Source organism: Phyllobates terribilis, unplaced genomic scaffold (genome assembly GCF_046119375.1).
Source record: "Phyllobates terribilis strain yellow unplaced genomic scaffold, ASM4611937v1 Scaffold_678__1_contigs__length_833336, whole genome shotgun sequence".
Taxonomy (NCBI): domain Eukaryota; kingdom Metazoa; phylum Chordata; class Amphibia; order Anura; family Dendrobatidae; genus Phyllobates; species Phyllobates terribilis.
This window is the reverse complement of record NW_027363438.1, coordinates 19,002-91,090: the sequence shown is the minus strand read 5'-3', so window position 1 is coordinate 91,090 and position 72,089 is coordinate 19,002.

The following is a 72,089-nucleotide window of genomic DNA, read 5'->3' as shown; positions in this document are numbered from 1 at the left end:
AAATGTGGCCTTTTAGGCTCGTGGAGGCGGAAACTTTTCATAAGCAAATGCCGGCGGCGGCCGGGTGTCCTTACTCGGTCCCCAACCACCACTGTTTCTCCCGGTGTCGTCTCCGCCTTCCACAATCACGGGTCCCACAACATTACCCGTGCCCTCCTCAGTGCACTTACTGGGAAGGACCGCCTAACCACAAACACGTGGACAGGTGAATGTGGCCAGGGACGGTACAGAGCCAGTCCACAGCTTTTTTTGCTGAGTTGTATTTCACCACAGCCATATTCTTTAGCTCGGTGAAAAGACTGACATAAAAGGAAACCGTATCTACTCTGGGTGTCATTTCTCCCAGGAAGTCCTCTGAAGCAGCTTTTGCAGAAGGAATGGCAGCCCATCTAACATCAACTAGCACTTCTCGGTGGTGCTTTGACACACAAACATCTTTCTTTGCGCATTTAATTTCAGGACTACAGAGTTGGGCAATGGCCTGATCTGCAATCCAGTTTAAGAAATAACATGCACAAGCACGTCCAATCCACATTAAAAAAACAGCCATAGAGTGTCCGGGAATCTTCCCCCACACTTTTCTTAGCCAGGGCTGCTTCTCGGCAGGGTTGGACGGACCCACCTGAAAACCGGAGACTCCTCCGGTGGGCCCTGGCTTCTCCTTCAGGAGAGTTCTTAGTGCCGAGGTGAGGCCATGATAATGATAGAGGCCACTATCTGCTTATTTTTCTGTTACTTGGAATGCAAGCGCAAGTATGCAGCCAGCCACCCACCCACAGGCTGCAATACTAAACTGCCAGATTTCTGGGCAGCTGCTTGGACTTGAAATGGAGCCTTTTAGGCTCGTAGAGGCAGAAGCTTTTCACAGCCTCATGCCGGCGGCGTCCGGGCGTCAATACTCGGTCCCCAGCAACCACTATTTCTCCCGGTATCGTCTCCGCCTTCCACAAGCACGAGTCCTACAACATTACCCGTGCCCTTCCCAGTGCACTTACTGGGAAGGACCGCCTGCGCACAAACACGTGGTCAAGTGAATGTGGCCAGGGACGGTATGGAGCCAGTCCACAGCTTCTTTTGCTGAGTTGTATTTCACCATAGCCATATTCTTAAGCTTGGTGAAAGGACTTGGGAAACCACATCTACTCCAGCTGTGATTTCTCCCAGGAAGTCCTCTAAAGCTGCTTTCACTTGAAATGTGGCCTTTTAGGCCCGTGAAGGCGGAAGCTTTTCACAACCTCATGCCTCGTGTCCATACTCTGTCCCCAGTCGTCACTATTTCTCCCGGTGTTGTCTCCGCCTTCTACAAGCGCGGGTCCCTGAACATTACTGCTGGTACTTTTCTGTGGGAATCTGCTTACCTCCTACCAGCCTGGAATATTTCCAGTAAACTATAGTACAACACCATGGTATTAGCACTGTCCCAGTACCAGTAGCGAAGCCTTCCACAATTTCCTTCTCAGGAATTTTATTTGGTAGACTGAGTGGCTGCCCAAATACATTAGTTTCTCACAAAGGAGCTGAAGATAGAGTGGCAGTAGGTGCAAGTTTCCCCAGCCTGTTAGATATCAGAGGGTGAACGGCAGCACATTGGATCAGTGGTTAGCACTGAAGCCTTGCAGCGTTGGGATCCTGGGTTCAAATCCCAGCAAGGACAATATCTGCAAGAATTTTGTATGTTCTCCCCGTGTTTGCGTGGGTTTCCACCTCCGTAAAAAAGCAGCCATAGAGTGTCCGGGAATCTTCCCACACACTTTTTTTTAGCCAGGACTGCTTCTTGGCAGGGTTGGACGGTCCCACGAAGAATCCTCTGGTGTGCCCTGGCTTCTACATCAGGAGAGTTCATGATAGCGCTAACTTTGCAGCTGCTATGGGGCTCTTGAGCGGGGGAGAAAGGTGAACCCTCAGAATCAAATCCTCTGGTGGGCCCAATGTTTTTCAATCTGAAACAGCTTCTCAGTGGGAGTTGTATTTCATCACAGCCATATTCTTTAGCTCGGTGAAAGGACTGGCATAGAGGGAATCTGTATCTACTCCGGCTGTCATTTCTGCGTCACCAGGTTCCGCCCATTGTCACACACGACCATGCCTGGCTGTATGTTCAGCGGTGAGAGCAACACATCAAGCTGCTGTGTTACAGCTTTCAACATCTCTACAGCGCTAGGTGGTTTGTCACCTAAGCATTAAGCATGTTATCTTCAGCACAGCCTGTTGCCGCTTGGCCAAGGCAGTGCTGCAGTGCTTTCAGCTTGTGACTGATGTGGTAATTTCAGAGATGGAGGAGGAGGTGCAGGAGCTGAACAATGTGATTACATTGAGGTTACATTGGCGACTTTGTTTTTATACTAAAGAAAGATCCTACTGTTTTGTTTTGTTTTACGTTATTTTTTAAGGCAAATGCATTTACAGGGAAATGTCATATTTACATTCTACAACCATATTTGGCAATGTGGTGTGTGACACATCATCAGACACATCCTGTTTCATTGATGATGGAGGGACTCTGAATGACACATAGAGCAGGGCCACAGTAATAAGTATGACATGTTCCCATTAGAAAGGAGAGGGTCTGCTATACAGTTATAAGGCATGCAGTGAATCCAACGGCTGACCAAATTTAGGAAAAACCCCACTAACAAATTAAAGACACATAGAGCAGGGCCACAGTAACGACAAATTCCCATTAGAAAGGAGAGAGTCTGCTATACAGTTATAGGGTATGCAGTGAGTCCAACGGCTGACCAAATTTAGGAAAAACCCCACTAAGAAATTAAAGACACAGAGAGCAGGGTCACAGTAATGAGTATGACTTGTTCCCATTAAAAAGGAGAGGGTCTGCTATACTGTTATAGGGTATGCAGTGAGTCCAACGACTGACCAAATTTAGGAAAAACCCAACTAAGAAATTAAAGACACATAGAGCAGGGCCACAGTAACGACAGATTCCCATTAGAAAGGAGAGAGTCTGCTATATAGTTATAGGGTATGCAGTGAGTCCAACGGCTGACCAAATTTAGGAAAAACCACACTAAGAAATTAAAGACACATAGAGCAGAGCCACACTAACAAGTACGACATGTTCCCATTAGAAAGGAAAGGGTCTGCTATACAGTTAATGGGTATGCAATGAGTCCAACGGCTGACCAAATTTAGAAAAACCCCACTAAGAAATTAAAGACACATAGAGCAGGGCCACAGTAGCGACAAATTCCCATTAGAAAGGAGAGAGTCTGCTATACAGTTATAGGGTATGCAGTGAGTCCAACGGCTGACCAAATTTAGGAAAAACCCCACTAAGAAATTAAAGACACAGAGCAGGGACACAGTAACAAGTACGACATGTTCACATTAGAAAGGAAAGGGTCTGCTGTACAGTTATAGGGTATGCAGTGAGTCCAACGGCTGACCAAATATAGGAAAAACCCCACTAAGAACTTAAAGACACATAGAACAGGGACACAGTAACAAGTACGACATGTTCCCATTATAAAGAAGAGGGTCTGCTATACAGTCATATGGTATGCAATGAGTCCAACGGCTGACCAAATTTAGAAAAACCCCACTAAGAAATTATAGACACATAGAGCAGGGCCACAGTAACGACAAATTCCCATTAGAAAGGAGAGAGTCTGCTATACAGTTATAGGGTATGCAGTGAGTCCAACGGCTGACCAAACTTAGGAAAAACCCCACTAAGAAATCAAAGACACAGAGAGCAGGGCACAGTAACAAGTACGACTTGTTACCATTAGAATGGAGAGGGTCTGCTATACAGTTATAGGGTATGCAGTGAGTCCAACGGCTGACCAAATTTAGGAAAAACCCCACTAAGAAATTAAAGACACATAGAGCAGGGCCACAGTAATGACTAATTCCCATTAGAGAGAATCTGCTATATAGTTATAGGGTATGCAGTGAGTCCATCTGCTGACCAAATTTAGGAAAAACGCAACTAAGAAATTAAAGACACATAGAGCAGGGCCAAAGTAACGACAAATTCCCATTAGAAAGGAGAGAGTCTGCTATATAGTTATAGGGTATGCAGTGAGTCCAACGGCTGACCAAATTTAGGAAAACCCCACTAAGAAATTAAAGACACATAGAGCAGGGCCACAGTAACAAGTACGACATGTTCCCATTAGAAAGGAGAGGGTCTGCTATACAGTTATAGGGTATTCAATGAGTCCAACGGCTGACCAAATTTAGAAAAACCCCTCTAAGAAATTTAAGACACATAGAGCAGGGCCACAGTAACGAGTACGACATGTTCCCATTAGAAAAAGAGGGTCTGCTATACAGTTATAGGGTATGCAGTGAGTCTAACAGCTGAACAAATTTGGGAAAAACCCCACTAAGAAATTAAAGACACATACAGCAGGGTCACAGTAACGAGTACGACATGTTCCCCTTAGAAAGGAGAGGGTCTGCTATACAGTTATAGGGTATGCAAGAGTCTAACAGCTGAACAAATTTGGGAAAAACCCCACTAAGAAATTAAAGACACATAGAGCAGGGCCACAGTAACGACAAATTCCCATTAGAAAGGAGAGAGTCTCCCATAGTGTTGGCCTATGCAGTGAATGCAAGGGCTGCCAAAAATTTGGAGGCACTTCAATGCCCCTTGGAAGAGTCGTGGAGGAGGGCCTCATAAAAAAATATTTCCATTAGAAAGGAGCTGGCGTCCTATACTTGTAATGCCCATGCACTAAGTGTATGGGCTGACCAACATTTAGTCCTGGGGGTATACATGAACATACTGTATAAAAAAAAAAATTTTACGGGCATCATAAACACTCTTTAAAAAAATTCTGTGGGTGTTGCATCATGGACCACGGTCACCCTGGTGATATGGTGGTGGAGGATCAGGAGAAGGAGGAGGACAAGAGCAAATAGTGTTGAGTGAGCATGCTCGACACTGCTCGGTACTCGCTCGAGCATCTCACTATTCGGGATGTTCGGCGAGCACCGAGCATTTTCGGGTTACTCGGGCAGGAGCTCGGGTCTCCGCCCTGCATGTTTGGCGCTCTTTACAGAGCCAATGAACATGCAGGGATTGCCAGCCAGTCACTGTTGTGGTCACTGCATTCTGAGTCTTCTATCCTTTGGATTACGAGCTCGGAGAGACTGAGACACAGGACAGGATGTGTGTCAAACAAGCTCTAAACTTTATTACAAAGCATGGGTTTTATATTCACCCTGAAGGCAGAAAACGGATTTACCATATATGGTTTGATTATACAATTTTAGCACACAAAGACTGATTTCTATTCTCGTGCTTGTGTTGAAACATTCAATCGGACGCATTTGATTAGACACATTTAATCAGATACATTCTGATGACTAGCAAGGACGCATTATTGATTCAAGAAGGAACATTCACAGCTGGTGTTTTTTTTTTTACCTAAAGTAACTTTCAGACTTATACAGCATAGATGGGGTCTTTGAACTTAAGGGGCCTCATCTTCTGCTATAACATTCCATCCTTTGGTTCCTTCATTTATCAGTATGAATCTCTATATTTTCTTTTAGTACAACACTGAATACACATTAGAAAAAGCTTAAAAACCAAATAAACCACAAGACACATTAGCAAAATCTGAATAATAGCTTACACTATACCAGCCACCCACCCACCGATACCTTTAAACCAATTAGCAGGATTTAGAAAGGAAAAGGTGTTTGCCCACCAGGAATCCTGATTCTTGAGGTTGGCCTCATCATAAAGCTTCCTCAATTTTACAACGTCCTCTAACTTATGTTTCAGCGTCAATACACTAGGATTGTCTATATAATGACAGCATGCGAGCCCTATTATCTGGCACATCCCTCCTTGTGCTGCTGTTAAATAATCTAGTACAAGGGTATGTTGGTTCGTGACAATAATCAATTGATTCTGTACTGCAAGAGATCCGTTAACTACTTCTAAAATATCCCAAATCTGATCATCAAGATAGTCTGTAGCTTCTACTAATTTATCCCACATTTGTGTCAACATAGGGTATATAAACAATGCACTGAAAAATGTGTTTACCCCTCCCATTTGAACTATATGGGGTCTCCCACTTGGTCTTTCTTTATTGTCTGCTGATTGCTTATGCAGTGTATGTTTTGGGATAGACAAAGGATCTAGCTGGTCTGGAGTAACAATATAAGTTGCGGGTGTCAATCTGGCTAAGGTACAAGTTCCTGTTACTCCTACTGGGAGCCACTTGAAAGCCTTGTCTCCACATACCCAATACATGGATAAGGGGAGATTCCATAATGCTGAATGTTGCAGTATTAGACAGTGAACTAAATCAACAAACTTAGAGACATTTGACATCATACACCACCCAGGCCCTTGACCTATAGGGGAGCAATAGCCAGCATCAGGATTGCCACACGTAGGTGCACCTTTCTGATAACTTGATTACATTACACTGTAGATTGCCAGGTATTTTGGCACAGGTATCACTTGCCCCGTTTTTAAAATAAACATTATTCACCCAATTAGAAGTGTGTAGATATCTTTCCAACAGGGAAGGTTTAAAGGCATCACTGCTTCCTGAAGTGGCATTAAAACTTATTTTCAATCCTTGTTCAGGTATTTTCCCTAGATCAGTAATTTTTGTTTTGTTACGAGGTACCCACTCCCCTCCTTTAAATGCTATATACAACCTGGGAATTATTTGACCCGTCAGGTTCCCTTGCCACCAGGGAAATTTTGTCCATGCTACTACGGGAATCCCAACAGTGGTATTCCACAGTCTCTGTGTGGCATTATTGGCCCAAGTATCTGAACAGTTCACCCAAAAGTTTATCTCTTCCCATGAGACTGGGACGGCGAGAAAGGGTATGCTAGTGGACGTCACAGGGGCATATGTACATATCCAACAATTAGCAATGGTCTGGTTTTGCTCCTTTAGTCCATCGATTAGAGCAAGATGGTGTTTAATGAATCTATTGTTGTCTCCATCTGTGGTGCTCAACCTAGTCCATGCACCTATGGTTGTAAGTATGCAGGTAAGTATAAACAATGTCATCATTCTTTGTCCGCTGGTTCTCCTAGTATCTTTTTGCAATGGGATGCGTGGATCCAGGTCTCTTTTCCCTCTAGCTTAACGGCTGTACTTGTGGTCAGCAGAACTTGAAAGGGTCCGTCAAACCGTGGATCTAGGCTTTTCCTCACGTGTCTTTTTATAACCACCCAGTCTCCAGGTTGCAGCGTATGGCTGCTAGAGTCTTGATCTGGATCTGGAAGAGAACTGAAGACATTATCATGTATTTGCTTAATCTTTTTGTGTAAAGCCCTCACGTAGGAACTTAGCACATGGTTATTCATTTCTAATGCTTGCGGATAGAAACACCCTAGGCTGGGTACGTTGCCAAACAATATCTCATATGCAGAGAGTCCAGTCTTTCTATTAGGCGTGTATCTTACTGAAAACAGAGCAAGCGGTAAACAATCCAGCCATGGTCTTCCTGTCTCAGCCATGGCTTTCTGAATTTTTTATTTCAATGTCCCATTCAGTCTTTCCACTTTACCACTACTTTGCGGGTGATATGGGGTGTGGAATGCTTGTTGAATTCCTAGAGCTGACATGACTTCATTCATTATTTCACCTGTGAAGTGTGTACCTCTGTCACTCTCAATTACTTCTGGTACCCCATACCTGCAGACCACCTCCGCAGGCAGTTTCTTTGCGGTTGCCGCAGCCGTGGCTTCGGCAATCGGGAAAGCCTCTGGCCATCCTGAGAACAAATCAATACAGACCAACACATATTCCCATGATCCTGACTTTGGCAGCTGAATATAATCAATTTGCAGTCTCTGGAATGGATTTGCCAAATCGACCACTGAAAAACAAAGAGAGTTAGAAGGTATCTGTGACAGAAGAGTATGCGGGTTGGGCACAACTGGTGTTAGAAGTTCTGTGGCTTTGTTAACCAACCGGAGGTCATGGACCATTCTATATGCGGCTGGTTGTCCTGGCACGCTCTTTTTCTTTACCGGAAACAGGGGAGTGTTGCAAGGGGACTGGGTTTTGACTAGGACTCCCCTCTGTAGTAATTTTTGGACTTGCTGGGCTATGGCATTCTCCTGAGCCGAGCTAAGGGGATACTGCTTCAGTTGAGGCAAGATTGCTCCTGGTTTTAATTTTACCATTACTGGTTGAACTCTTAACCTACCAACATCTGTTTTGTCTGAGGCCCAAAAATCATGTGGTACAGCATGCTCCAATATCGGGGGAAACTCATTTGTCTCTTCTATGCTGGCAATATCTAGTGACATAATTTTGCAAAGGCTACTTGGTTTTAAACCTGGGGTCATGGTGACAGTGCCATCGGGATGATACTCAATATGTGCTTGTAATTGGGACAACACATCATTTCCCAATAGATTACATTGGCCTTGGGGCGATACCATGAGCTGGCTATGTACAGTAGCTCCTTGAATTTGCAGGGGAATTCTCTTAGTGACAGGGAGCAGGATAGACGGGGAATTGAAGGGGGTGGCAATGACATGATGTGAAAAATCAGTGTCAGTGTATGGCCAATCACCTTGCGTAATTACTGAATTGTCGGCCCCCGTATCTACTTGGAAATCGATTTCATGTCCCCCTGGTAGGTTCACCTGCACTATACAACTGAGAGTTGGGGGTAAGGAGATGAGGGGGTTCATGTGCAAGCCACCCTCATCCTGTGGGGGCGTTGTTTGGTTGGCTGGAGGACCCGTACTCTGAGCATTTGGATACGGGTTGGTGCTACAGTCCTTTCTAAAATGTCCTGGCTTTTTACATCCATAACACAGTTTCTGTCCTCCTCCTTCAGTCCGTCCTCTGCCTCTGTTCTTTCTGGGGGTCGTCTCTGCTATATGTATTCTGGCAGCTCTCTTTGCCTGCGCTTTGTCATGCTGTGCCCCCTGAGCTATTCTAGCTAAGTCTTCTGCCTTCACTGATCTCCAGTCTGGTCTACTTGCTTTTACCTTCTCTGCAATCTCCTTCTTTAGTCCATTCATGAAAGCACTTGCTAATACCCTCTCACTAGTCTTATTTCCGGGGTTGAACCCCATTTCTGACCAGGTTTTCTTTAATGCATAGAAATAATCCTTAGGATCTTCCTCCTTCCCCTGCACTCTATCTTCTAGTGTAACTTGCTTTTCTGCTTGCCTATCTTTACATGCTTTTACCAACGCTTTTACGTGCAGAACCCCGGCTGTTGCATCATTAGCCTCCGCTACATCAGGGCCCGTTCTATTGTCATATTGTTTATAAGTTTCGTCCGTCAGTCTGTCATACCGAGCTTCATCTGCCAATTTCCCTTTAATTACCCCTTGCAGATCAATTCTAGTGGCATGGTATTATCCTGTATGGTGGTGATCATTCTAGCGAAACCCATAGGGGACTGGGATGGGTCTGGCAGCTGGGAGATCAGTGCCAACTGCTCTGAAGGACTCCATGGTCTATACATTAACATTGTGCGAGCATTCTGACCTGGAACAACTGCATCCCCCCCCCGCTGCTGCTGCTGCTGCTCCCGGTGCTCCTCGCACAACTACCGTCCTCATTGGGAAAAGACTAGCTGGGTGGGGTCTCGGTCCTCCACATGCCACACAGATGTCTACTGTCAAGGGGTTCTGCTGTCCACATCTGGGGCAAACCCAACAATTGGGTTCCTGAGAATTCTGGTACTGAGGTGAGGGTGAGCTGGGTGACGTCGGGAGCGGACAGGGAGAAAAATCTGTCACTCCGGTTTTTGTCAGTCTGTAACGTCCGTCTCCTAATTCTTCAATTTTTCCTTTAAAATGAGCACATGCATTCATCCATACATCCACTGTCTTCAACAGACCCTTATCTTTCAGCCATCCATGATAGCAGTTAAAGAAGGATTTCCATTTCTCTCCATTCAGCTCTCCATTCTCATTCATTCCCGCTTTACATAATATTTTGTCAATTCCAATCAGTGCCTGTTTCCCTTCTCTGCGTACCACTAAGTCTTTGGCTATAATGCCTTCCTTGGCATTTTGGTTCCCCATTTTTTTTTGGGTTCTCCTCACTTAGAGTAGACTCCTCAGTCACTTAGACAATGGTCACTTAGACAATGGGCCACAAAGGTTTCTGAACCATTCCACTACTAGCCTTCCAGGACTTATACGCCGACCAGAAAAACAGACCAAAAACACCAATCCCGATACACACCCACAACACAATCATCGGATCCATACTTTCATTCTTAAATTCTCCAAAGGATAGAAGGCAGGACTGTCAATTTATCTTACATTTATGCTTACAGTGATATAAAGAGCCCTGACACACATCACCATCAATGAGTTTAACCGACAAACAAACAAATTCTTACCTTATCACTCCTAAACACTTTTTGCATAATAATTTGGAACACAGTGTACATGTGCTTTTCCACAAAACACCAGTGGTTCACGTAGTGAATCTTACAGTTCTAACTTGCCAACCGTGGTCTGAATGGAGTTGTTCAATAAAGGGCCCAAAATTAAGATAACATAGACGGGAGAGGTCTCTATGAATAGGAATTCCTAAGTATTTGATACCCTGTGAGGGCCAGGCAAAGGGAAAGTTGGACTGGATGGAATTCTATATGGATTTGGGGAGGGAGACATTGAGGGCCTCAGACTTCGCTGCATTGATTTTAAAATTTGACCATGTAACAAAGTGATCTATTTCAGCCATAACAGCAGGGATGGATATATGTGATTGAGTGATATATACTAGGACATCATCAGCAAATGCAGAGCACTTGTACTCGGTGCCTCCCACCTCAATCCACCTAATATTGGGGTTATGGCGAATTGATGAGAGCAGGTGCTCCGTCACTAGGATGTATAAGAGAGGGGACAGAGGACATCCCTGCCTTGTCCCATTGGTGATTATGAAAGGTGATGAAAATGTTCTGATGCGCCCCCTGGGCCTTGGGACACCCGGAGCCGGACCCTTTTTGGTGGATGCTGGTGGTTGTAGTCTCCGTGGCGGCGACCCGGTTCCGTGGCTCAGGGCGGTCAAACCAGTGGCGGAACTATATATGTGGTTTTGATGTTTAAATATCCGACTACGCCACCCGTGGATTGCGGTCAGAGTGAACCGCCGCTGCAGGGCAGACCGCTGAGGCTGGTGTTGTGGGTGCAGCAGAGCGTAGTATAACTCCACACGGGAGGAGTATAGCCTCAGGGCAGTGTATGCGGAGGATGGGGGTGATGGTGCAGGGCAGCAGCAGTAGCGACACGGAGTCAGTGATGCAGTCCAGGGCCTTTACTCACAGTTCTTATTATCCAGACCACTTCTGCAGGTAACGGCTGCCCACGTCGTACTGTGCTCACCAGGTGAGGGGCTCAGACAACTCTCAGATAACTTTGGAGCACTTCACATGACCCCTTTTGTGTGTCCTTTGTCTGGCCTTTCTTACCAACGCTTCTGTCCGGCTGCCTCGGGCCTCCTCTTGGTAAACTTGGCGCCAGTTTCCCTGACCCTATGTGGTGCCTTCTTAGCGGGTGTAGCGAGGGGCTACGCCACATAAAATGTCACAGCCTCCGGTTTCTAGCTGAGGGTCGTTTCCCGCCTCCACTGGTTTCGGGGACCGGTCTCCCCCTTTGGCCTGACCCCTCCACGCAGGTGGATTCGGGCGTGCGGTGGCGACTCGCCCGTCCGCACCCCTAGGATCCCTTCGTTCCTCGTTCCTGGAGCCTTCTCCGCTCCTCTTCCTTCCTTCTCCCTCTTCCAGGCCTGGGCCTCTGTTCCTAGGCCCTCCTCCGGAGCAGAGCTCATGCAGAGCCCCTGCTCCCTGTCACTTCTGCTCAGACTTCTCTGCACTGAACGAAGATGGTGCCCACCTTTTATACTCCCTTCTCAATGCACCCAGGAACTGCTTCCTCCCTGCTCCTGCACTACAGGGTTCCCCTTCCTCGGTGTTCCCTCCCCCCACTCCAGCCAGGGACAGGGACTGTCGTGCCCATTTCAGGGGCATATTGGAATGCTTTCTCAGCATCCAACGAGAGTATCTAATTACAAATTTTTAACTGCATCTAGCCCAGGAAATACTTTGTGCCTAGTAGCAGTGTCTGCTAGTCAGCGGATTATCCCAGCTGTTAAGCAAGCTACACCACCTGTAGTTTGGACACTTAATTTTTTCAAAGGAAATGGTTCGGGACCCCGGGATACTCAGTGAAGAGCATCAGGAGGCACCCCAAGTCATAGGGGCTGGGACTGGCGGTAGGACGCCTTGCGGTGGACCGCCGAGCTCGATCGTTATAAAAGCTTTTTAACTGCAGTAGCTTTAATGGACGCTACTGGAGCTGGAATTACGCGGCTGCTGGCATGAGACTTGCCCTCCAATAGATCCTTGTAAAAGGATTTAAAGTGTATTCATTCAAATTAGAGAGACTATTTAAATTAAAAAGCTTAGACCTGCCTCCACCACAGGGGGGCTCGCTCGACCCACCAGCGGACAGGCACCAGTATTGGGAGAGGGGGGCTGGCCGTCAGGGTCCACTGCGTCTCCGGCACAAACCCGGCGACACGGAGGTCGCACGGGCAGGAACGGACTGGCCGTGTCGGCTTTTCACTTTTTTGATTTTAGAAGGACATGACATGCTTATATCTGTGTCTCCCCCTCCTTTTACTCCTCCACCTCTTTTCTTTTCGCATGACTATATGTACTTGTCACTTTTCCATGTGTTAGTTGTGTCTTCTGAGCAGTTTGTCAGCTTTTGGACACCTTTGAAGGTGTTTTCTATGTGTTTCTATGTGTTTTTGTTTGCCTGCCATTGGTTTTAACGGTGTTCGAAGGTGTTCGACGAACAGTTCGGCGAACATACGGGTGTTCGACGAACCGAACCGAACTCGAACACTACGGGGATGGCTCAACACTACTGTGGAGCTTTACTCCTCCGCTCCCCTCAAGGCCTTCTTAGGTAGGAACCTTGACCGGGTAGAGACAGCGGTTAACTCTAACCCGCTCCTCGTCTCAAGGCCAGAGTACGAGGACCGTGTATCTTCAACAAGCTGCAGGTTCCAGCAGAAAGCCACTATCAGCGAGGAAGATCACAATCAAAGACCGTGAACCTAAGATGGCCATGTATTAAATACTAGATGGTGGCCCGATTCTAATGCAATGGAGAGGCACAAATCTGCATTCACTTTAGTAGCACATGCTGCAGATGTCGCTATGAAGATTTAAGAATAATACAAGGAATACACAAAATAATACTTTATTATTAACTATTATTGGTTATAGAACTTAATACAACTGAACAAAATTATTAAACAGATGATCAAAATATATAAACTATTCCATGAATATGTAACAATATTTTACAATAAATCATCGGACAAAAGAAGTAAGACCCTAGAATATATTTCGTAACAATATCAACCTAAAATATTTTTGTACTCAAGATTTTTGGTGAATACTTATGGACTATCTGTAAGCAACTTTCCTTGTAAATGGGTATCCAAAACTTGCACCTTGACATTGGATCTCATTTTAACTCTTGAAAATGCAACATAGAGTTGTCCATGACCAAAAACGGGCTCCGGTAAATATATGCCAACACGGTGTAGAGTTTGACCTTGTGACTTGTTTATTGTCATGGCAAATGCTGGTTTTACTGGAAACTGTCGACGTCGAAGCCTAAATGGAAGACCGGTGTCTGAAGGACATAAATCAATGCGTGGAATGAACACTTCCTCTCCTTTTGCAGATCCAGTGATCACTGTTGCTTGAATTATGTGGGAATGGAGTCCAGGAACAATAAGGCGAGTTCCATTACATAGACCATTTCTTGTATTTAGATTCCGCAGCAATATTACGATTGCTCCAACTTTAAGTTGTAGTCCGTGGGATGGCATTCCTGATGGCGTAACACTATTTAAAAATTCAACTGGATAATGCTCTCGTTCATCTTCATTGTCGACATCCACCGAATCATCACTTTTGTACAATTTATACTCTCCAGGCATTCTATCCATCACACATGAATTTAGCAGAGCTACGTCATCGTTCTTGGGACAGAGAATTGCATAGGAAGAGGCCCTCTCAACACTGCTTTGGTCGTTCACATCTATTTCAACGCGTTGTCCAAAAACATCACTTACGATGCAGTCAGTGCACAACATGTCTTCTGGTATTTCAATAATGTCTTCTCCAAGGTTATATTTATTGCTAAGTTCACCATTACCAAGTTTAGGAAGCCAGTTGCTGTACTCTGGGTCAGAAGATCGCATGTTGTTAATTAATTGGAGTTTATTAAACTCTTTCCTAAGGTCTGACATTTTTAAGGTTGACTCGATAATATTTGTTCTTGTTCCATTTGGTACAACTGGAAGGCATTGCCTAAAATCTCTGCCAAGGACAAAAATTTCATTTTTTCTGCAATATTTGTAGTCATAACTTCATGCAGAAGTCTGTCAATTAAGCTCAAAGCATATTTGGGTGCCATGGTGCACTCATCAAGTATGAAAAGATTTGCACTGTTTAACTGTTTTCCTGCAAATGTGTCTTGTTTGATTCTGGAAACGGAGATTTCATTGACTGGAACTGGTATCCCAAAGAGTGAATGCATAGTGCGAACTCCTCTTAAAAGGTTTACTGCAATACCTGTTGTAGCCGATGGCAATACGACTTTTCCCAACCCTCTAACGTGATGCATTAAAACTTCATAGAGGTATGTTTTACCGCTGCCTCCAGGACGTTTTTGGCGTTGGATCGGCTTGGTTTTCTAAAGCGCTCACAATAGTGTCATATGCAATCCGTTGTTGTTGATTTAAGGATTTTTTCTTCTCTGTTGCCAACAATAATTCATAAGCTTCATCATACTCTTGAATTTGTGCAACTTGACTTGCAGGCTGTGGCAAAATAAAGTCTGAAAACGTTTTTCCATGCAGTAGTAGGACATTTTGGACATCTTGCATGGCTTAAGATTCGCAATTTTGACAATTTCCACTTTTGTTGTGAAGACGTAAGCAGTAATCTTCAATTATATGTTCTTTGAAATTTGTCCAAAGTTGAGCTGGATTTGTAGGCGGTCCAAAGACAGAAATGTAGGCGAACAATTCACGAAGTTTCTTAGGCATATGTAGGGTAACTGCGTCTTCTAAAGTAAGTGTCCACATAGTATCATCCAATAGAAGTCCTAAAGCCAAAGCTGCAGCTTTAAATGTATCGTGCAATACTCCATTAACTGTTTTCAAATCTTCGTAACTTCTAGCTCCTTTGACATGCAGTAGTAACAGCCGAAGGCAATATCTTTCTTGATCATTGACACTAACAGTATACATGCGTCCAATTATTCTGCTAAGTCCTCGTTTTCTTGGCTTCCAAGTTTTATTCCAAACGTAATGCTCTGGAATCTCTCGATACAAATACTGCCTTGCGTTTTCGTCACGTTGGTTCAGCAAAAACCATTCCATTAATGTTGACGTTGTGCTTAAATTTTTTGAGAAATCTTCGACTTGAGCATTTTCAAAGAAATAAAGCTGCTGTTGATTTGGTAAATGAATAGCTAAACGTATAATGGCATGGGACTGTGAATGCAAGGGAAACGCAAATATTCTCCAAGCAGCTTCTGGATCACTGACATATTTTGAGTCAACAAACCGTGATGATTCATCGTGATTGACTGTTTTTTGTTGTATTTCGACGTTAGCTTTGTCATGCCCCTTGTAGATGTACTTGAAAAGATATTTAACACTTTATTGAAGCGCCGATTTCAACGTTGATGTGACAGTTGTAGCTTTTTAATAAGTACGGGTTGTATGGAACTATCCATGAGTTATTTATAATCTTTTTGTTGTGTACAATGTTATCAATCAGTTGTCTCCGGTAGGATGGGTAGCCGTCCAAATCTTTAACAGTGTGCTGTTTCAACTGCTTTGGAAACCCTTTTGTACACTTTCCGTTTTCCATGCATGGACTTTTTGGATTTGCTACACCGCATGGGCCATGAACCATATTACAGATTACAATATTATACAATTCAGGATACTTTTCTTGGTTAGGAATTTCAGCCCACACTGTGTTGTCAATTTCGTCCTCCGTGCGAAACTTGGAATCCGCGTCTAAAATAATTAGTTTATGCGCATGTTGGAGACCTCGTTTCTGAAACTCTATGACGTGTACCATTGCTACGACTGTTCCAAAAAGCCTATTTTTGATATCTTTAACAAGACTGCTGAGTTTTAGTCGAAATACGTGTGCAACTAAGTCCGGCCTGTGTTCAACTTGCTGCCAGGGTTGTAGATTTTCTGCTATTTCCGGCCATTTAGGATTACAGGTCATTGTTAAAAAAAAATGTCAGGTCTTCCATACTTTGTTACTATTGCCATTGCATCTTGATAACGCTGTTGCATGTTGCGGGGGCTACCTTCAAAGGACGACGGGAGAATTACTGTTTTTCCAATTGGAATTCCTTTTTGAATGGATTGTTTTTGCAAATGTTCTTGAAGAACGCAGTAGTCTTCAACTTTAAGTTGTTTTTGGTTCATTCGTATGAAATTGAGCCGATTAGCTTCAATTTTAACGTATGCGTCGACTAAGTACTGTTGTGTCAGTTTCCCACCGTTTAAAATAGGATTGTAGTAATTTTGCACAGACAGAAGAAAACTGTAGTACTGTAGTTGTGTAATTCTTCTTGAAGTTCCTTGCTGGTGTAGGTTTTCATGCCACCCTTGATCAGCGCTTTGAAAGAATAGCGGATACAGAAGAGCATCAAGGTTGCTGTGCAAAATGCTAATACGTTGTGTTTTAGGAACGAAAGGGTTGTTTTTGTCTGGCTTAAGATGGACTAATATATCTCTTTGAAAAGGAGGCTCTCCATCATCGTTTTGAAAAACAACTGCGACCTCACTTACACGTGGTTTGTTGTAACATCGGGGATCTTGTTGACGTTCTTGTTTAATGGCCATGATAATAGAAGGCATTTCCGTCCCATTTTGTATAGCTCTCTGTTCCTCCTCAGCTTCAACGTCTTTTAGCATGCGATATGCGGCAGCAAATGGGCTGATTGTTTGTAAATGTGCGGCAATTAGGTTCATCAGTTCTGCATTACACTTTTCATTTTCTTTTCGGTTCATCCTTTGTTCTGTAGCCTCATTTGGATCAAAGATGTATAATTGTGCAAATGTTGGTGGTTGTCCTAGTGCTGGGTGAAGTGTTCCAGTGCGGTGGTAGATCTGGCCATGAATTTTAAAACAATTCAGTCCTAATCCAGGGGGCGGTGCAATGTTGGCACCAAATGAAGCAAACGCATGAGAACTGTTGATACTTCTGATATTTTCCATAAAATTTATACTGTGTTCATGCGTTCCTTTCATCAACTGCTCAAAGAGATCTGAGTAGTGACGTCTTGGTAGCATCAATTTTCCTTTTTGGTAGCATTGAGTAAACTGATTGTCAGATGGTTTTTCCTCTATGAAATTCAGAGAGTCACATTTTGAACAAACTACATTCATCTTCCCACAGTAGCGTTGAATAATTATAGTTTCATTGTCTGTTAAGTAACGTGCAAGTTTTTGAATGTTCTGCTGGGTTTGCCTTAGTTGGTAGAGCATTCTTTTTTGATAAATTTGTCGATCGTGTTGTTCTCGGTTTGTCCTAGATTCTGGAGATTCATGAAGCCGACATTGTCTATGGGATTCCGCATCGTGTTCCTGTCTAGCCGCAGTGTGTTGCGGTGTTTCCCGTTCCCGACGTTGTCTGTGAGATTCCGCATCCTGGGCATGTCTGGCGCCAGTGTGTTGTGTTGTCTCTTGCTCCCGACGTTGTCTGTGACATTCCGCATCCTGGGCTTGTCTGGCGACAGTGTGTTGTGGTGTCTCCTGTTTCCGACGTTTTCTGTGAGCTTCCGCATCCTGGGCTTGTCTGGCGGCAGTGTGTTGCGGTGTCTCCTGTTCCCGGTGTTTTTGGTGAGCTTCCACATCCTGGGCTTGTCTGGCGGCAGTGTGTTGCGGTGTCTCCTGTTCCCGGCGTTTTTGGTGAGCTTCGGCATCGTGGGCTTGTCTGGCGGCATTGTGTTGCGGTGTCTCCTGTTCCCGGTGTTTTTGGTGAGCTTCCGCATCCTGGGCTTGTCTGGCGGCAGTGTGTTGCGGTGTCTCCTGTTCCCTGCGTTTTTGGTGAGATTCCGCGTCCTGGGCTTGTCTGGCGGCAGTGTGTTGCGGTGTCTCCTGTTCCCGGCATTTTTGGTGAGCTTCCGTATCCTTAGCTTGTCTGGCGGCAGTGTGTTGCGGTGTCTCCCGTTTCCGACATTGTCTGTGAGATTCCGCATCCTGGGCTTGTCTGGCGGCAGTATGTTGTGGTGTCTGTTGCTCTCGACGTTGTCGTTGTCTTGCTGCTTCTGCTGCTTTTCTGTCTTCCTCCGTGGCGTATTTTCGCTTACGACCCATTATAAAACAGGAAGTGTAAAGAAGTATCTCTTTAGCGCGCTGTCACTGGCAGAACGTGTTCAGTAAACCTGACTGAAGTCCCTCGCACAGTGTGACTGAAGTCCCTCGCACAGTGTGACTGAAGTCCCTCGCACAGTGTGACTGAAGTCCCTCGCACAGTGTGACTGAAGTCCCTCGCACAGTGTGACTGAAGTCCCTCGCACAGTGTGACTGAAGTCCCTCGCACAGTGTGAGTGAGAAAACCTGCTCAGTACGTTATGAGCAGTTTGTGAGTCACATGACCACATGGGCGGAGTTAGCCCTGCTATCTCCCGAAGGTGGCGTAGCTATTTGAAATGTTGCGGTAATTGGCCGGAGAGCGTGTTTAAAATTGGCGCGAAAATCTGTGATTGGTTGCGGGCGGCGTCCGCGACCAATCATAGAAGCGGGTTTTAAATCTCGCGTGCCATGTTACTAAGGAGCGGACAGCGAATTTCTGGTCGCGCCCTCCTGCCGCGACCAATCAGCGTATCGTATTGGTGAGGACCAGGGAGCGGCTGCCTGTGCGGTTACTTCTGCTGCGAACAGTCGCTCATGTCCCGGCTTCTCGGAGCGGAAGTATCCCGACCCGCAGCGGCGCTCCCCGTTCCTCCCTTCACACCCTAGCCGCATGGATGTCAGCGCCGCTCCCCAGTCCTCCCTTCCGCATGGATATCAGCGTCGCTACCTGTGCGGATACTTCCGTTGCGAGATGCCGTAACATGAGCGACTGCTCGCAGCAGAAGTATCCCGACCTGCAGCGCCGCTCCCCGGTCCTCCCTTCACACCCTAGCCGCTGATCTCCCGACAGTAGCCGCATGGTGTTACTAAGGACCGGACATTTGTGTCAAAAATCTCTGATTGGTCGCGAGCGCTGCCCGCGACCAATCACCGATTTGGGCGCCACATTTAAATAGCGGCCGCGACCAAACACAGATCTTGCAGAGAAATTTAAACACCGCTGTGCTGATTGGTCGCCGACGCTGCCCGCGACCAATCACCGATTTGGGCGCCACATTTAAATAGCGGCCGCGACCAAACACAGATCTTGCAGAGAAATTTAAACACTGCTGTGCTGATTGTTCGCGGACGCTGCCCGCGACCAATCACCGATTTGGGCGCCACATTTAAATAGCGGCCGCGACCAATCACAGATCTTGCAGAGAAATTTAAACACTGCTGTGCTGATTGTTTGCGGACGCTGCCCGCGACCAATCACCGATTTGGGTGCCACATTTAAATAGCGGCCGCGACCAATCACAGATCTTGCAGAGAAATTTAAACACTGCGGGCAGCGTTGGCAACCAATCAGGACAGCAGTGTTTAACTTTAGCGGCAAGATCAGTGATTGGTCGCGGCCGAAGACCAATCATCGAATCGTATTGGTGAGGACCGGGGAGCGTCGCTGCCTGTGCGGCTACTTCCGCTCCGAGAACCCGGGACATGAGCGACTGCTCGCAGCAGAAGTATCCCGACCTGCAGCGCCGCTCCCCGGTCCTCCCTTCCGCATGGAGGTCAGCGGCGCCGGCGGTTGGGGTCCTTCTGCTGCTACCGGCCGGGAGATGAGCGCCTCGCGCCGGTCATCTCCCGGCTGCATCTCCGTCCCGCAGATGAGCCGCTAACGGCCGCCATCTTTTTTCAGAAATCCCGCGGCGCTGATTGGCCGCTGCCAGACCAATGAGCGACGCGGGATTTCCAGGACAGACAGAAAGACAGACAGACAGACAGACGGGATAAGACGATTATATATATATATATATATATATAGATGTATCAGTAAGTGTAACCTAAAAGTGTGTCCTCCACCCTCACCCACTACATGGTTCCCCCTATCTTTGGTCCCCCCCATCTCCTTTATCCCGGCTGGGGCAGCACCCTGGTGCATATAAGCCCCCCACAGGACAGGAGTGGTGTAGTGTTGAGTTCTGAGGCTGGGTCCCGTGTGGTGCTCCATCCTTACCTCGGAGAGGAGATACCACACCTCGGTCTGAGGTGCAGTACCCATGTGGCGACTGAACCCTCAGGGGCGCCACAGTTCCAACCGATTCATATAGAAACTACACTTTTAGATATCTGCCTAATTGTTTCTAAGCATGGCTTTGAAAGAAGGGGCATGGCTTTGAATTAAGGGGCATGGCTCTGAAGGAAGGGGCATTGCTTTGAAAGAAGGGGCATTGCTTTGAAAGAAGGGGCATGGCTTTGAAGAAGGGGCATGGCTTTGAAAGAAGGGGCATTGCTTTGAAAGAAGCGGCATGGCTTTGAGGAAGGGGCATGGCTTTGAAAGAAGGGGCATTGCTTTGAAAGAAGGGGCATGACTTTGAAGAAGGGGCATGGCTTTGAAGAATGGGCATGGCTTTGAAAGAAGGGGCATGGCTTTGAAAGAAGGGGCATGGCTTTGAAAGAAGGGACATTGCTTTGAAAGAAGGGGCATGGCTTTGAAGAAGGGGCATGGCTTTGAAAGAAGGGGCATGGCTTTGAGGAAGGGGCATGGCTTTGAAAGAAGGGGCATTGCTTTGAAAGAAGGGGCATGACTTTGAAGAAGGGGCATGGCTTTGAAAGAAGGGGCATGGCTTTGAAAGAAGGGGCATTGCTTTGAAAGAAGGGGCATGGCTTTGAAGAAGGGACATGGCTTTGAAAGAAGGGGCATTGCTTTGAAAGAAGGGGCATGGCTTTGAAAGAAGGGGCATGGCTTTGAAGAAGGGGCATGGCTTTGAAAGAAGGGGCATTGCTTTGAAAGAAGGGGCATGGCTTTGAAAGAAGGGGCATGGATTTGAAAGAAGGGGCATGGTTTTGAAAGAAGGGGCATTGCTTTGAAAGATGGGCATGGCTTTGACAGAAGGGGCATGGCTTTAAATACCACAGCATGCACTAAATTGTTTGAAAATTGGGGGGCAAAAAAAGTGATGCAAGGCAAGCCAGCAAAAGAGTCTAAAGTATGACACATTTTCTCATTTACATGTCCATATTTAACCACGTACATGGAAAAAATGGCCCTGGTGTCAGCAGTGTTTGTTCCGTGTGTCATCAGTGTTCGGTCTGTGTGTCCGTTTTTCCCATCAATGTTTGACGGATGGATAAATAAATCCTTGAATTACAGAGCTTCTCCTATTCTTTGCCATCCGGGTGCTGAATGTTTTTGCACAGACCCATAGACTTGTATCGGCTCTTTTCATCTGTGATATCGGAAAAAGACAGACAGATGCACAACAATCAGACACAATCCGTGTGGCAGGTATGTTTTACCGGACGCACTGCATAGATTACTTAGGAAAGTGTGTCTGGCCTTCTATTAGGTTTTTTTTTAGTTATGGATGACAAATGGACGCTGTACGGATCAAAAATGGCCTTTTTTTCCCCTGAACACAAAGCATTGTGCTTGTGTGAATTTGCACTTCGGCAGGCAATTGTGCCCTGAGCCTATATGAAGGCGTTTTGTGCGCTGCCGCCAAAATGCAACATTCAGTTGGACGCAGCAATATTTTATGTGTGAATACTGTTTAATACAGATTTTAGCATTTCCCTTTTTCTGAAAATGCGTCGGGCCTCATGCAGAAACAAACTTTTTGTCGAAACGGACAGTGATACCCATAACAACCAATCAGAGCTCTTCTTTTATTGTCCTGGTAAAATGAAACGTGGCATCTGGTTGGCTGTCATGGAGAACACTGACACATTCTGAAACTTAGTGCAGATTCTTCCACACTTCATGCCACACGTACAGTGTAAAAACTGATGGTCTGAATGGTTTCTTTACAGCAGCTGTTGCCTATGATGGCACAGAGAGGCATTGCACCAAACATCCATACCTTTTGCAATCTCGCTAGGGCATGCCGTAAAGAAAAAGATGGTTTACAGCTCCTGGAAGACATGGCGGTAATGACATTGCTAGTTTACATAGTTTATTTAGTGTCTTTTTTTTTTACTCCTACTTGATAAAGTCTAGAAAATAATGTCATTTTTAAACTGATTTGCCTTTTTATAGAAAACAAGTGACAAGGATCTTTTTGCATATCTGATCGGTAACTTGTTTTACAGATTTGTGGATTCCATCCAAATATCAATGTATATAGCACATTGATTAATGCGGCCATAAAGAGGTTAGATGACGTCTACTTGACCAATATTCTGCGGGACATGAGGAACAGAAACGTGGCTCCTAATGAAGTTGTGGTCCGTCAGCTGGAGTCTGCAGCACAGTACCCACTAAACTTTGATAAAGTGAGTATACGATCTGATAAAACCAATAATGGAGGCTGGTGAAGAGGAGGGAATTCGCCTCCATGTGGGTAAAAATGTGTTGTTTTTTATCAAAATGGAAACTTGTATTCGGTAAAAATACTCCACACCACACACCATCAACCAAGAAGTCCAATAACTAGTAATAGATTAGAAACAAGCGTTTGAAGACTTTTCCTGTTGTGAACATGATCCTTTAAGTTAAAGGGAACCTGTCACATTGGATAACGCTATTAACCTGCTGATGTAGGGTTAATCTGCAGGGTAATACCATTAGGAAGTGCTTGGCCACTATACTGAATGTGCAGCACATGGGAGTAAATGAACTTTATTCCTGCCGTGAGCCGCCGGCTTTCAGTCATGCAGGGCGTGCCTTTATTCACCACTCCATACAATGTGAGCAGTGGCAGTAAGCACGCCCTGGAACTTCCACTGACAGGTGGCTCTGCACTGATGCACTGTAGAGCTAGCTGTCAGTCAAAGGGCTGGGGCGTGCTTACAACCATTGCTTACTGTGTACAGATTGGTGACAAAAGGCACACCTGCATGACTGAAAGCTGGCGAGTCACAGGAGGAATAAAGTTAATTTTCTCCCTTGTGCTCATTCTCGGGATGGCAGCCAGTCACCTTCCTAACGCTATTAACCTGGAGATTAGCCCGATGTCTGCAGATAAGTCATGACTAAGGGTGATCTGTCACCTGAAACGCGTTGACGTCGCATTCCTTCTGGCTGTAATGCTGACCTTGTACTCTGTTACGCACTTTGTGTGAAAAAGAGCCTATTCACGGTTCGTTGAGCTGGATTATCTTCATTTTATGATTCCCTTTAAAATGACTAGCAATTTGTATATAACAAAAAATATATAACAGGATGGAGGAATAAAGGGGCTGTCCGAAACGGATGACTTTATTTCGACACCTGCACACTCACTGAATGGATCAGTTACATGTTCAAGGCCCCAAGAGTGACGAAATAATGTTAAAATATCACATTATTTATCCCACAGCTGTGACAAATACAGAGATTGCCTGTCAAACAGGCAATCTCTGCATGTATCACAGCTGTCTAACAGCCGTGACACTTGCAGGCACAGCGACATTAAAAGAAATGCTAAGCACACCAAAATACTCGGCGAGCACACGAGCATGCTCACAGAAAGAGTTAATGAAACCTACTCGCTCATCACTAGTACTGACATGAAAGGAGTTAACATATCATTGCTACTGCACTGTGAATGCCGTAACAAGACCAAAGCATTAATGGCAAATTGTGTGTGTTCTTTTTTTCTTTTTTTTTTCATGTTTCACCCCACAACATTTACAGCGCCTTTCCACTGAACCTTTCCGTCAACCTTCCCACATTTTTTCATGTTACACCCATGAACTTAAAGTATTTTATTGGGATTTTATGTGATTTACCAACACTAAGTAGCAAGTATTTGTGAAGTGTAAAGGAATTGATACATGGTTTTAGAATTACTTTTAAAAATATAAATCTGAATATTGTGATGTGCATTTGTATTCAGCCCCCCTGAGTCAATACTTTGTAGGACCACCTTTTGCTGCAATTACTGCTGCAAGTCTTTTGGGGTCTGCCTCTACCAGCTTTGCACATCTAGCTCTTAAGGGTTTTTATCAGAAATAAGCCAGAAATGGGCCAGAAGTGACCAGAAGGTACGAGTGACCATCTACTAATTGTGCTTAGTTTCTCTTTCTCAATCAAATATAGATTGGGAAGGGAAAAGAGGAAAAGATGGATATGGATCACAGGTTAGCCAGAGAAGCTTTAATCAGAGTTGCTCAGAATGTTACACTGTTATTCATTGGTATAATCAATTTCCCTATCCACCTATACTATCAGAACACGGGACTCGGTCCCTGACGCGCGTTTCGCCGGTATACCGGCTTTTTCTAAGGGCCTCATTGGGCTAATTTAGGTGTATAATATACAGCCATGACCCAATAATTAGGGGCTGGGTTAGGCATTTCTAATACTATTTTATCCACCTCACTACGGACCGGGTTTTGTGGGTCACCATTTGGAAGCTGGTGACCCTGTATGCATTTATTAATGCACGTTTTGCACAAATGTATCTATTTTAATAGTAATTTTCAATAAACGTTATATTTTATTTTCCATTCACATCTTTTCCTCTTTTCCCTTCCCAGTCTATACTCGATATAATTATGGTGGTGTACACCAGTGAATGGTAGTCTAATGAGATATGATCCTCTTTTCTTTCTCTTTCTCATTCACACTTAAACCTTCATTATACTTACATACGCCCTTAGTTTCTTGGCACCACTAAACCTTACTCTCCTTCGCTGTCCTCAAACCCCAGCACCCTCTAACCAAATAATCATCTCTCCTTCCCTCTTACCTCCCCACCTGACCTCATCTGCAGACCTGCTCCTCAAGCTCAGATCTATCCTAACAAAACATAAAACAAGCCAGACACTCTCCTTCTCCCACCTGCTCTCCCTCTCTCTGCTTCTCCTCACTGCTGGCGACATATCTCCCAATCCTGGACCCAAACAGCTCACACCTCCCACCAATACCCCCTCCTATCGCTTCCAACCAACTGCAAACTACCGCAACCTCTCCTACTTAAAACCTGTGCCGCTGATGCCCACCCACCCTGCTCCCTCTCTTTGGAGCACTCTGGAACGCCCGCTATGTCTGCAACAAGCTCCATTTTGTCCACGACCTCTTTACCTCTCGTTATCTCTTTTTCCTGGGCATCACAGAGACATGGTTGACACCCTCCGACACTGCCTCCCCTGCTGCGCTGTGTTACACTGGCCTCCACTTCACCCACACTCCTCGCCCTGGTAATAGACATGGCGAAGGAGTGGGTCTTCTCCTTTCTACCAACTGCACCTTTAGCCCTTTCCCACCTCTACCCTCCCTTACTCTCCCTTCTTTTGAAGTCCACTCTGTCCTCATCTACTCTCCTTCCAAGTAGCTGTCATATACTGACCTCCAGGCCCAGTCACTGCCTTTATTGACCAATTCTCCACCTGGCTTCTTTACTTTCTCTCTGCTGACATTGCACAATCATCATGGGCGATTTCAACATCCCCACTGACACTCGCCAGTCAAAAGCATCCAAATTCCTGTCGCTTACTTCATCCTTTGGACTTACTCAGTGGTCCTCCTCAGCCACCCACACAGACGGAACACACTAGACCTCATTTTCTTCACCCAACTCTGCTCCCTATCTAACCTCACAACCTCCCCCCTACCCCTATCTGACCACCGTCTACTCACTTTCTCATCCCTGTCCTCCTCACCTGTCACACATGTCCAGCAACTAGCACACCCCCTCAGAAACCTTGCATATCTAGACACTCACACACTCTCTGACTCTGTTCTACCACTGACATCCATATCTTTACTCCACGACACTGTCAGCACCACTGCTTTCTACAATGCCACTCTTGCATCAGCTATTGACTCAGTCGCCCCTCTTGTGCATGGCAGAGTGCGACAAGTCAATAGGCAACCCTGGCACAACACCCTCACTAAACCGCTTCGGCAAGCGTCCAGGGTTGCGGAACGGCGTTGGAAGAAAAAACAATCGCAAGATGACTTCACTGCATTCAAACAACAACACTCGCATTCAAATCAGCCCTCGCCTCTGTTAGGCAGGCCTACTTCACAACCCTCATATCTTCCTTATCCTACAACCTCAAACAGTTATTCAACACTTTTAACTCTCTCCTCCGCCCACCACTGTCCCCTCCGACCTCCGTCATCTCTGCTGAGGAGTTCGCCACACACTTCAAAAACAAGATTGACCAAACACGGCAAATCTTTACTATCCGACCACCACAACCCCTTTGTTTCCCAGACCATTGCCCTTCCCCCATAACCTCCCTTTTCAACATCATGGAAGGAAACCTCACTCGTCTCCTTTCCAAATCACATCTCACCACTTGTGTACTCGACCCCATCCCATCCCCCCCAACCTCACCCCCACACTCATCCCATCCCTAACCCATCTTTTCAACCTATCACTAACTTCTGGTACCTTCCACCCTGCCTTCAAACATGCCACAATCACTCCCATTCTCAAAAAGCCATCTCTCAACCCAACCGCCTTGTCCAGCTACCGCCCCATATCACTTCTCCCATTTGCCTCCAAACTCCTTGAGCAACACGTTCACGCTGAACTTTCCTCTCACTTCTCATCTATCTCTCTTCAATAACCAACAATCTGGTTTCCGCCACCACCATTCCACCAAAACTGCCCTTACAAAAATTACTAATGACTTTCTTACAGACAAAGCTAACAGACAATTCACTGTACTGTTTCTTCTTGACCTGTCCTCTGCCTTCGACACAGTTGACCACTGCCTCCTACTGCAGATCGTCTCTTCCTTTGGAGTCAAAGACCCTGCCCTATCCTGGATCTCCTCATACCTTTCCAACCGCACATTTAGCGTCTCCCACTCCCACACTACCTCCTCATCCCCCCACCTCTCTGTTGGAGTCCCTCAAGGTTCAGTCCTAGGACCCCTACTTTTCTCAATCTATACCCTTGGCCAGGGACAGCTCATAAAATCCCAGTCATGAAGAGCATGGTCAGTCATCCTTTTGATGAGGACACAGAAGTCTTGCCTGTTAGCAATCTGGCACGCATGGCTGAGTTTATGTTACGCTGCCTTTCCCCTGATCCTTGCTTTGTCCAAACTTTGGATGACAGTCCTTACTGGTTGGTGACACTTCTAAACCCACGCTACAAGGAGAACTTTCTGTCTCTTATTCCCTTGCAGGAGAGGCCTAATAAAATGGTGCAGTACGAGAAGGCTCTTGTTGCGGAATCATTTAAAAAATTCCCATCTGAAAACGCTGGCGGCAGAGGTCACAGTTCGTTTGACAACCAAGGAGTACAGGCGAGAGAGACACAAATTCAATCCAGCAGAGGCAGGGGAACACTGTCAAAGTTCTGGGACAGTTTTCTCAGACCCTCCCACCGCACAGGTCCTGAGGCACGGGGTACTCTCCCAAAGAGGGGAAAGTTTCGGAAGATGGTGAGGGAGTACCTTGCCGGCTGTGCCAACGTAGTCCTTGATTCCTCTGTGCCTTATAATTATTGAGTATCCAAGCTGGACTCGTGGCATGAACTGGCTCTATACACCTTGGAGGTCCTGGCCTGCCCTGCCGCTGTCAACTGAAAATGCTGACAGGCTGACTCATAAAAATTATCAAAGGCTGGTTTGGGCCAGACTTCTCAACATCACTGAATGATAGCAGCGTAACATAAACTCAAATACAGTGTCTTTTTTGGGGAGGTCTAACTGTATTCCCATGCACCTCTGTCTTCACACCCAGACATGGGTATACGCTTCCTGATTTTGTCTATTTGCTCTTGTCCTCCTCCTTCTCCTCATCCTTCACATCCTCCTCCATATCACTACCATATCACCGTATCTACGTCTCTTGCAAGGGGCATTGGAGTTCCTCCAAATTTTTGGCAGCCGTTGCATTCACTGCATAGGCAAAGAGTATGGGAGACCCACTTCCTAATAATGGGAACATTGTTTTCTGGAGGCCCTCCAACCTCTACATCTCTTGCAAGGGGCATTGGAGTGCCTCGTAATTTTTGGCAGCCTTTGCATTCACTGCATAGGCAAATAGTATTGGAGACCCACTCCTTTTTAATGGGAACATGTCATACTCATTACTGTAGCCCAGCTCCATGTGTCTTTAAATTGGTAATAGGGTTTTTTCTAAATTTTGGCAGCCGTTGGACTCACTGCATACCCTATAACTGGATAGGAGACCCTCTCCTTTCTAATGGGAACATGTCATTACTGTGGTCCAGCTCTATGTGTCTTTAAATTGTTAGTGGGGTTTTTCCCAAATTTTGGCGGCTGTTGGACTCACTGCATACCCTATAACTGTATAGCAGATCCTTAACCTTTCTAATGGGAACATGTCATTACTGTGGCCCAGCTCTATGTGTCTTTAAATTGTTAGTGGGGTTTTTCCCAAATTTTGGCAGCCCTTGCAGTCACAGCATGGGTATTACCACTATAGGAGACCCACTCCTTTATAATGGGAATATTTTTTTTTACTGAGACCCTCCTCTATGTCTCTTCAAAGAGGTATTGGGTTGCGTCCAAATTTTTGGCAGCCCTTGCAGTCACTGCATATGCAATAACAGTATAGGAGACCCACTCTTTAATAATGGGAACAACAAAGCATAGCCGACTGCTGGCCCTTTAAGAATAGTAAGGCAGTAAAAACAGTGTTTGTGACTTTCACAATCCCTCCTTCATAAATGAAACAGGATGTGTCTGATGATGTTTCACACACCACATGGCCAGATAAGGTTGTAAAATGTTAAAATGCCATTTCCCGGTGAATGCATTTGTCACGGTTGAAAGCAATGCAAAAATGCAAAAAAACGCATCAAAAACGCTATGTGTGAACATAGCCCAAGGTGTGAAGGAGCATTTTTGTTTTTGGTTATTTATTTTGCCTTATATACAAGTCATTACCCTGGAAAGAATGTTCCTTAACATATTTCCCAGGAAAATCCATTTTGGTTTAGTTTTTGTATGTTTTATTGTGAGTCTGTAAAAGTGGCGTAATACCTCTGACAACATTGTTGATATTATTGACCTGGGAGTCAGAAATGCTTCCAGGAGTCTTCCCCATGCTGTTCCCATGTCATTTTAGTACTGTTCCCATCGATTTGGGCAATTTTTAGGCCCTCTGCAGACCACCGGGGGGGGGGGCCGCCGAAAGAATGCTGGAGTTTCCCATAGACTTACATTGGGCTCGTTACTTGGACCGAGCAGCCGAGTATTCCAATTTGCTTGACTTGAGCAGCGAGCACCCGAGCATTTTAGTGCTCGCTCGTCACTAGTTTTCAGCTATACCATTTCTATTTCCATTCAACTTTTTGATCGTGTTTTATTCCACTCTTTGTTTGGTAGTAAGATGAAAAAGAATAGTTTTTTTTTTTACAGTGTTCACTGAAGGCGTTAAGTAGTGTGATCGTTTTATAGGCCATGGACGTGATGATAACAAATATGTGGACCTTTTTGGTTTATTTTAGTTTTTGTATGAATTTACCCATTTATTGATATAACATTATTTTCATTTTCTTTTCTGTTTATTTTTTGATTAGGTTTTTTTTATATTTTTTCACATTCTTTTTTTTACTTTTTCATTTAGTCCCTCTATGGGACTAGCTTTTATTAGTATAATCGCTGTTAGGCTGTGTGCCCACGTAGCGTTTTACAAGCGTTTTTGATGCGGAATTTCCGCAGCGGAAACGCTTGTAAAATGCTTGGTAACCCGCACCCCATGATCCCCAATGGGTTTCCGCAACTTCTATGCACATGCTGCGGATTTTTCCGCAGCGTTTATGCCGCGTTCAAAAATCCGCAGCATGTCATTTAATTTTGCGTTTCCGCAAGCAGAATTGCCTTTGTCCAATGCATAAAAAACGCAAGGCAATTCCGCATGTGGAAAACGCGTGATAAACGCGCGAAAAAAGCGCGATAAACGCGTGCGGAATTCCGCATGCGTTTTTCCGGGAGAGGACTTGCATTTATGCAGCAGAAATTTTCTGCTTCATAAATGCATCGTGGGCACATAGCCTTATAAAGCATTGCAATGAATTCTACCTGTCAGTGTTACAGTGATAGAAGCCTCTGAGACCATGCTCCTAGCTCGGTCTAAGCAGGCCACCGTCGCTGGGATACCTGGAGGCGCGGGTTGTCATGACAACAGGATCACTGACTAAGGGCGTAACCAGAAACGCGTCGAGATTGCGTCTCCGCTATCATGGACTTTTATATATTTTAATATTTTGCACCAATAAAGTGAGAATTATTTTTTATTGGAGACTTTTCCCACTTTCTCCTTATGTACACTGGCCGAGAGTCACGGCATTGTGGGTCTGAGCCCAGAAGATATGAGCAGCAGGATGGATTAAATGCATGGTGAGGCATATATTGTTTTTTTGTAAAGAATTGTCCAATCAGTCAGTAAGGATTTAGGGCCCTTTTACATGGCGATATTTTGCATCAGTATTTGTTAACAGATGCCAGGAGTGGATCCAAAACACAGAAGAGGTGAGAGTGGTTCAGATATTATTTTTCTCTGTGTTTGTTCCCCTCTGGTTTTTAGCTTACAAATACTAATGTAAATTACTGCCCAAAATACTCCCTGTGTGAATGAGGCGAGGAAGCTGCTTGTAATACTGTAATATAAGTCCTTATTCTGAGGATGAGCGCTCACTTGCAGGTGCTGTGCTGTAATGCTTATCTTCTCTGCTCCATCATACTCCCCAGAGCAGGGGCGACCCCTGGGGCAAAACTGCGGCCGGCAGATGTCAGACGTGTCACTCAGTGATATGTGATGGAGCCCGACTCCCAAACAAAATCAGACAGAAGCATACAAAATAAATACATGAAGCATTGCAATTAGGTGTCAAACGTTCTCAACTTTATTTAAATTTACATGACACTGAACCATCACCTATCAGGATAAAGAAGATTCTGTGTAGCCTCTGTTCCTATAGACCATCTTGCTTGCAGCCTTCTCCATTGAAGACTACGGAAATTACACGAATAGATGAGTAATCTGCTTATACTGCTGTAATACAATTCTTTTATCCAATGATGAGAGCATGCGTCCAGGAGTTGTGCTGTAATGTTTGTCTCCTCTTCACCATCATCATCAGAGCAGGGGCGACCCCTGGGGCAAAATGTGCTTACTGGGATCTGTGCAGCCGGCAGATGTCCAGCCGTATGTGATAGACCCCGTCCCCCAAACAAAATTAATCAGACAGAAGCACACAAAATAAATACACGAAGCATTGCAATTAGGTGTCAAATGATCAAAATTTTATTTAAATTTACATGACACCGAAAATAGCACAACCCCCGACTCACGAAGAGTCACCCTCCAGCACTCAGGAGAGGAAAACCCCCTGTGGAGGAAACCTCTATGGAACCATGGATGGAGGGCTGCCCTTCCATTGGGCTTAGAGAGTTTGTGCCAATATATAACAGATGTAACTGCAGAATTGTACAATTTGTACATTTTACCAGATTTACAAAGAATGACATAACAAATACAGACTATAAATGTGATAAAGCTGATGTGGGAGAGATCTGGCTGCAATATCTGTCACCACATTGATTGATGGAGCGAATTTGGTTGATCTGATTGGCCAGGTGGATGTATAATTTCTCCCTTACAGATCCAGGTCCGCCTCTCAAAAAATTGGACATTTGGTTACAGTTCGTTATGCCTAATCCCTAATAGGATAAATAATCCCTCCCAATTTATCACCCATTAAAGTCATAGATCAGTCCATGAACTCCCAAAGGAGAGCTGCTCTATATAGAGGGTAACAGAAGGGGATCCTGGTCTAGGGACCCCCCTTTGTTACCTTCCCATGCCCTAGGGGTGTCTAAAGCAGACAACCCCTTTCCCTGCTAGAACCTCCAAATTACACCAAGTTTGGCACATTACGTGGGTGGTCAAGCTCAAGGTCCTCAGGCGCATCAGTAATGGCGCTGATCGTGGCAGCGCGGAATTCTTTTATGGAATCTTCTTTATGACACTGGTTTATGACCTCATAACAGTTGTCATGGTGACTACAGGGTCTATTACTGATGCAGGGCACAAGTATTAACCCTTTCATCATTGGTAATTTGCTATTGTTATAGAGGCAGATAACTGCACTTGTTACCAAGCAGGGGCCTTATCATTATTGCTTCCCTTAGGCACCATAAGAAATACAGATTACAAATTAAACGTGCAAGTTTGTCATGAGTGTTTTGCACTTTCTAGATCCAGAGATTGGGTTTATTACTAGCACTTTACAAAGAAAAAAAAAAAAAGAGGAAATTACTTGTAAAATAATATTATTGGGAATTGCATTTCAAGCATTTTCCTAATGTGCATTCTACATAGTTACATAGGTTGAAAAAAGTAGGGGTGGACATTAACAGCTTGGGGCCCAAGTGCAAGAAATGTGTCCGAGCCCCCATCTTTTTATGGCGACAAAGCTACAGATATATATATATATACACACACACAGTGGGGGAAATAAATGTTTGATCCCCTGCTGTTTTTCTAAGTTTGCCCACTGACAAAGACATGAACAGTCTATAATTTTAAGGGTAATTTTAACATTGAGAGATAGAATATCCCCCCCCCCCCAAAAAAAAAAATAAAAAATCAAGAAAATCACATTGTATAAATTAGATAATTTTTTTTTGCATTTTGCAGTGAGAAATAAGTATTTCATCCCCTACAAACCATTATGAGTTCTGGCTGCTACAGACCAGTTAGACGCTCCTAATCAACTCATTACCTGCAGTAAAGACAGCTGTCTTACATAGTCACCTGTATAAAAGACTCTTGTCCACAGACTCCATTAATCAGTCAGACTCTAACCTCTACCACATGGGCAAGACCAAAGAGCTTTCTAAGGATGTCGGGGACAAGATCATAGACCTGCACAAAGCTGGAATGGGCTACAAAACCATAAGTAAGACTCTGGGTGAGAAGGAGACAACTGTTGGTGCAATTGTAAGAAAATGAAAGAAATACAAAATGACTGTCAATAGACATTGATCTGGGGCACCATGCAAAATCTCACCTCGTGGGGTATCCTTGATCATGAGGAAGGTGAGAGATCAGTCTAAAACTACACGGGGGGAACTTGCTAATGATCTCCAGGCAGCTGGGACCACAGTCACCAAGCAAACCATTGGTAACACATTACGCTTTAAAGGTTAAAAATCCTGCAGTGCCCTCAAGGTCCCCCTGCTCAAGAAGGCACATGTGCAGGCCCATCTGAAGTTTGGCAATGAATACCTGGATGATTCTGTGAGTTATTGGGAGAAGGTGCTGTGGTCAGATGAGACAAAAATTGAGCTCTTTAGCATTAACTCAATTGGCCGTGTTTGGAGGAAGAAGGAAGTACAACCCTAAGAACTTCATTCCAACCGTGAAGCATGGTGGGGGAAACATACCTTGGGGGTGCTTTTCTGCAAAGGGGACATGACGACTGCACCGTATTGAAGGGAAGATGGATGGCGTCATGTATCGCGAGATTTTGGCCAACAACCTCCTTCCCTCGGTAAAAGCATTGAAGATGGGTCGTGGCTAGGTCTTCCCAGCAAGGCAATGACCCAAAACATACAGCCAAGGCAACAAAGGAGTGGATCAAAAAGAACTACAGTAAGGTCATGGAGTGGCCTAGCCAGTCTCCAGACCTTAATCCCATAGAAAACTTATGGAGGGGGTTAAATCTCCGATTTGCCAAGCAACAGCCTCAAAATCTTAATGATTTAGAGATGATCTGCAAAGAGGAGTGGACCAAAATTCCTCCCGACATGTGCACAACCCTCATCATCAGCTACAAACAACGTCTGACTGCTGTGCTGCCAACATGTGTTTTACCACCAAATATTAAGTGTTGTTTTCCAGAGGGATCAAATACTTATTTCTCACTGCAAAATGCAAAAAAATGTATCTAATTTATACAATGTGATTTTCTTGATTTTTTTTGGGATATTCTATCAATGTTAAAATTAACCTACCATTAAAATTATAGACTGTTCCTGTCTTTGTCAGTGGGCAAACTAAGAAAGACAGCAGGGGATCAAATAATTATTTCCCCCACTGTGTATATAATTATATATATACAGTATGTAGATTGTATGTATCTACCTCCTTCTAGGTTGTGCCTGGATATGTACACCCACTATATACTGTGTATGTCTGCACCACTTCAGTGCAGTAAGGCGACATTACTGACCACGGAGCAGCCGTGCTCTTTAGAGCTGATGTATTTTTATTTTTGTGAATTGTTTCAGCTGCCTGAAGACCATTGCTCGCCATCTACCATGGGCATGCTGCAGATCCTCGCTAAGTTGCCATCTTACTCCCTGGCATCAGGATGGTTAACAACAGTACAACCCATGTGCAGACAGATTTGTCTGACTCCTTACCGGACTCCAGCAACGCATCGGCTGTGATCCCAGCAGAGAGTACTGCGATTCAGGACTATCTCCCACCATGCCGGTCGTGGTCATAATTCACCGGTATCAGAGGAGGACAACTTTGGGACATTGTCCAAGACATACTCCTCAAGAACTGTGTTTAAGAAATCGTCTCCAGAGGTCCAGGACTTGAGATATGAAGAGGGTGAGGACATTACTGGGGGCACACAACCCACTCATAATAGGTACAGGGGAAGAAGAAACACTCCGTACTGGTACTTCCTCCAGTGTAAGGCCAATATAAAGGAGGGCAAGGTAAGAATGTCTATATTGTTATTCTACTGGGGATCCGCAGGGGAGGGATCGTACATCACAATGCTAGTTTACAATGAGGCATACTGTAGCGCCGGCGTCCCTGCCCTCTGCTAGGCAGGGACGCTGTTCCCCTCACCTCTCTCCTCCGTGCCCGGCGTCCTCCTCCCGCTCTGCTGGCAGCGCGCGCTCCTTCCCGGCCACTGTGCTTAGGGCGCGCGCTCTCCCTCCCTCTTAAAGGGGTCGCGCGCGCCGTCCTAAGGAGTCCCCGGCCAATGGCCGGAGGACTTCACCATATATAAGGCACCTCCTCCAAAATGGAGGTGCCCGAGCAATGTTGTTGCACTGTTCACTACTCTGCTTCAGCCCTCAGGTCCCGTTGTCAGTTACCTGCCTGATTCCTGCCAGCCTGCTGACTTATTCCTGCCTGATTATCTGCTACCTGCCTGCTAGTCTGAGGTCCGACGGTCTGCCTTACTACTCCTGTCAGTCTGTCTAAGGACCAGCCTGCCCGCTCACCTGGGAGCGCACATCAGCCACCTGCCTGCTTGCCTGAGGTCCGACGGTCTGCCTTCCAACTCCTGTCAGTCTGTCTATGGACCAGCTTGCCCGCTCACCTGGGAGCGCACATCTGCTACCTGCCTGCTAGCCTACCTGGAGGCTCCGCCGTCACGTGCTGTGACCACCTGCCTGTCCAGTGACTCCTGCCCGCTCACCTGGGAGCGCTCATCTGCTACCTGTCTGCTAGCCTACCCGGAGGCTCTGCCGTCACGTGCTGTGACCACCCGCCTGTCCAGAGACTTCTGCCCGCTCACCTAGGAGCGCTCATCTGCCGCCTGTCTGTTGGTCTTCCCGGAGGCTCCGCCGTCACATGCTGTGACCACCCGTTCATCCAGAGACTCTCGCCTGCTCACCTGGGAGCTCACGTCTATCATCAGCCGCCACAGGTCGTACCAACCCTTTACCTAGAGACTGCCCCGGTCACTTGCCGTGACCATCTGCCCGTTCATTCAGAGACTGCCCCGGTCACTTGCCGTGACCACCAGCCCGTTCATCCAGAGACTGCCTCGGTCACTTGCCGTGACCTCCAGCCCGTTCACTCAGAGACTGTCCCGGTCACCTGCTGAGACTTCCTGCCCGTCTTCCCTGGTCGCCACCCGCTCCCTTACAAGGACCGCCCCCTTGTATAGTAGCTCAGAGGTTCCGCCTCCCAGACCCGTTACAGTTTGCTCGGGCCATGGAACCCGGTGGCACCCAAGCTCCCTCGCTCTCGGACCTGTGTCATGAACTGTCCCGTCAAAGGTCCCAACAGGAGTCCATCCTGGGTCACCTGCGGAATGTCAATACTCGCCTGGACACTCTGACTGCTCCACCAGCAACCTCCGCCTGTGCCATGTCTCGCAATCCGGCAGCTCCGCTGCCCACTAATACCATGGTATCTTACCCCGGACCCCGGCTTTCTGCACCTCCTCGCTTCGGAGGCGACTCCGCCCAGGCTCGGGGCTTCATAAATCAGTGCACCCTGCACTTTGAACTATTGTCTCACCAGTTTAACTCCGACCGGGCCAAAATTGCATTCATCATGTCCCATCTCACCGGGGAGGCCCTGGCCTGGCTAAATCCTCTATGGGAGAGAGGAGACCCCCTGGTGTCCAACTTGCCTGCTTTTCTCACGGCTTTCCGGAAAGTCTTCGACGAACCCGGACGGAGGACCTCATCCGCATCATCACTGCTACGCCTCCGTCAGGGAGGTCTCACCGTGGGCCAATATGCCATACGGTTCCGTACCCTTGCCTCGGAGCTGGCCTGGGATAACGACGCTCTGGTATCCGTCTTCTGGGAGGGTCTGTCCGGCCGTATTAAAGATGAACTTGCCGGTCGGGACATTCCTACCACTCTCGATGACCTAATAACTCTTGCCACCCGGATTGACCTACGGTTCCAGGAGCGTGCCAAAGAGGTCACCCGTGAGGAGGTTACCACGTCTAGCTCCTACTTTTCAGAAACCCGTCACTCCCTCCGTCTCTACCCAGGTACACTCTCCTGAGCCTATGCAGGTCGACCAGACCAAGATGCTCAAAACCCGTCAGGACTTACGCCGTGCCGAGGGGAGCTGCTTCTACTGTGGCAGTAAGGAGCACCGGATCCGTGCCTGCCCGGAGAGGTCGGGAAACGCCTGTGTCTAGGTTCGCTCAGAGAGGTCGACCTAGACAAGAATAAATCCTCTCCATCTCTGCTGTTGTCAGTCTCAATCGTCTGCGGGGAGAACCGTTATTTCGAACTAGCCCAACTTGACTCTGGAGCAGCCGGGAATCTTATTTCACAGTCCCTGGTAGAGAAATACCGCATCCCCACCAAACCTCTGGCTGTACCCTTGTCTGTTGCTGCCGTGGATGGGGGTCTCTTACCACGCCCCATCCAACTCATCACCGAATCCATTACTCTGCAGGTGGGAATGCTGCATTCTGAGAGTATCTCCTTTCATGTTCTGCCTGGACTCTCTCACGCCCTCTTGCTAGGCCTACCTTGGCTCCAGAGACATGCACCCGTGCTTGACTGGCAGACCGGAGAAGTCCTTCGCTGGGGACAGGACTGCCATAAGACCTGTCTGGTTCCCGTCCATCCCGTCCGTCCTTCTCCTACCCCAGCTAATCTACCTGGACTTCCGATTCCTTATTGGTCTTATGCTGATGTCTTTAATAAAAAGGAGGCAGAGACACTACCCCCTCATAGACCATACGACTGCCCTATCGACCTGTTACCTGGTACTACTCCTCCCCGTGGGCGTATTTATCCTTTATCCGCTGCTGAGACCCGGTCGATGTCCGAATATATTGAGGAGAATCTGGCCAGAGGATTCATCCGGAAATCTACCTCCCCGGCGGGAGCAGGCTTCTTTTTCGTCAAAAAGAAGGACGGCTCTCTCCGTCCCTGTATAGACTATAGAGGTCTTAACCAGATCACGGTGAAGAATAAGTACCCCCTTCCGCTCATTCCGGAGTTATTTGATCGTCTGAGTGGGGCTAGAATCTTCACCAAACTGGACCTCCGTGGGGCGTACAACCTGGTTCGTATCCGTCAGGGGGATGAATGGAAGACGGCATTCAACACCCGGGACGGCCACTATGAATATCTGGTAATGCCCTTTGGCCTCTGTAACGCTCCTGCCGTCTTTCAAGAGTTGGTCAATGACATCTTCCGGGACCTTCTCTACTCCTGCGTAGTGGTGTACCTGGACGACATCTTGGTCTTCTCTCCGGATCTCCAGACTCACCGGAGGGACGTTCGTCAGGTCCTGCTCAGGCTCAGGCAGAATCACCTCTTCGCTAAATACGAGAAGTGCCTCTTTGAGCAGACCTCGCTTCCATTTTTAGGCTACATTATTTCTCAGACCGGCCTACAAATGGATCCAGAGAAACTGTCTGCCATCGAGAAATGGCCTCGACCGGAGGGGTTGAAGGCCATTCAGCGATTCCTGGGCTTCGCCAACTACTACCGCCTCTTCATACCACACTTCTCTTCCCGGACTGCCCCAATTTCCGCGCTCACCCGTAAAGGTACTAATCCCAAAGAGTGGCCACCCGAAGCTGAGGAGGCCTTTCTTTCCCTAAAACAGGCCTTCTCTTCCGCCCCGGTGCTGCATCGCCCAGATGGCAACAAGCAGTTCTTCCTGGAAGTTGACGCCTCCTCCTCTGGAGCCGGAGCGGTACTTACTCAAAAATCATCTTCCGGGAGAATGGTAACTTGTGGCTTCTTCTCTAAACTCTTCTACTCCTCAGAGCGCAATTATTCCATAGGAGACCGAGAGTTATTGGCCATCAAACTGGCATTGGAGGAGTGGCGTTACCTGCTCGAGGGGGCTCTTCACCCGGTAATAATTTACACCGACCACAAGAACTTGGCTTACCTCCAGCATGCCCAGAGACTTAACCCGCGCCAAGCCCGGTGGTCCTTGTTTTTTGCTCGCTTTGATTTTGTTCTTCATTTTCGCCCGGCTGACAAAAACGTCAAAGCAGACGCCTTGTCCCGATCCTTTCTGGTGTCCGATCTCGAGGAAGAACCTAAACATATCATCGATCCCGCCAGAGTAATGCAGGTGGCTCCCGTGAGTCTAAATCGTCTCCCTCCCGGTAAGACGTTTGTTTCAGTACCTGATCGGGAGAAGATCCTACACTGGGGCCATTCGTCTAAACTAGCTGGCCACGCCGGTCAGAAAAAGACCCTCCAGCTTATTGCCCGGCACTACTGGTGGCCTACCCTGCACAAGGACGTAATAGACTTTGTTTCTACCTGTGTGTCCTGCGCCCGCAACAAAGTCCCGAGACACCTGCCAGCCGGTCGCCTCCTTCCGCTTCCTGTGCCTGCTGCCCCCTGGCAGCATATTGCTATGGACTTCATAACTGATCTCCCCGTCTCTGCCAGTTGTACGGTCATTTGGGTGGTCGCTGACCGCTTTTCCAAGATGGCTCACTTTATTCCCCTGCCAGGCCTCCCGTCTGCACCCGAGCTGGCTAAAGACTTTATCCGCCACATCTTCCGTCTTCATGGCCTGCCCCTCCACATCGTGTCGGATCGTGGGGTACAGTTCACCTCACGTTTCTGGAGAGCCACTTGTAAACTGCTAGACGTCACCCTGGACTTCTCTTCCGCTTACCACCCACAGTCCAATGGTCAAGTGGAGCGGATCAATCAGAACCTGACCAGTTACCTCCGGCACTTCGTTAATGCCCATCATTCAGACTGGGTGGATCTCCTACCATGGGCCGAGTTCTCTTATAATAATCACCAGAGCGAATCCTCCTCCAAATCCCCGTTTTTTGTAGTCTTCGGTCAGCATCCTCGGATTCCTTTTCCTGTCTCCACCTCTGTGGACAACCCGGCTGCGGAATCTCTCGTTAGCAAATTTTCCTCCATTTGGGAGAGTACCCGATCCGCACTCCTTCAGTCGTCCGAACGGATGAAAAGACACGCTGACCAAAAACGCCTGGATCCTCCACAATTTCGTCCTGGAGATAAAGTCTGGCTCTCATCTAAATATGTCCGACTCAAGATACCTTCTTACAAGTTAGGGCCTCGGTTCATCGGCCCTCTGGAGGTCATCAGTCAGATCAACCCGGTGGCCTATAAATTGAAACTCCCGGCCAACTTACGGATCCCTAACTCCTTCCATGTATCTCTCCTCAAACCTGTGGTTCTTAACTCTTTTTCCAAGTCTACAGGTACGCCTCCTGCTCCGGTTTCTGCTGAGGACGAGTTTGAGGTAGAGAACATTCTTGCCACCAAAAGGGTAAGAGGAAAGACCTTTTTTCTAGTAGATTGGAAGGGGTTTGGTCCTGAGGAGAGAACGTGGGAGCCCCGGGAGAACATCCATGCCCCTCTTATCCTTGCTAAATTTCTGTCTGGCCTAAAGAAGGGGGGGCCTAAAGGGGGGGGTACTGTAGCGCCGGCGTCCCTTCCCTCTGCTAGGCAGGGACGCTGTTCCCCTCACCTCTCTGCTCCGTGCCCGGCGTCCTCCTCCCGCTCTGCTGGCAGCGCGCGCTCCTTCCCGGCCACTGTGCTTAGGGCGCGCGCGCTCTCCCTCCCTCTTAAAGGGGCCGCGCGCGCCGTCCTAAGGAGTCCCCGGCCAATGGCCGGAGGACTTTACCATATATAAGGCACCTCCTCCAAAATGGAGGTGCCCGAGCAATGTTGTTGCACTGTTCACTACTCTGCTTCAGCCCTCAGGTCCCGTTGTCAGTTACCTGCCAGATACCTGCCTGATTCCTGCCAGCCTGCTGACTTATTCCTGCCTGATTATCTGCTACCTGCCTGCTAGTCTGAGGTCCGACGGTCTGCCTTACTACTCCTGTCAGTCTGTCTAAGGACCAGCCTGCCCGCTCACCTGGGAGCGCACATCAGCCACCTGCCTGCTTGCCTGAGGTCCGACGGTCTGCCTTCCAACTCCTGTCAGTCTGTCTATGGACCAGCTTGCCCGCTCACCTGGGAGCGCACATCTGCTACCTGCCTGCTAGCCTACCTGGAGGCTCCGCCGTCACGTGCTGTGACCACCTGCCTGTCCAGTGACTCCTGCCCGCTCACCTGGGAGCGCTCATCTGCTACCTGTCTGCTAGCCTACCCGGAGGCTCTGCCGTCTTGTGCTGTGACCACCCGCCTGTCCAGAGACTTCTGCCCGCTCACCTGGGAGCGCTCATCTGCCGCCTGTCTGTTGGTCTTCCCGGAGGCTCCGCCGTCACATGCTGTGACCACCCGTTCATCCAGAGACTCTTGCCTGCTCACCTGGGAGCTCACGTCTATCATCAGCCGCCACAGGTCGTACCAACCCTTTACCTAGAGACTGCCCCGGTCACTTGCCGTGACCATCTGCCCGTTCATTCAGAGACTGCCCCGGTCACTTGCCGTGACCACCAGCCCGTTCATCCAGAGACTGCCTCGGTCACTTGCCGTGACCTCCAGCCCGTTCACTCAGAGACTGTCCCGGTCACCTGCTGAGACTTCCTGCCCGTCTTCCCTGGTCGCCACCCGCTCCCTTACAAGGACCGCCCCCTTGTATAGTAGCTCAGAGGTTCCGCCTCCCAGACCCGTTACACATACCAGACAATATATGTCCTTCTATAATATATCCTCATATAATTTCCTATTGTGTCAAATATTATGCAATTACATTGTCCTAAATGATTGTATTTGCTGATCGTAACCTTAACGGTACGATGGTAGAGTCACCACTAGCACCTAAGAAACACAGTGAAGCCTGGTAAGTGTCCGGACGGAGGAGATAGCCATTGATGAGAAGCATTATTTTTTAGGATCATAGCCATGACTGTTATAGCATTTGCATAAGTCGCCCTTGTGCCATGTTGTTCTCCTTTTTTCAAGCAATGTCTGTAATCACAGTAAAACTATTGCAGTCTTCACAACACAGCCCGGCTCTGCTACGATTATGGAAGTCATGTCCAAGAGCAATAAAGAAAAATATTCACATGTGTTTTTAAGAAATTGCTACTGTTTTTTTTTGTTTGGATTATTTATTTCTTTTTTTATGTTTGCATTATTTTGCATTATTTTGTCTTTTTGCTACTTTTGTTGCATCTGTGCATTTTTACGTTTTTTCTTTTGTTGCTAATCACAGCATGTTCTAAGTTTCGTGATTTACTTATTTTTTTTCTTTCTTTGCTTTTTCTATAAATTTTACCATTAGAAAATGCACCTAAAAAATCATACACCTGTCTGTATGTGTCAGAGTTGTCTTGGGGTCTCATCTGTTTATTTAGTAGAGTAAAGAGGGAGGAGGTGAGTAAGGACATAAGTGTGAAGTGCTGGGTCCTGATTGCTTGTACAGTTAGGTCCATATATATTTGGAGAGAGACAACATTTTTCTAATTTTGGTTCTAGACATTACCACAATGAATTTTAAACAAAACAATTCAGATGCAGTTGAAGTTCAGACTTTCAGCTTTCATTTGAGGGTATCCACATTAAAATTGGATGAAGGGTTTAGGAGTTTCAGCTCCTTAACATGTGACACCCTGTTTTTAAAGGGACCAAAAGTAATTGGACAGATTAAATAATTGAAAATAAAATGTTCATTTCTAGTACTTGGTTGAAAACCCTTTGTTGGCAATGACTGCCTGAAGTCTTGAACTCATGGACATCACCAGACTCTGAGTTTCCTCCTTTTTGATGCTCTGCCAGGCCTTCACTGCGGGGGTTTTCAGTTGCTGTTTGTTTGTGGGCCTTTCTGTCTGAAGTTTAGTCTTTAACAAGTGAAATGCATGCTCAATTGGGTTGAGATCAGGTGACTGACTTGGCCATTCAAGAATATTCCACTTCTTTGCTTTAATAAACTCCTGGGTTGCTTTGGCTTTATGTTTTGGGTCATTGTCCATCTGTAGTATGAAATGACGACCAATCAGTTTGGCTGCATTTGGCTGGATCTGAGCACACAGTATGGCTCTGAATACATCAGAATTCATTCGGCTGCTTCTGTCCTGTGTCACATCATCAATAAACACTAGTGAGCCAGTGCCACTGGCAGCCATGCATGCCCAAGCCATCACACTGCCTCCGCCGTGTTTTACAGATGATGTGGTATGCTTTGGATCATGAGCTGTACCACGCCTTCGCCATACTTTTCTCTTTCCATCATTCTGGTAGAGGTTGATCTTGGTTTCATCTGTCCAAAGAATGTTCTTCCAGAACTGTGCTGGCTTTTTTAGATGTTTTTTAGCAAAGTCCAGTCTAGCCTTTTTATTCCTGATGCTTATGAGTGGCTTGCACTGTGCAGTGAACCTACTGTATTTACTTTCATGCAGTCTTCTCTTTATGGTAGATTTGGATATTGATACACCTACCTCCTGGAGAGTGGTGTTCACTTGGTTGGCTGTTGTGAAGGGGTTTCTCTTCACCATGGAGATTATTCTGCGATCATCCACCACTGTTGTCTTCCGTGGGCGCCCAGGTCTTTGTGCATTGATGAGTTCACCAGTGCTTTCTTTCTTTCTCAGGATGTACCAAACTCAAGATTTTGCCACTCATAATATTGTAGCAATTTCTCGGATGGGTTTTTTCTGTTTTTGCAGGTTAAGGATGGCTTGTTTCACCTGCATGGAGAGCTCCTTTGACCGCATGTTTACTTCACAGCAAAACCTTCCAAATGCAAGCACCATCCCTCAAATCAACTCCAGACCTTTTATCTGCTTAATTGAGAATGACATAACGAAGGGATTGTCCACACCGGTCCATGAAATAGCCTTGGAGTCAATTGTCCAATAACTTTTGGTCCCTTTAAAAACAGGGTGTCACATGTTAAGGAGCTGAAACTCCTAAACCCTTCATCCAATTTTAAGGTGGATACCCTCAAATGAAAGCTGAAAGTCTGAACTTCAACTGCATCTGAATTGTTTTGTTTAAAATTCATTGTGGTAATGTCTAGAACCAAAATTAGAAAAATGTTGTCTCTGTCCAAATATATATGGACCTAACTGTATATCCTGCTCTGCTTCTAGCACTTCTATTGCTCTCCTCTGAAGACATGTCCCTCTTGTGTGCAGCTGGCCGAAGCCCTGGACCTCTTCCAGGAACAGATGCTGAAAGAGGAGCGGCTGCAGCCGGAGGAAAGTAACTACACTGTTCTCATCGGAGGCTGCGGAAGAGTTGGATATATCCTATATATAACGTATTGACGGCTCTGTCTGACAGTCTAATATGTATGGGGTCCCGGACAATTTTTTGGGGGAGTTAATGATCCAGCATAACTGATCATTTAATTTGGCTGATCATTATGTTCTGGAGATAAGGTGCCAGTAGACATGTCTGGTGGTGACTCTCATAGAGAACACAGGAGTGTATGGGAGAGATGGCTGCCAGACAACTGTTAAGCGCGGGCCGTCTTTCATCCAAGAGCCATCTAATGTGTGTGGCGGGCTTTATAAGGTTGATCTGTGACCCCTTGATAATGAGCCATGATAAAGCAGCATTGGGTAAGCTCCAAGGAGTGGCCAGTAAAGTCCTTCTGCCTGTGTTCACATGGATGGGATTAGCCGGGGTCCATGCCGTGGTGGCTGTGCTCATCAGGCCCTGGACACATTAGTCAGATCTGTACAGCATGTTGCAGCTTATTCTGAAATATTTATAACAAAGCCCAGATAATGGTCACATTAACTGTGGCATGTTTGTAGCTTTTTAATGATTTAATACTAAAATGATCTTATTTACTCTGTGAAACAACCTTTAAAGGGACTTTCTTGTTTCACAAAACCGCTGTTCCTGGCTGCAGTTTGTTTAAAGAAATTACAAAAACCGTCTGTTCTCTATTCATCCTCCCCAGGTCCAGCGCAAAGTTTCTCCTGCTGCTCCCGCTGTCTGTTATTGTCTGCAGCGCTGACAACACATCTACAGCTCTGCAGCCTGTAGCTACGCTCAGCGGCTCGTGCCGTTAACTCGGGCCGACCTTCAGAGCTCACTGACTGACTGCAGTGCTTTCACCGTCACGTCAGCGCTGCAGACAATGACTTACACCAAAGCATTATTATTATTACTATTTATTATTATAGCGCCATTTATTCCATGGAGCTTAACATGTGAAAAAGGGGATATACATAACAAACAACAAGTACAATAATCTTGAACAAAAATGCAACGGCAAACTGTTACAGAAGGAGAGAGGGTCTCCCCGCGAGGGCTCACAGTCTACCAGGGATAGGTGAGGGTACAGCAGGTGAGGGTAGAGCTAGTCATGCAGCGGTGTGGTGGAGCGGTGGTTACTGCAGGTTGTAGGCTTGTCGGAAGATGTGGGTCTTCAGGTTCCTTTTGATGGTTTCCACGGTAGGCGAGAGTCTGACATGTTGGGGTAGAGAGTTCCAGAGTAGGGGGGAAGCACAGGAGAAATCTTGTATGCAATTGTGGGCAGAGGAGATAAGAGGGGAGTAGAGAAGGAGATCTTGTGAGGATCGGAGGCTGCGTGCAGGTAAGTACTGGGAGACTAGGTCAGAGATGTATGAAGGTTTATAAAAAATTTCAATAAAAAACATTGAAACACAGATATATGGGGGAGACAGGTTGTGGATGGCTTTGTATGCCATGGTTAGGGTTTTGAACTGGAGTCTCTGGGTACATGGGAGCCAGTGCAGGGATTGACAGAGAGGAGAGGCCGGGGAACAGCGGGGGGGCAGGTGGATTAGTCAGGTAGCTGAGTTTAGGATAGATTGGAGGGGTGCAAGAGTGTTGGAAGGGAGGCCACAGAGCAGGAGATTGCAGTAGTCGAGGCGGGAGATGATGAGGGCGTGCACTAGTGTTTTTGCAGATTCGTGGTTGAGGAATGTGCGGATCCGGGAGATGTTTTTGAGTTGACGTTGGCAGGAAGTGGAAAGGGCTTGGATATGTGGCTTGAAGCACGGTTTGTTTCTTAAAAAAAAGAAATGCTGTGTTGGAATAGGGGTTGTCTGAAATAGGATAACCCCCTTAAAGTGAATCTGTCACCAGGTTTTTGCTATCTAATCTGACAGTAGCATAATGTATGGGCAGAGACCCTGATTCCAGCGATGTGTCATTTACTGGGCTGCTTGCTGTAGTTTTTATAAAATCACAGTTTTATCAGCAGGAGATTATCACTAGAGGACTAGTAAGCCTTCTGCTAGGTAGTCCGGGGCATTCATGTGCTCTGTATAACCCCATCCCCACCACTGACTGGAGGAAAGCTGCCGATCAGTGGTGTGGGTGGGGTTATACAAAGCTCAGCATTCAGAGAACTACTAGAGCTGCAGCAGATAAAACACTGATTTTATCAAAATAGCAGTAAGCAACAAAAAGCGTGAGATATCACTGTAATCAGGGTCTCACCCCTTATATCATGCTGCTCTCAGATGGGGCATCTAAAACCGGGTGGCAGATTCCCTTATGATTTAACAGCACTTTCAGATGACTTTTTAGAATAAGGAGAACTATCTAAGGAATAATTGCCACTCATTATACACTCCTGAGTGTACATGAATGTATGGGGAGTGTACATTATATGATGGGTATCCTGCATTTTTTCTCTACATTATAAGCCTCAGCATTTACCTTTTCTGTGCTTTGCTTTTTAACCCTCCGGCTCCTCCTTCCATAGGTTTATAGGGGCATCGCAGACATTTTTGTTGAAATGAACCTGTCGCGTTCCTCCCGGTAGCGTTCGACTTCCAGTCACCGGGGTGGCACTGCTCTGTGTATAGAAAGTGGCGCCTGTAACTGCGACCCCTGTAGTGACTGATGGCAGCTCAGCATTAGGGCCGGCTGTCAATCAGGGCTGGGGGCACGGTTACAGCCGTCACTCTCTATACACAGAGCGGTGACTGAACCAGTGCCGCCCCCATGACTGATACCCAAACACTACTGTGGCACCCTGCTACCCACAGGTACCACAGGACCCAAAAGGGTGCATGGACGGACTTCTCCACAAGAGGCCCTTACTACACACAGACACCTCCACCCTTCCACCTCATACCACCAGAAGGAGCCCTGTTAGGGATATATATATACTGGAGGGTGGAGTTAGGTAGGGAGAGTGTGCTCGCACTTGAGATCAGTGAAGAGGCAGCACCTGTTGAGCTGCTGTGCTGAGGGTAAGCTAAGGCCTAAGCACGTGCTGAAGCCTGAGGGCCTAGAGCGTGGCCGGAGGCAAGGAGAGAAGAGAGGAGTTAAGGGGGCAGAGGAGCATCATAAGCTCACCCCAGAACACAAGCCGGACGCCGGGTCCGTGCCTATAGGGTCCTCTATGCCCAGTAGGAATAACTTGTATATCAGGAGGATTCCAGACCCCTCTTCAACCTGAAGCTACAATCATCTACAGAAATAGGAACCACGAAGGCCCCAGCGTCCAGGGATAGTGGTAGCCAGAGAAAAGTTCTTACTACCAAGCAGACAGGTGAGAGAGTGAAACAGTACAGATGCTAGGTCTAGTTCCAGGCTGGTCAGGAGCTTCAGAGAGAGAGAGAGGAAGAAACCGATCAGGAGTCCTACTACCTGCTCACTGGGGAGATTTCAGAAGTGCACCCTTCCTATCAAGTACCCTGGACCATACCTGCCGTTTACAGCAGTAAAGGTACTGAAGCGAATCCCCTGTGTGCGTGCCTGTTATTCTCCCCTGACCCAGCTGGGCCACCTCTCACCTGCGTCCCTTCCATCAAGCCTGCCCTGGGGCCCACTCCGCCTGCGGGGAGCAGAAACATCTCAGCTGCCATCCCATCACCCCTGGAGGTCTGCAGCGCGCTGGTACCCATTACGAGGAACCACAGGTGGCGTCACGAGACAAAACTGTTATTCATCCCTTCATGTAACAAACCCCTTTTAAAGAGTGACCTCAGGGTATGGGCCCCGGAGCCGACTGCCGTGACAGCCCACAGAAGGTCAAGGCCTGGGTACCGAGTTTCCCCCATATCCCCCTGGGCGAGTCACTACCAGGTACAATAAAGTTCATTTCCTCCTGGCAGAGGGAGTCTAAATGCCGGCACCGGGCAGTTTCAGAATGCTATTAACCTGCAGAGTAACCCCATATCTACAGGTTGATAGCGTTTGTTCACGTGACAGGTTCCCTTCCCTTCTCCCACAGATTTAGCAGATATTGAGAGTGAATGATTAGTGCAGGAGACCAAAAAATGTCTTTTAAGTGACAAAAGAAGAAGGTTTATCTGATAATGTATATTACAAAGTGTCTTATCTTTACTTGCACTATTGATTAATGAAATCAGGTTAGGCTGGAGCAGGAGCACAGTGATAGGACAATCAGAGGGAGACACGGGCAGATCGTGCTGCAGCTTATTCTAGTAAGGAGTTTATCTCACTTCAGTGCTGAGCACTTCTACACAACCATATCACTGCCACTGCTTCTGAACATGTGCTGAATGGAAAGCGGGAATCCCTCCCGCCTGTGTGTGATGTGTACGTGAGCAGACAGTGCAGCATTCTCTACCCACTAGCTGAGAGATAACTGAAGCTTAGCGCTAGAGCCTGCAGAGGGGAGAACTGGTGACAATTGCAGGACACACAGGGGCCAGAATAGAATATACACATAGCAGTAGCCACCTGACATGACTGTTATGCCCTCAATATAACATTCATTGTGTACGCTGTCCATCAGTGTACAAGCTGTGGGGATCTGGCCGAGGCCGGCAGTACGAGGCACTCACACTTATATGGATCTTGCTGTGAAGGGGCGTCAGCGCCCCAGTGAGCACCATGGACCATTTGTTCTGTTAATTGGGAGGACCAATAACGTAATGCAGTAAAGTACCTTTACATTATCTGATAATGCCCTGTATATTATGTACTTACATTATTATTGCTATTATTACATACAGTTTTTACAGTACAGACTCATTTCTTGTTACATCATTTAGATGAAAAAGCGAGGTCTGGTTCCCACAGATGCCACATATACTGCCCTGTTCAACGCCTGCGCGGAGTCACCATGGAAAGACTCGGGTCTGCAGCACGCACTGAAGCTGCGGAAAGAATTGATGGACAAGAACATTGCGCTTAATCCCATCACTTACCGGAGCTCGCTGAAGGTCTGCACGCTGAGCTCAGGACTGCAGGGGAGCTGTGAGCTATTTAAGGTAAGTCAAGGTCACAGTCCTGGTCACCCACAATGGAGTCCGTATAAGATGCCCCTATCGTAGATTAACCGGGAGGGAACAGCATCATTGTAATCATTCCACGGGGAATCACCAGTGCACCATGTCTGGCCGGGGACTTAGCAGCCATCAGAAAGCACCACCAGAGTTCAGTTCTTCTGTGGGGACCAGGGGGTCACTTACTAAATCTGAGAAAGGTGGACAGCTTTGTACTATCTGCTACCAACACATCCACTGTCAACTTAAGAGATAGGAAGATGGTGCTGGGGTGTAAATTTTCAGCTAGTTAATATGTGACCTGTTAGGGGGGCACAGTGACCCCACTGATCCTGGGCACTGGTGCAGCACTGCGCCCCCTTCACTGTGTTTTTCACTGGCCACCCGGCTGTTCTGAGAACGGCAAAGTGACGCTTTCCCTGAGATTTTGATTTTGGTTAGATTTCTCTTGCAATACTCAAGCAGTGATGTCGCGAGCTGGATAATAACAAGCTAATATGGTCTTCTTGGGTTTATAGGAAATTGCACAAAAATTCCGTGTCGTTGGCCCTGAAACATTCACCGTCCTGTTTATGGGATGCATAAAGGATGAAGAGCTGGGCTTCCTACAAGCTCTGCAGGTATGGCTTGCTGCACACATCCTGCATCCTATATCCGTACAGTGCACACTTACCTGGGAATTATGTCTCACACTTCCGACATGATGAGAGACGCAAAAACATTGAGGAATCATGGAGCAACTGTTCATTTTACTAATACAGATATTTCTTGCTGCAGTATTTCTGCTGAAGTGACGATGGGGCATGCCGGCTGAGGGTGGGACTCTTGGATTCTCTGATGACTCTGTTGGGCTAGGTGCACATTACGTTTGTGGCCATTGTTGGGCGCATACACATAGAAGGTGCGTGCCCCCTAGTGGCCACTGTCAGGATGGATGATGAGGCATCCGTCCACTATTGGGACCCATTGTAAAGAAATGTATACCGCATTGCAGAGGTCGCTCTACATTTTTTACAGAAGAGTAAAAATCCTCCTCATAGTATTTTTCAGGAGTATTTTTAGCCAGTCTTTGAATATTAGAGAAGAGGCTGCAACCTGTGCTTTGCTCTACCGCTTCACCATCTTTGACGTATATTTACGTCAAAGGTCGTGTCCCTGCCTTTGATGTAATCTCGCACACCGAGTCCACATATTTCCCTGCACATGATGACTGATTTAATCAACCATCATCTGCCTTTAATAGCTGCTGATGTACTGTTGCTCCGCCTGCTGCTATTAACCCGTTAAATCCAGCTGTCAATCGCTGACAGCGGGATATAGCGCACGTCGGCTGGAAGCGCGTCATACATCCTGCCACGTGATTGTGGGGCACCGATGGGTTGTCATGAGAGCTGGGGGTCTGCTGATGACCTCCCATACATGTCATTATGACCCTCCTATGGGCCGGCGTTCATAGAAGATGGTGATTTCTGCTATAGATTGCAGTGTATGTACAGCACAAGCGATCAGACGATCGCCGCTCCAAGTCTCCTAATTAATCTGATCAGTAAACATTGTAATGGGGAAAAAAATCAAAATGCCAGAATGACGTTTTTTTGGCTGCCACAGCATTGCAGTAAAGTGCAACATCAAAGTGGTTGCAGGGAGTATATAAGGATATGTAGCTCACAAACTCCTAAATATATGATGTTTTCATTTACAATGTATCTAATTTATACATGTATATAGAGAGTACTGAGCATGGATTTGTAAGGTTTCATAACTTCCATGCTAGACAAAATTCTATAAAATAAATAATGTGACAATTCTTTCATGGCCGGAGGTGATAATAAACTGATATAAAAGTGTACACTAGTAATTAGAATTCCCTGGGCTCGGGGGTAAGAGGCAATATTCCTGATGATCAGGGTCCCGTGTAGGGACGGTCACTGCTGTATACCATCTAGTACAGAGGTACAGAAGCTGGCGGCGCTCCCATAACCTCCGGGCTGCTGGATTCTATCAAACATCTCCATGTTATTCTGTATACAGTTATATTCTTCTTTCCATCACAATGCGGTGGGATATCACTACAATATGCCAACATGGTGTGATTAGTGGAGGGCGGCTGTCAGTATCCCCCGACTTTAGAATTAGACTGAATAAACCTTCAAAGGGGGTGTACAAAGTTTAAAAGATATCTCCTATCCATAGGATAACTTCCCGATGGATGGGGTCTGACTGCTGGGAGCCTCACCAATCCTGAAAACTGGGGATTTGAAGAGTCCTTAGTGACTGATGTGATGGTCGATCATTGCTGCACCATACATTCTCTATGGGACGACTGAAGCTCTGTGCTCGGCTGGTCTTCAGCACTCCCATTAAGAATGAACGGAGCGGCAGTGCGTATACTCAACCACCACTCCATTCATCGTCTGTGGGACTGGCAGAACTAGTGGAGCGCTGCTCTTGGCTATTTTGGGCAGTCCTATAGACAGTGAATGGAGGGGAGGCTGAGCATGCTGCCTGTTCTTGGGTTTGCTAGGGGTTCCAGCAGTCAGACCCTCAGTGATCAGTAAGTTATCCCCTAACCTTTGGATAAGAGATGATTTTCTATTTTGGCAATAACCCTTTAATTGCATCCATGTGGTTATTTCCCCCTATCCTGTCCACCTTTATTATGTCCGTTATTCCCTCTGGTGGTCAGTGCAGCCATGTAGTGTATGTCTGTACTACTCAGGCTCTGGGGGCCGGAGCGTGCAGCTACAGAGCAACCTGCTCCACATCACTGCCAGGAGGGGAGATTTATTGCTGTGTAGTTAGTCCAGGTGGTGCCGACAAGTAGAGGGAACAAGTTCTGGCAATCCTGCCAAAGGAGCACAGTTATTCCTGCACCGGACCTGCATCTCCGGTGTGCGGCGGCCGGGAAGGTGCCCGCTCTCCTCAGGGAAGATGCTGACGGCCCGCAGGCACATACCCGTCCTTGTGCCAATGCCCAGGAGATAAAGCAGGACATTTATCTAAGTAGAGATGTGGCGTCTCCCACCCGCCTGTCATATTTGTAGATGACGCGTGGCGGAGGGCAGAAGCCGGGGTAGGACTCCTGTCCGGCTGCAGAAGTCTCATGTGTAGTGATACTCATGTGACTTTTCTAAAAGCATAAATCGGCCTGCAGAGGTGTCAGCGACGCTGGCTCAGACGTTACTGTGAGCGGAATAACAAGGCTTTGGTAACAGTTTCACCTCTTTATATTGTATTAGCTCCTTTACTTAGTCCTAGTTCAGACTGGTCTAAGAGATCGCCTGCTGATTCCTTTCTTGCGATTCTGATAGGAGATTTCTGTTAGAAGTTTGGCGCAAGGCTAGTGATTAGACTGGCTAGTGATTAGACTGGCCAGTGATTAGACTGGCTAGTGATTAGTCTGGCTAGTGATTAGTCTGGCTAGTGATTAGACTGGCTAGTGATTAGTCTGGCTAGTGATTAGACTGGCTAGTGATTATAGACTGGCCAGTGATTAGACTGGCTAGTGATTAGACTGGCTATTGATTAGACTGGCTAGTGATTAGATTGGCCAGTGATTAGACTGGCTAGTGATTAGACTGGCTATTGATTAGACTGGCTAGTGATTAGACTGGCTAGTGATTAGACTGGCCAGTGATTAGACTGGCTAGTGATTAGACTGGCAAGTAGATAAGGATTTTGTGCCAGATTTTTAGTAACAAAGGGAATACAGCGGTCGGCCACTTTAGGTGGACTGTTCCAGTAGGCAGCATGCTGATAAGTTATTTTTTGACGTTTTGCATGATTTCCGCTGTCTTTGGTTGGCATATCCCCCCCCAATGGCACTTCCATCTGCAACCTGTAATGGCCAGTCGGGATACCCGCGCTGGCATCGGGGTCTTATTGCATGGATAGGCACGCTGGTGACTCGCCCCCAGGGGGCCGGTGGCTGATCGCCGGGGTTATATCACGTTGGCTGGCCCAGGGCGGTCAGTACGCAAAAAGGGGGTATAAAATTCTAATAAAAGTTCGGGGAATTCGTAACGCCACCTGTGGTGTCTGGTGAAGGTCACCAGCGCCGCAACAGTACTCCGAGGCCGGTGTCAGGGCAGCTAAGATGGAGCGGGCCTCAGGGCAGTATAGAACGATGCAGGTTGCGCTGGGCGTTGTGGTGCAGGGAGAGGACGATAGCGCAGCAGAAGTAACGGACAGAGACAGGGGGTTTGCTTTGTTACCTTTTACTGGTACAGCTGTTAAGTACGGTCCGGGGTACTCCAGGTGAAGGGCACACTTTTGGACTTCTCCCCAGTGAGCGGGTATAAGGCCTCCTGTCTCTATGTATGCTCCTGGCCAGCCTGCAACTGGGCCTAGCTTATGTGTCCTGCTTTTTCTTAACCTGTTGCTCTGAGGTAGGACCTGCGGTCGGTAACCACTTTCCCTGGACGTCGGGGTTCCTGGTCCTGTACGTGTCTATCTTCAGGTTTGCCAGGGACTTGTAGTCCTCCTGGGATTCCGGTTGTTCCTACTGGGTGTAATGGATCCCTGTAGGCACGGACCCGGTGTCCGGTAAATATAGCGGGGTGAGCTTACTGAGCTCCTCTGCCCACTTGGTTTCTCTCTCTTTATCTCCTCGCCGTCGGCCACGCTCGGGGCCTTCACTACAAGGCAGCTGGTGTGCTGCGTCTTCACCGCTCTCTGAGCGTCGGCACGCTCTCAGACACCTTCTGTCTGACTGCTCTGCACACTCACTCACTGCAGACTGAAGACTAATCTGTTCTGAAGACTGAGCTGCCTGGCTCCACCTTCCCTTTATATATCCCTATCCGGGCTCCATCTGGTGGTATGAGGTGGAAAGTGGAGGTGTATGAAAGTAGTGAGGGCCTCTTGTGAAGAAATCCAGCCATGCCCCCTTCTGGGTTCTGTGGCACCATGCGCAGCAGGGCACCACATTCCCCCCTAGTAAAACTCAGTACTCCCGGACTGAAGCAATTTTGCAAAACAGGTTAAACAATAATAACATTTCTTCCCTTTTTGGGAGGCACATCTCTTGAACATTACAGGTGTAAAAACATAATAAATATATACAAATATAGAGCGTCCTCAGAATTTAAGTCTGTTCCGGTGAGGTCCCCTGACAGGGTGTCCATCTCACAGGTAAAGTACAAGGTAGCTTGAGGGACCTGTCCAAAGCAAACCCTCCACGTAGGCCCTTGGGTGGCTGCAAGGCATGGCGATTCTGAGTTGGACCTCCACTTCTGCCACCCAGACAGGTTTTTATTCTGAGGTCACCTAAAGGGGGCACTCCAGGGAGCGCAATTATTTACAGGAAACAGTTTTTGGGCTGCACACAGTCCTCTTCCACAAACTTCTTTATGTATATACCCTTACTGGTAACTAGATGCAAGTTAAGTGTCCATATCACTTGAATTGTTCATTAGCAAGGCAAAAACACATATGAATAATGAAATACACGAAAATTACATACAAATAACATACCCCAGGGACAACTATCTACACTGTCAGAGTTTCCTTTCTATTCTCTCTATCTGACAGGGGTCTGACCTTTGGTGCTACGTGTCGACCTACGTGGTACTGGGATGCTTGTGGTACTGGTAGTTGCACTACTTTCCATTCTGTCAGCACTAGGTGTGGAGGGGCTACAAGACTGCCTTGACCTCTCTGCGGGACTGGCAAGTGTACCATTAGTTGGCCTTCTTGCTCTGCTCCAACCTGGGATCCTTCTTCCGGGGATTCTTCTTGAGCAGGCTCTTCTGGGGCACCTACAGGTTCTTCTTGCTGTGGGTAGAAGGTGATTACAGGTATGATTACTGCTCCTCCTAGTTGGGGCCAATCTGCCGGGAAATCTCCTAATTCAGTATGTATTACTGCTTCTTTAGGCTCCTCTGGTACGGTGAGAGGCACTTCCTCCTGGGGCTTTAGCAGACCTGGACACAACTTCAGATGGTCTCTGGATACTGTTGCAGTCGTTCTTCCTCCGTCCTTAGTTATTAAACAGGTCTTCCGGTTATCAAACCTTGAGTTTAACACAGTGTAGGGTTCTCTCTCCCACTGGTCATCAAGTTTGTGGTTTCTCCTTTTTCTTTTTAACACCACTTCTCCTGGTGTGACGGGTTCTGCGGGCGCACTTCTATTGTAGTGGGCTTCCTGTTTGTCCCTCACCCGAGTGAGACTGTCTTCGACACAGGCCTGTACTCTTCTGTACTGCTCTTGTCTGGTCGTGTCCCAGTCCTCAGTGGACATATCTGCTTCGGGTTCTACTACACCAAGCTCCAGGTCCATGGGCAACTTCCCGGGTCTTGCTCGCATGAGATATGCTGGAGTACAATTGGTGGAACTCACAGGTATGTGGTTGTACAGATCTACCAGGTCAGGTAGTAGGTCTGGCCACTAATTTCTCTCCTCTAGTGGTAGGGTCTTCAGCAGGTCGATGATGATGTTGTTCATCTTTTCACAGAGACCGTTGGTTTGGGGGTGGTACTGTGTAGTCCGGATCTTTTTACACCCGTACAGATGGCAGAACTCCTTGAACAATTCGGCCTCAAAGGCTGAGCCTTGATCTGTCAGCACCTGCTCCGGGTATCCATGTGGCCTGTTGAAGTACGCCTGAAACGTCTTTGCCACGGTTTCTGCCGTCAGATCCTTGCGGGGGCGACCACCAGGAACCGGGAGTAGTGATCCACCATGGTCAGTGTTATGCACATGCCCGGACTGACTGGCGTGTGCGTGTTTAGTGATCCCACTGGACCAAGAACCGGAGAGTGCCTGGAGGGGCGTAACTAAGTATCTACCCGATCCGACCAAGGTCGCACGACGGCTAACGACGCCAGTGCACCAGGGAGGAACTGAGCAGAGGGACCAGGTGCTACTCCAGGTCAGACCCCGGACACGGCTGTTGACCCACACCGGAGAATACAGGAACAGGCAGGTTAGGCTGGCACACTGACTGGTGGGTATAGGCAGGCACGGCTGGTATGCAGACAGGCGGGCACTGGTAAGCACGACTGGTATGCAGGCAGGGGGTACTGGCAAGCACGGCTGGAGTGCCGACAGGGAGGCACTAGCAGGTTGGAGCACAGACTGGATAAGTTCCAGTACAGACTGGGACTCAGGAACAGAACCGCAGATGCGGTAGACAAGCAGAGCAGAGCGAGACCGCCTGGAGCGGCGAGCAAAGGCAGAGCAGAGCGAGACCGCCTGGAGCGGCGAGCAAAGGCAGAGCAGAGCGAGACGGCCTGGAGCGGCAAGCAAAGGCAGAGCAGAGCGAGACGGCCTGGAGCGGTGAGCAAGGCAGAGCAGGCAAGAACCGCCGGAGCGGTGAGCAAGGCAGAGCAGGCAAGAACCGCCGGAGCGGTGAGCAAAGGCAGAGTAGAGGGGACAGGGCTCTGTTCACACGGAACAGACTGGAAGGGAAAGGCAGAACCAGATACACACAAGATACTTGCAATGAAATAGCGAGTGGACTCTAAACTCACAAACGGGAATACAGGGACAACGAGTAGGAGTTAGGTACGGGTTCAGACTCTGCAGGAAAAGGGAAGGTACGGACATAGAGAAAAACAGGTAACAGGCTAGGAGAGTATTCAGACAAGAACAGACACAGCAGCAAGATACAGGAGCGGGTCTAGGTATGCGGCCCCTAAAAGGCGGAACGAACAGGCTAGGAGCGTGTTCAGACAGGAACAGGCAAGATACAGGAGCGGGTCTAGGTATGCAGCCCCTAGAAGGCGGAAAGAACAGGCTAGGAGCGTGTTCAGACAGGAACAGGCTAGATACAGGAGCGGGTCTAGGTATGCGGCCCCTAGAAGGCGGAAAGAACAGGCTAGCAGCGTGTTCACACTGGCCTGGAAATACAGCCTCCAGGATAGGCAGACAGACAACAGGCTAGAATATAGTTCAGACAGGACCTGGCACATCAGCAGCGAAAAGCCATCTGACGGAATGCATTGCTCAGGCACCAGCTTGTATGAGGAGCTGGTTTAAATATCCAATGACTGATAGCAATAGGCTGAGGACGCATTAGGGGTGTGCCCACAGCAGCTACACGAAACAGGAAGTGACCGGGCCGCCGCCCTAAGCAGCCAGAACAGAGGCAAGCAGACAGCATGGAAAGAAGCCAGGCTAGCAGACTGGACTGATGATCAAGTTTGCGATCTTGCATATTGGGAGATGGTGCCCTATGCAAGAACGCCGCCAGGTATGTTAGAGTCAGGGCATAGGACTATCCTGACCTGCTGGGTGACAGCTTGACATGATCCAGGGCCACGATCTCCAAGGGTCGAGTCGTCTTGATGGGTTGCAGGGGTGCCTTCTGGCTGCTGTAGTCTTTTCTCCTGAGGCTACGGGGTCCACAGTCCCGGCACCACCTCTCAATGGAACTGCGCATTCCTACCCAATAAAACCGACACTTCAGCAGGGCTTCTAGCTTCTTCCAGCCAAAGTGCCCCGCCTGATCGTGGTAGGCCTCCAACACCATCTGGATGTCCATCCTGGGCACTACAATCGGCCATACCATCTCATGGGTCCTCGGGTTGACGTACCTCCGGCACAGCTTCTCTCTATAGATGAACAGCCGGCTTCTCTCATTCCACAGTTGCTTGGCTTGTAGAGACGCGTCTTTCTCCAGGGAGGAACCTTCCTGGGTTATCAGTTCCTTAATACGACTGACAACCGGGTCACTGTCCTGGGTCTCCTTCCAGCTGTGGTGAGGCAAAGGGTTTAACGTCCTACCGCGATGGCTACTGGAGGCTCGTTGCTCTTGGACCATTCCATTACGGTGAAAGGCAGGTAGCTCAATCTCCTCCAGGTCATCCACTTCCTCTTCAGTGTTCGACTGGTGAGGCCTCCTGGACAGGGCATCGGCGTTGGCATTATTGCGGCCTGCCCGGTACTTAACTGCTTCCCGACCGCCCACTGTATATAAATGTCGGCGCTGCCTGGGCTCTGTGCAGCGCCGACGTTTAAAAACGGTGGTTGGTCCCGCAGTGCTCAGGACCCCCAGGGTCCTGCAAGCGCTGCGGGTGCGGTGCAGAGCGATAGCTCTGACAGGGGACATCATCGGGACCTGATTGGATCAGGTCCCAATGATGTTAACCCTTTGCTATCTTCTATATGCCGCAATCTATAGTGATGGCGGCATATAGAAGATAGTGAGAGGAGAGGGGATCGTCCACTTACCTCTCCGACGGCCCCCTGATACCTTCCAGGACCTGCTGTTGAAATGGCAGCTGGAGGTCACATGACCGCCTCCAGATCTGCCATATACGGTGTCCTGCTAGGCTCAGCCTGCAGCTGAGTCGAGCAGGAGAAGGACAGTGTGAAACTGTCAGCATAGATCTCAACCAATGCAATACATATCTATTGCATTGGATGAGATCAGTGATTAGAAAAATAAAAATTAATGTCCCATACAGGGACTAAATAAAAATGTAAAAAAAAAATCACAAAATAAATAAAAATAAATAAATAAAATATTAAACCAATAAATCCATATATTTATGCAAAAACAAAAAAAGTACACATATTTGGTATCGCCGCGTCCAAAACAACCCGATCTATAAAACTGTCACACTAATTAACTCCTGTGCACACCGTAATAAAAATAAATAAAAAACGGAGCAAAAAACTATGCTTTTTCATCATATCGCCAAACAAAGAGTCGAAAAAAATGCGATCAAAAAGCAAAATGGAAATAAAAATGGTACCGCTGAAAACGTCATCTTGTTCCGTAAAAAAACGCTCCATACAGCTCCATCAGCTGAAAAATAAAAAAAGTTATAGCTCTCAGAATAAAGCGATGCAAAAAAAATATTTTTTCTATAAAATTGTTTTATTGTGTAAAAGCGCCAAAACATAAAAAAATATACAGTAAGTGTAGTATCTCTGTAAACGTACAGACCCGAAGAATAACGCTGCCTTATCACTTTTACCACACACAGAACGGCATAAAAAAAACTCAAAAAACAATTCCTGAATTGTTGGTTTTTGTTAATTTTACCTCACAAAAAACAGAATAGAAAGCGATCAAAAAATGTCACGTACCCAAAAATGGTACCAATAAAAACGTCAACTCGTCCCGCAAAAAACAAGCGGTCACATGACTCTGTAGGCCGAAATATAGAAAAATGATAGCTCTCAAAATATGGCGATGCAAAAACTAGTTTTTGCAAAAAAAAGCGTCTCTTAGTGTGTGACAGCTGTCAGTCATAAAAACCCGATATAAATCTGGTATCGCTGTAATCGCACCGACCCGAAGAATAAAGTAATCTCATCACTTATACCGCACGAGAAACGGCGTAAAAAAAAAAAATAAAACCAATTCTTCACCTGCTACTGATTTTGTTTATTATGTCTCCCAAAGATCGCAGTAAGGCTCTGCTCACATTTATCCTGCACTCTGCGCTGAGCACTTACACCAGAGTTTCCGTGTAAATCTCTGAGATAGTGATTCAGACGGAACCCATGACGGAAGATTCCCTGTAATGAGGCAGATATAGGCCACTGTGGATGCCATCTGGCCTGTGAGCCCACGGTGTCAGTTTTTTAGGCGTGCATAAAAGTGCGGTTGACCACAGTTTTGTGCACTTCTGAAAAAAAGGACACCGCTAAACAGAGGCCAGACGGAGTCCAGAGTAACTCTGCTGCCTCATTACAGTGAATGGATCCCACAGGGGTTTCATCTGAATTACATCACTTGGAAATTTAGATGGAAACCCCGATGTAAGTGCTCAGCCTCGAGCGCCGGATAAATGTTACTTAAAATGTTCCCAATAAAAGCTTCAACTCAGTCCTCAAAAAAAGCTAGTCCCCACTCAGGTCCGTCATCTGTCAAAAATATTCCAAGTTACTGGTAGCAGAAAGGCTCTGGAAAAGCGAAATGGCCCTTGCCCCCCAAAAGAAATTCAGAAAATTTGGTGCTCCCAAATCCAAATGCCTATTCTACAATAATTTGTTCTCCAATTGTCAAATAGCGCTCCGTCCCTCCCAGATCTCGCCGTATGGCTGAGCGGTACGATACAGCCAGATATGGGGTATTGCCACTTTTAGAAGAAATTGTGTGACGCATTTCGGCACCATTTTTACCCATTGCCCTGTGTGAAAACGTAAAATCTGAGGGTAAAACATTTTTTTGTGGTAAAAATACAATTATGTTTTCTTCACTGCCCAATGGTATAAATTTAAAAATTAAAAAATACTCACTACTTCCCTAGATAAATTCCTTGTGAGGTGTAGTTTACAAAATGTGGTCACTTGTCGGGGTTTCTGCTGTTTTGGCATGTCAGCGACTCTTCAAATGTGACATGGTGTCTGCAACCTATCCCAGCCAACATAGCGCTCCTTTCTCTTCCGAACCCTGCCGTACACCAAAGCAGTGGTTTTCCTCCACATATGGGGTATCGGCGTACTCAGGAGAAATTGCACAACAAATTTCATGGTGCAATTTCTCCTATTACCCTTATGTTAATCCAAAATTAAGGGATGAAAAACGTTTTTGAGGGAAAAATGTGAAAATTTTATTTTTACAGCTCAATATTATAAACTTCTGTGAAGCACCTGGGGGTGCGAGGTGCTCACCAAACATCTAGATAAGTTCCCTAAGGGGTCTAGTTTCCAAAATGGTGTCACTTGTGGGGGATTTCCACTGTTTAGGGGCATCAGGAGCTCTCCAAACGCAACATGGCGTCCGCTAATTATTCAAGCAAATTTTACATTGAAAAAGTCAAATGGCGCTCCTTCCCTTCCAAACCCTGCCGTGCGCACCAACAGTGGTTTTCCTCCACATATGGGGTATCGGCGTGTTCAGGAGAAATTGCACAACAAATTTCATGGTGCAATTTATCCTATTACCCTTATGATAATGCAAAATTAAGGGATGAAAAACGTTTTTGAGGGAAAAATGTGAACATTTTATTTTTACAGCTCAATATTATAAACTTCTGTGAAGCACCTGGGGGTGCAAGGTGCTCACCACACATCTAGATAAGTTCCCTAAGCGGTCTAGTTTCCAAAATGGTGTCACTTGTGGGGTGTTTCCACTGTTTAGGCACATCAGGAGCTCTCCAAACGCAACATGGCGTCTTCTAATTATCCAAACAAATTTTTCTTTCAAAAAGTCTAATGGCGCTCCTTCCCTTCCGAACCCTGCAGTGCGCCCAAACAGTGGTTTTCCCTCACCTATGGGGTATCAGCGCGCTAATGAGAAATTGCACTACAAATTGTATATTCCATTTTTTCCTGTTACCCTTGTGAAAATAAAAAAATTGGGTCTAAAGTAACATTTTTGTGAAAAAAAGTTAAATGCTCATTGTTTTCTTCCACATTCCAAAAATTTCCGTGAAACACCTGAAGGGTTAATAAACTTCTTGAATGTGGTTTTGAGCACCTTGAGGGGTGCAGTTTTTAGAATGGTGTCACTTTTGGGTATTTTCTGTCATAAAGGCCCCTCAAAGTCACTTCAAATAAGATGTGGTCCCTAAAAAAATGTCTTTGTAAATTTTAATGGAAAAATGAGAAATCGCCGGTCAACTTTTAACCCTTATAGCTTCCTAACAAAAAAAAATTTTGGTTACAAAATTGTGCTGATGTAAAGTAGACATGTGGGAAATGTTATTTATTAACTATTTTGTGTGACATATCTCTCTGATTTAAGGGCATGAAAATTCAAAGTTTGAAAATTGGATAATTTTCAACATTTTCACCAAATCTCCGATTTTTTCACAAATAAACGCAAGTGATATCGAAGAAATTTTACCACTATCATGAAGTACAATATGTCACGAAAAAACATTCTCAGAATCAGGGGAATCTGTTGAAGCGTTCCAGAGTAATTACTTCATAAAGTGACAGTGGTCAGAATTGAAAAAATTGGCCCGGTCACGAAGGCAAAACCAGGCTCTGGGGCGAAGTGGTTAAATAAATATTGATTTTATTGGCATCTGTGCTTCATTTATCTTGATTGGATTGCTTTAAGACTGAAGTATTGCATTTAATAGACCCCTTTACGCTTTTGGATTAAAATGTGATATGTTGCAGTTGTGAAAAGTACTTTTGCAAAAGACATGTAAATTATACTTGTGACGAATGCAAACAGTAAATTTAGCACCGTGAACCTTATTTACCATTTTATATAGAAAAAACTGAACTTTTTTTTTTAAATATATTTACATACAGTTTGATGCGATTAGTGATAGTCTACAGTTATATAAAGATTATTTTTTTATGTGCAAATGTGCAATATGCATGAATATTGCAATAAGGCCTTGTAACATATTTTGATACAAAAAAAAAAAAAAAATTAAGTTTTTGATTTAATTTTTCATTTGTTTATGGACAACCATGTTCACATACAGTATAATAATGCAACAGGTATTCAAAGAAAACACTTAAATTAGCTAAAAATCAAGACTTTAATATGTCCGGTCAAAAATGACCAGAACATTATAAGTGTATAGTCGACCCGAACAGAACAGCAGGGTTAAGTCAAAAAAAATTTGAGCAGCTCGGAATTTGTTTTCCATTTTTTAGACTTTTTAAGTTTGGCTGCAGTGGCACAGAGAACGCGGACTCAGTGCTACAATAAAACAAGTTGTTTATTAACTATTTACAAAATTATTCAATTATATATCAGTGACAATACAGACAGTGTAGAGCGATCTCTGCGCTCTCTCTCTGTCTCGTGCTTGTGGTCACCGTCTGGCCCTGTTTCTGGGCCTGGTTATCTGAACGATGCCCTATAAAATATCAAACCCAGCGCTACAGCACTAAGAAGTATGACACCAATAGCTTAGTTGTCGACTATATATCCTTGATTTTCCCTGATACAGGTAACCACTGTCTGTTAAGCTCACTAAACCTTGCGTGGCTCGGTTATACTCCTACTGAGCTTCACACCAAGAACATATACGGAGTACAATTACCACTGTAACATCAATATTCACATAAAGTATATGCAACATACATCGTTGTATGAATATTGGTATAAATGCACACTAACCTATAATAGTTAAAGATACACTGGACTGTCTGCCAATAGTGTCTGGGTCGAATCAGTATGGGCCTCCGTCAACCCGCTGTATTTTCCAATGGCAGTCGCCACCCCAGACCCTAACAGGTGCCCACACTACACTTTCCTGCAAGGATGAAAGTCTCACACTGTGGGCCACAGTCAATTTCTTCTACCACAGACCTTCTGTCCTTGCCTCCAATTTCCAGAGAGACAACTCATGCTCCCTTCTGCTCACATAACCGAATTTCTGTCCTTCCAATTGGGTCTACGCTCACACGACCGAATTTCCATTTCTGCAATAGGGTCTGCGCTATCTGCTATCTTTAGCCTCGACAATCAGGATCTCTTAGCCTTTGTAAGGACTCTGCACCCCTTGCTTAATCCACTTCCAATACTGATCTTGTGTTTCTGGACATACTCATCACCTACGTCAGGCCTAGCTACCACAGGTGACTTGTTACAAGTCGGGACGACGACTGACTTCCTGGCCTGACCCCTGTGGCTTTTGTATTTTTCTGCTGCAGATCACATGTCCCCTGTGCACCTAGCTCTGCTTTCCTCTCATTCAGCCGGCCTTCTGTCCCTTGGTTCCAATACCATTTCAGGTTCCTACACCTAAAGTCTCTGATCACTACATGACAGCATCTGCCCACAAATACCTTACAGCTCATTTCTATTATATGAGTCACTCACTCTCCTTACATTCCTCCACTCTTTAAACTCACCATTACTTGGATGAGAAAGGTTACTTATGCTTTAGACGCTCCTTGGTGGTGGTCTCAGAGTCGCCAATATCCAAACACACTCCTGTGTCTGCTGTATTACATACTGCCATATGAAATCATCTTCTGCATACCTCCTGGGTGAAACACCAGCATTGGTACATTCAGATCTGTGAAGTCCCTCCTGACCTGTCTCTTCTGGAACACTTAGGCCCTGAGACACTCTTCCTGTGATTTTGACCTCTAGCCTACCCTCTAAGCTAGCCCCGGTCATTCGCTCTTCATCAGACACATGTGGCGGTAGCATGTAAGGGTGCCGCACTCTCTCTGGTGCGACGCCTTCTCCTTTCGGGGTGTACTCTCCTTGTCACTCGATGAGGAACAGCCTCCCACGTGTAGTCCAATTTTCCCCAAGGGTGCTTCACTTGAACCAAAACTCGATTCCCCAGCTGTAATGGTGCCTCCTGCACAGGAGTTACTACAGGATGCCTTTTCCCCTGGGGCTTCTGTACAATCTTAAGTCTCAGTGTCTCTAACCGATGATGGTGTTTCCACACCAAAGTTGTGGTGTTTATCTTCGTACTATCTTCCTCTGGATCAAGCTCTAGCTCAGTAACCTTACGGCTGTTACGTCCAAACAGCAACGTGTAAGGCGTGTACCCTGTCATGGCATGAACCTGGTTACTGTACACCCAGACCAGTTCTGGTACAAATTCAGGCCATTGCATCTTCCTGTGTCACGGTGTAGGGGAATGCTGGTGAGGAAATAGCAGATACGGGCTGGGTGAGCAGGGAAAACTAATCTGTCCCTGGGAACCCTGAATAGCCCTGACCCCGAAGGTATCTCTGATGGTGAGAAGGTTTGGGTCTCCACCCTAAGCCCTAACTCCTTCACAAGCCCTGCACTAATTCCCCTAATCTCCCTCCTCAGAACAAAGGTACAGCAATCTCAAAGGAAAGGACTTCAGCGGCACAAAAAAACAGGACTGCACAGCACGGCTTCCACGTATAGAGTGAAACTCTATCAGCTGCACCACCTGGTGGAAGGAGAGGCTACTTAAAGGCTAAGGGGAGTAGACTCACACAGAAACTCACATCCACCAGGACATGGCAATAGAATTGGCATTAACCCATGCAGTACAAGAGGGAATTTCACAGTTTAAGTTACAGCAGCATCTAGAATAGACCGCAGATACACAGCGCTAGACAGTGTGTGACATCCTGTCATCTTCCTGTTGTCCTCCACAATTCTCAGAATGTAGATAAAGTTATGTTGAAACGTTCACAGTCCCCATTTCCCTGTGGGTGCTAGGGTGTAGTCCTGGAATTCTCAATGTTGTACAGTTGGTGCAATTCATCCATGACTTTTCCATGAAAACAGGCTCCTAGCTCAGAGTGAATTCTTTCTGGACACCCGTATACCCACATGAAGTCATGACAGATGGCACAGGCCACTGACTCGGCTGTTTGATTCCCAGTGGGAGTCATGACTGCAAACTTTTTAAAATGATCCATCATCACCAGACAGTACAAACAACCATTATCGGAGCGGCTGATCATAAGATAGTCCACCATCAGCACTTCCAATAGGAAAGAAATCCTCTTCACCTATATAGATGTTCTGTGTTTAGGGGGTTTAGTCATCTCACCCTGATGGGATTTCCGGTAATCTTCTTTCACCACTCGATTTACTTGTGGCCAATACAGAAACCGTTGTAGTCATTGGAAAGTTCTCTCTGTTCTGAAGTGGGTATCACTCTCATGAGCTTTCTTCTTCACTCTGGGCTTCATACCTTGTGAAATCATTAGCAGACTACAATGAGGCAATCTGGGCTACCGCCCAGGGCCAAAGGCTCCTGGGTACTTTGGCCATATTGTCCTCATTATAATGCATTTTTTCACCACTGTCGGCGGTGCACATCTCCGGACAGGTAGCTTTCCTAAAGCTCAGCTGCCAGCAATTCACAATGGTTTACTGGCATCTAAAAGGCTATGTGTGTATGTACTCTTAGGAATAACAGAATCTTTGGTCCTCTCCTCCACTTTTAGCTGAGGTTTAGAGGATTAATCGGAGACATAGAACTGCTGTTCCCCACTTTGGAATCCTACCCTTCAGATATATGGTACATGATGTATAGTATTGATATACCAAAAATATCAGTAATAATCAATTAAATTCTGAAAGACATTAATCAATTTAAAATTTGTATTTATTTAGTTTAATTAAATCTTGCATGGAAGGATGAAGACGTGTTCTTGGAGAAGCCTTCAACTTTAGCAGGTGTTTCTTGCTGGTCAGGAGGCCACGGGTAGATGGTTCAAATCCTTCCATACAGGTACAGCATTGATGGTGGACATGCTGTAGTTTCTTCAGGGAGCTAGATGTGGGGGTTTTCTGTCCTCGAGATGTCTAAGGTGCCCTGGTGACAGCAGGCAAAAATGCAGCTTCCTCTGACAGCGCGAGCAGCCCTGGATAATCCACGCCGGCAGGATGATATCATCCGGCGGAAGATGGAACCTATGAGAAAAGATGTAAAACTAATGTAAGTAATGGGACTCCATATTAGAGGGTACTACTGTGGTGTCACTGTGGGAGAACGTTAGAGGAATCTCATCACACAGAGGGCAGGGATCTTTGCCAGTCATCATACATGTGACAATCCCACCACTGATAGATAACATCTGCTCCACATGACTTCTTCTCACTGACATCATACAACATGGAGATTATTGTCACACTTACCTCGCCTACTTTCCCCCTCTTCTACTTTCTCTGTTTTTTCTTGTCTTCTCAGTTTTAGAAAATATTTTCTTTTCTTCTGAACTGGAGATTCTAATCAAAAAGTCAGAAACAAATATTAATTATAAACTTCTAAAATATTTTCTTTGTATCTATATAGAGTTATGCAACTGATTAATATGCACCTGTAGCATTTCTGTGTGCCGCCATGTGGTGTCTCCAAGGAACTATGTCCCCTTATTATCATGACATTACTTGCAGCAAGCCACTGTGTTATTATATAATCAGTTAGATAATAATTCAATGCAACTTTAAAGAGGACCCGTCACTACATCAAAAGTGTCTGAGATTCACTATTATCTTATGTCTGCTTCTTCCCCGAGTATTCTGATATTTGTTTTGCTAAAATCCACCCTATGGTTGTAGAGATATGGGCATTTATATTTAGTGCTAATTTTTATGGTCTTTTCCAAGGGGGCATGGCTCACAATTTTATATTGCAGAGCAACCTAAAGACACGCCCCAGAGGATCCTGTGAGCACTGCCCTCTTGGAAAAGACGATAAAAATTAGCACTAAATAAGACCCGTAACTCAAAAAACTGAATACTCAGGGGAGCAACGGGAATAAAGTAAGTAATTTTTGGAGCCTTCATGTGCTGATTCACATTATAATTTTGGATTATAGGCTATAATTGGATGGCCTATAAACCTGTACATACCTGACAATGAGGACGAGGATGACTCGTTGTTTTTAGCAGTGAAACTCTGATTGTCTCCATTAGTTTTGGAAGAGGAAGACTCTTTCTGCCTGTTTGGTAGAAGAAAGACCAGTAAATTAAAAGGAAAAACAATAGAAAAAATGAAGAACACCTGTTTGTGAGGCCAATTAGGACAACCTAGAGGGGATACCCTGCCCAGGCCCTCAACTAGTAATATTGGCCTGAAATGAGCAGGAAATGAATGGCTGGTCACAATCATCAACTGTTATTGCAGTGTTATCACAAGCCAGATGCACAGAGGGGTGGTGGATGCTGGATTTAGATTTGTGTTACTCGTGTCTTGTATTTGGTTCTGAACATATATCAGAACTAAATCTCATAATAATAATAATCTACTCACATGTCTGAGTGTTTTTCACTGTTCTCTTGGGAACACTGTGGAGGTGACATAGGCTCTACATTGGTCATCATCCCGGTATTGGTGATATTTAGCTAAAACACACGGAGAAAAATAAATTGATTTATTTTTAAGCATTTTTGTAATTATAGGTTTTAGACATATTAGTAGCCACATACTTACTTTAGAAAACCTTTGATAATATGATACAAAGTTTTTTATTTCTGGCCAGTCATTGTCCTCTCTTGTGTCTGCCTCATCTGAATTCATGTGTCTGCTACAACGAGCTACAAAGTACAAGTGTTATCAGAGATAATTAGTATAAGACCCGGTCAGACAGTCACCCTGCTATCACTAATAATGATGAGAATTATTTTCACATAAAATGAAAGACAAGACACACAGCAGTTTTCTGCAGATGACGTCTCATTTTACTTACTGATAAAGTAGCGGGTGTCCTCATCTGACTTTAGCTCAGGAACGAACAGGGGCTTCTGACTTAGAAGATTGTCAAAGTCTAAGTGATGCAGAAATGGATGCATTTTGATCTCATTTGCTCCTCCTGGAAAAGGAAGACAAGAAAGAAAGTGATAGTCATTTTTAGAGAAACTGCTCCATATCGGTACAGTTTATGTTAACCTGAACTGAAGATGTAACAGCAGACATGAAGGAAATGTACTGAAAGTCATAGCATGAAAAATGGGGAATGGATAAGTAGGTAGAATACTGAACCTCATGGACGCAACCATTTGTCTGGTCACAGAGGTGTAATAAGTCATAATACTATTATAATATTACCTGTCCCAAGTCTATCTGCTGGATCTTTTCTGAGCAGCTGAGTGATGATGTCCTGAGCATCGGGTGGAGTAGAGTATTTATGATATGTCCAAATTAATTTATCTGTTATATAAAAAGCAAATATTACAGGAAATGAAACATTTTCATTTATTTTCATAAAAAATGTCCTTAATAAGGCTAGAAATTAAACCAGAAAACCAATGAAACCAAATAACAGTGACATCACAAGCATTCAGATTATTTTACTTACCCTCAAGGACACTGCGTAAAATATCTCTTTTTAAAGCCCCTTTAAATGGTGTACGTCCAAAAAGAAATTTATGTAGGGTGATCCCTACTGACCACCAATCAACGGGCCTTCCATAGCCTTTCCTTTGGATAATTTCTGGGGCCATGTAACTAGGGGTGCCAAAAGTCTGGAAACCAACAGAAGAATGAGATGATGATCAATAAGTATAATTGCGTCAAATAAGATCAGTGCAAACGTTTTATAGAGAAATTGTCAGAGAAGGAGAAAGAGATGAAATCTGTAAAGTGCAAGATCTTGTAAGTAAAGCCTACCTCTTCATCAAGGAACTCGCTGGTGATGTCCTCAGTTGAAGCCTTGTAGATATCTGAGCTTGGTCTCATGAGGCCGAGTTTTGAAACCCCAAAATCGGTGACCTTAATATGTCCTGTTGATGATATCAGGAGGCTGTGAAAGAAAGAAATGGTGTCAGACCCAAGTAATTACCCATAGACTGTATAAAAATTATATATTTTTTTCCCCTTTATTATACTACTGGGGTCACTTACTTGCCAGGCTTCAGGTCTCTGTGCACCACACCATAACTGTGCAGGTATTCTACAGCAAGAACCGTTTCCGCAATGTACATACGGGCCAGGGGGACTGGTAAAGGACCCCTGCGCTTTATAAGACTGGCACAGTCTCCTCCTATAGAAGAAAGCAAATATGAGAGGTGAGGGTTTGTTACAATGTAAATTACACATGATGAGGGTGAATATGAAATAAGTGGAAATATTGGGACAAGATGGCCTATATAGAGATATACTGTGTAATGTAGAGCGTATACTGTATAATACATGTAGCCATCCATGTGGGCACATTATGGTCATATATAGGTGCTAGGATTAAACAGATGTGGGCTGGATATAGATACAATGGATGTGTCCTACCTGGTACATACTCCATGACCATACACAGATGAAGTTTAGTTGGAAAAGAGCAGAACATGGAGGCCACAAAGGGACAATCGGCGAATGCTGAGATGTCCCTCTCCAGAAAGGCCAATTCAAGTCTCTTTGGCTTTTTCAGGTTCTCCTTGTCCATTGTCTTCATAGCACAAATCTGGTTTGTGTCTTTATGGCGCACTAAGTGGACGGCCCTGGAGACGAAGAAAATCCATGATTTATTACAAATTCTTATTAACAGTCCATCTATAGACCTCATCAAACGATCTCCTGTACTAATGGTTAATACTAGATGTGAGGCCATCACTATAAATCCATGTCTAGAAATGCATAAAATAATACTCCATAAATGATTATCAATGGAGGGTCCACATCCACGTCACATCCTAACTGACCTGACAGATAGATGTGGACAGTGATGTGGACTCCTGATTTCTCTATGGGAATATTACATGGGCAGGACACCGAGGCATCATCATAAGGAGCCCTGGGAAATAAATATTATACCAAAGTAAAGCTCACCCAAAGGCGCCACTGCTGATCAGTTTGATCGGTTTATAGTCGCTCTTACAAGGATTTCTCACTTGGTTCAATGATCCGATCAAGGCCTAAAAAGGAATAAGAAATGACATTAAGACAGAAAATGCAGGAGAATAAAAGCTCAAGATGCAGGAACGTCTCTCTTCTATATTATGTCCCCACTGATTACACTGTAGAGAACGTGATACCAGCCGGACCCTCCACAGACCCCATTATATTATAAAGGGAAATCCCCCATACACATAAATCAATACTGCAGGGAAGGATAAGGGACATCACACAGAGGGGGCAGGAAGAATAACGCCATTATCACACATAATATGTCTGATCTACATGACGAACAGTGATATCCCATTGTCATATGGGATATAACATGGGATGTATAATTCACACCCGTCATCTGATGATATACAGACGTCCCTCTGATACTTACACTGGCAGATTCCTGGATGATCTCTGGTGTCTCACATATTCCACCATCAGTATTTGCCGGCACAGTTATTCCTAAAATAATGAAGAAACGTCATTTATTAAATGTCTGTATCAGCACTTAATAACCAAAAGAAAAGGAAGCAAAAAAGTCAAATATCAAAAAACATAACAAATTTTATTGATTAATCAGAACAATTCATGATAAAAAAATAATAAGAGAATGTCAGACACAGAGAACGCTCTCTCTTTCCAACCAAGAACAACTGATCAAAATCACTTCAAAACCTATTCATAATCGTATTCATACAAGTTTGTGTCTGTTTAGAATGTAGAAGATATAGGAACAATCTGTAGTCCTCAAAATAAATAAGACAAATAAAAAAGAGAAACCTGTACAGTCTGGGAGGGTGGGGAGCAAGACCCCGACATGTGTTTCGCATAGGCTTCTTCCAAGGGGTATTGAAGAAGTATTGCGTAGGCTTCTTCCAGGGGGTGTGGAAGAAGCCTAGATGAAACGCGCATCAGGGGCTCACTCCCCACCCTCCCAGACCATGCAGGTTTCTCCTATTTATTTGCTTATTTATTTATACAGAGGATGAAGAATAAATCAACATATTCTTTGCCGTTCTCAATAATGTAATATTTGAATGTAAAATATTAGATGATCGTTTTACCTTCTATCAGATCGGATTTTGGCCCTGGCTGACTGTTATCAGGGTCAGCAACATTTAGGATTTGCCCCTCTGCAGAGTCGCCTTTTGATGTTTCCTGATGGATATAAGATATACAATTAATATAACATTTCTCAAACACTAGATTACCATATATATAAAGCGGGAAGGATTAAACCTGGATTTACTTGACCAGTTCAGTATTGGACGGACAATTCACGGCCGCTCTATCAAGCAAATTTACATTAATATTTAAGGGACTTGTATCTACAACTGTTCTCTAATAACTTCTATCAGAACTGCAGCATTTACAAGGAGGAAGATTGTGATGATGGAGTGAGACAGAGGTAGAAATACAAGCTCCGCACCGCTGAGTGCAGACTATCACCACCGAGGATGGAACCGCAGAGACAGGCCGCCATAGAATATCCTGTGTCTGCCTGGAGCGGAGAGGGGAAGGCCTCTATCATCATAAATCTGACCTTCTGCTATATGACTGGTAATCTGGAGAAGATCAGACAACAAGGACATGAGATGTAGAAGATGATGGATCCTTACCAGGCGCTCCAGTGAGTAGGCCGGATACTCCAGTACATACAGGACATTCTGGGCCAGTTGTTTAAAAAAGGCCAATTCTCCACTTTGGGATTTTTCTTCAGCCTATAAAGATGAAAATTAATAAGAAATGAAAATAATCAATAAAATTCATGAACATATATGGTATTGCCACGTTTGTTAAAGTCTGATCTGATAGGTGTTTGGTATCAATAAAAAACTGAGTTCACTTCGCAAAAAAAGGCTTTACTTAGTCCTATCAACAGAAAAATTACAATGTTA